Consider the following 72,089-nt stretch of genomic DNA (forward strand, 5'->3'; position numbering starts at 1 on the left):
AAGATTCAATATTATTAAATAGACAATTAAAATACTTCAAATAAGATTTGCAGAGAAATTTGTCATTATATTCTAATCAATTACAGAACAGGAAGGGGCTAGGAATACGTTTGTGGTAAAACTCCAATGAGAACATGTGGACAATGCTGAAGAAACAAGTCCATGTCAGAAAACCAACACCTTCAGTTGAACTGCACCAATTTTTTCAAGAGGATTGGTCAAAAATTCAACCAGAAGCTTGCCAAAAGCTTGTGGATGGCTACCAAAAGCGCCTTATTGCAGTGAAACTCAAAACAAGGAGTACAAGTTCAAAAGTATGCAAACACATAATTTCTTCATATCATGGCTCTATGATTTAAAGGGGAACTGCATTTTTTGGGGAATTTTGCCATTCATCCACAATCCTTATATTTGGCGCTAACTTGATGCTAATTCACATTGGCCTTGCCATATACTGTACATGCTGCTGATGAGCATCAGTGATTTTACATGGCGATTTCAACACCTCGAAATTTGGTAATGAAAACTACAATGAAGATGCACGTTACAATCAAACATCTGGTGTGTAATAAATACAATACTTACAAACTAAAAACTTTACAGGGTGCAACATAGGACTAGACTGGCACAATCAACTTAATAGCAAGGACTACTTCCAAGCTAGGCAACACAATGTAGTCTGTCATCATCGGCAGTCACTCGAACGAGTATGACGATCCTCCTGGTAGGGGTGTATCCCTTTATGGAGGATGCCTGTGCGTGACTTTGTTTAACGTGGGAAGACTGGTGCACAGACAGTCACCACACGATCCTTGACAGAAACGGGTCAGGGTCCAGTGGCATGGAGTCCAAGACGACTAGGGACCCTTTTCTGCTGCAGCCTTCTTCCGCCATTGCAGCCGTTGTGGTAGTTCTTAAATCTACCGTCTTCCGCCTGCTCCGCCGTTGAGGTCTTCACCGTGTCCCTGGCTAAGGGGCAGTCAGCTACTAGGCCTTTGTCAAGGGCCACCTGGGGTGACAGTAGTAAAGGGGTTAACCTACTAGTGCCCCAGGACCCCCATAGAGGAGCCTCCACTACCGGATGCACTTTAACGTCATGCCCAGGACAAAATGTAGTCTATACACACCTGCCATCTAACATCTTGGAATTGCAACTGCATGCAAAACATGCTAATGAATTCTTACAAATGAGACTCAGAAGCGTAATAAAACAAGAACAACTGGACATCACAGCTATAATAATCAGCTTATTTTTAATCGTAAAACAGTTGATATAAATATTTAAAAAGTTAAAATTTGTTACGTCCACATCGAGAGGAGCCATATGAGATGACTAAGGCATCTGGTCAGGATGTGTTTAGGGCATGTCCGGCCTGGACGAGGCCACTTGAAGGACATGTTGGGCAGACTATGTCGCCCAGCTGGCCTGGCAATGCCTTGGGATCCCGGCGGGGAACTGGATGAAGTGGCTGGGGAGAGGAAAGTCTGGGCTTCTCTACTTAGGCTGCTGCCCCCGCGACCCGACCTCAGATAAGCGGAAAATGAATGGATGGATGCATGGACATTTGTTAACACACACAAAAGGACAAAAAATTGGTACCGCACAGTAACGGTATCGATTCTGAGGTACCTTGAATCGGTACTGTATCGATTCAAATGTGAAAGTTACCCTATTTGGAATATTTACTGAGTAAACATGGACCACACCAAAACTACACATCACAGAAAGTGAACTGCTAAAGCACCAAGATGGATATAAATGTACACGTTTGGTCCTGCATTAGGTACACCCCCATATTTAGGATATTTTATATATATATATATATATATATATATATATATATATATATATATGTATACATATATATATATATATATATATATATATATATATATATATATATATATATATATATATATATATATATATATATATATATATATATACAAATCCTCTTCCCAGTGTTCTATTTGTATGTATATATATATATATATATATATATATATATATATATATATATATATATATATATAAATGTGTGTGTGTTTATATATACACATATATACATACACATACACATTTGAAAATCCTCTTCCCAGTATTCTATTTTTATCTCTATCTACATTCTCACCGTCACTATGAACACTACCTAGAGTGTGTTCCTGAAGCGCTACAGTGAGTAATGCTGCAGCAGAAAAGTCAATGTGACAATGGCCAGGGGACACTGCATCTCCTCTTGCATGATTTAAAGGTGTGATAAGCTCTATGTTTACATATCAGGTCACACGTCAAATACAATCACAAACAAAAGCGCGAGGCCAGGGTTAACCAACGGGGATTGTTGTGCTCCACTAAAGTGACCCATTCACAGACGCACAGCCAAATACCAGTAGGTGCTACAGGGTGGAAAGAGTGAATTGGGAGGAGAGAAAAAAATACTTGCGGACTGAATAACCATCATATGATCTGTGGTTGCCATGGAAACTGATCCCAGCAGTCAGCCCTTGGAAAGTGAGTCACATGAATTGAAGGAGACAGGAAACACACTGCGCATATTTGCTGTAGGATGACGCAGTAACGTGTGTGCGTGTGGCGTGTGTGTGTGTGTGTGTGTGTGTGCGTGCGTGTGTGTGTAAAAGAGATGTAACACAATGTTTTCTACATTAGTTTGAACTTTGTCAAGTTAAAAACCTTTATATGAAAATCAAAATGAACACCTGAATACACCTGTCACTTCAATGGATGCTATGTCTGACAAGCAGCAAATTGTATCTTTAAATGCATTAATAATCATTGCAAAATGTATATAATTTGACTCATTCTGACAACCGTTGTACCACTCTGTTAGTTTTGGTGGAAAATGGAAGAAAACATCTTAGGATGGACTATGATTTTTCTAGCAATCGTCTCCACCTTTCAAAGGCATCCCTGATACAAATCCTCATTTTGTTCCTGGCTTTGTCATGAATAAGTTGAGAATCGTAACAACCTTTTAGATTTACTAAGGTCTGACATTTTTAGTAACTTTACCATCTGTAGATTGACGAAGGTGGCGGTGCGTAACTGGCAACCTGAATGTAACACTCACAGACTTTTTAATTGGTCAAACGGTGGAGGGCTGGGCGGGGCATCAAAATGAAAAAATTAACAATATTTCGGGTCTGTAAATCTAATTTTGAAATGACCATATCCCGTTATCAGGTATAAAGGTATTTGAAAAGAACATTATTTATTAATGCCTTTTGACATATCAGGGCCATTTAATGATCACTTGACATGCAATTATTACATACGGCACCTTTAAGTAACACGTTATTATTCTTAACTGTGATGAAAGTGTCAAAATAAGTTAACCACAGTGAAACAACCATCTTTCAAATGTTATCATTATAATGGAGAGATAAATGACTCTCAAGGTAAAGCCATTGTCCAATAACAGAAGGGTTCCCTGTTTGAATCCCCACCTGCTGCATTCTTGGCAAGATAATTTATCCTTAGGGTCATCCACACATCATGTATACTTCACTGACCAAGATTCTTACCTACAACCTGGATCTAGTAAACACGTTGAAAGCCGAAGACAAAAACACGCTGTACAAATTGCAGATGTGACAATAAAAACAATCTTTTTTTCCTTGACATATTGTAAGTTCCACTGCAGTCCAAGCAATCTTTTTGGTGAGCAATATGCCCTGCATATGCCTGGATTTAAAAAAATATTATAATTAGATAAGATGGTAACGATTATTTATCTATACAAAAATTTTAATGTTGACAAATGCATTTGCAATTCAAAAAAAGTGAAGAAAAAGCTCAATCAATAAAATAACTAAAACAATCACATGTACATAAGTTTTCACAGCCTTTGCATGATACGGAAAGTCAAACAAAAATACAAATGACGGAATAGAAATTGAAATAGTAAATGAAACCAAATTTCTAGGGGAAATGATTGATGATAAAATGACCTGGAAATCTCATGTAAAAAATATACAACATAAAGTAGCAAGAAACACGACAATATTGAATAAAGCAAAACATGTTCTAGACCAAAAATTACTCAATATTCTCTACTGCTCGCTAGTGTTACCATATCTGAGTTATTGTGCAGAAATATGGGGAGATAACTACAAAAGTACACATTCATTATTGGCGGTATGGCGTAGTAGGTAGTCCAGTCCGTAGTGGATCCAACATATCAGCGAAAGTCCATCCCATAGCTATGGGCGAAACAGCCCATCGATAGGTGTGCCAAGCTTGTGGCCTCGTATTCAAGAAGACTTAAGGCTATGATTGCTGACAAAGGTGCATCAACAAAGTATTGAGCAAAGGCTGTGAATTTTGTACATTTGATTTTTTATGTTTTATACATTTGCAAAATGTTTAAAAAAAAACATTTTCACATCGTCTTTATGGAGAATTGTTAGCACAATTTTAAGGCCAAAAATTTATTTATTCCATTTTGGAATAAGACTGTATCATAACAAAATGTGGTGAAAGTGAAACGCTATGAATACTTTCCGGAAGCACTGTAACATAACTCTTATCAGTCTTCATTGAAATACAAAATGAGTCAATCTTGGTTATTTTCCTATCTGGACTTTAATTATTTTACAGAGGAATAGTAAGTGTTTTGTATGACAACATGGCATCTGTTTAAAATGTGATTTTTCCTTTTCTGGTTTTTGAAACGACTTGCAGCACGGGTGGCCGGGCTTTTTGTGGCCCTAAACAAGATTTTGTGTAACTAGCGTGTATCTTGCGGGGTGACCCCTAAGATGCAGAGACGGCAGTTGGAATGTAAGTACAAGAATATTTACTTACCAAAGAAGGCGAGTGCAGTTAAGAAGTGCACAAGACACAAAACTTCTTAAGGAATGATCTAACACTCTCAATAGAGCAGAAAAGGGTAGACTTACAAATACGACTGTGTACAGCAGGGGTCCCCAAACTACGGCCCGCGGGCGGGCCATCCATAATCCGGCCCGCGGGATGTCCCAAGTTAAAAAAATAAATGTTATATATATATATATATATATATATATATATATATATATATATATATATATATATATATATATATATATATATATATATATATATATATATATATATATATATATATATGTATATATACATTTTAATTATTATTTCTTAAAATCTGTCTTTTCTAATACATTTTCTACCGCTTGTTACTCTCGGGGTCTCCTAGCCGCTCAGGCAAATCATATTGTCAAAAAATGCATTTTCCCCATCGATAACGTGACATCATCGCACCGCAGTGTCGGGCGAGCGCACGGCAAGTGCGCACTTTTTCAGTCAATTAGTGCGCGAGGTATATATATATATATATAAATATATATATATATATATATATATATATATATATATATATATATATATATATATATATATATATATATATATATATATATTCTGTCGCGATTGCTTTAAGGACCTAATTCACCACACCTGTTTACTTGACTTTGTCCTCATTATTTACTGTCATTGTTCGATTGTGCACATAACAATGTTCTTGTTTAGCATTCATATATGCAGTTAAGAGTGAGTAATTGGGTGCAGCCCCTTTAAGTGACCGTCGGGAGATTTACCCAAAGGTGGGGGTTAGTTGTGACCGTCATTTTGAGTCGCTTTATGTTAGGAGTCATTCATTCTCATCTTTGATGGAATAAACGGTGCACATGTTTTTGTGTGTCAAAAGATACCTCAAGTTGTCTTGCTTTATATATATATATATATATATATATATATATATATATATATATATATATATATATATATATATATATATATATATATATATATATATATATATATATATATATATAAATATATATATATGTTTATAAAAATAAATATACATATATATATATATATATATATATATATATATATATATATATATACAAATAAATTGTTGCGTTCGGACCAGTTCTTCCTCCAAGGGAATTTAAGTTACTGGTCAATCCCAAGTTCTTTCGAATGACATATAAGCTGAGTATGAATGATCACCAGAACAGAATAGGTATTTTGCAGTTTATTCCAAAGCTTTGGGAGACCAACCTAAAAACAACACATTCAATCTGTCTCGCCAAGTTGATCTAACACTTTTACGGACGCGCCCTCTTCTTCAATCTGCCAATAGCCCCTACCCTTCAGAAGGAATACACAAGCTAATTGTTCTACTCAGGATGAGATAAAAAAAAAGGAGTACTCCAACTCCCTACATTCCCAAGCTCAAGGTAACTCAAAGTGCATTAGCGGGCATAAGAAGAAGAAAAAATAGAAAGAGTACAAATGGAAAACACTGGCTATTTCAAATATGACTATAGAAAGAAATAACTCTTAAATAAGTATATATGTATATATACATCTCCTCCTTCATATACATCTCCTCCTTCAATATATATATATATATATATATATATATATATATATATATATATATATATATATATATATATATATGTATAATTATATATATATATATATGTATATATATATATATATATATATATATATATATATATGTGTGTGTATATCATATATATATACATATATATACATACGCCCCCTAGTCTAAAAGTTTGGGGACCCCAGAGTGTTGGGGTCTCCGAGCTTGGAAATTTGCTCCACTGTTCAGGATGAGAGATAAACGGTATCTGCATTCTTCTGTATGTCTTGCATGTACAAAAACATTTACAATAAAACATCTTTCAAGTCCTTCCATAATACCTTCTGCTTTTCATTTGCTCCATCTCTGTTGTCAAAAATGAATTGATGTGCATAGTGCAAATAACACAAAAATAGATACATAATCACGCTTGTGGGGGTATACTGTCGGCCAAGAGTTGGTTTACATATGATATACAGTTAAAAATGTTATTCTAAGGGTAACAAATGTGACCAAAACATGCTGTGTGTACTGGTGTAAAATGTGAATGGAGTGTGGGATTTACACACCTATAGCGCCAATATACCTGCAACACTGCAGCTGTTTTGTCTTTTGTTTAGTCTCATGGTCATCTGCTGACGTGAGCGCAGAAAGATGAGTCAAACCTGCGTCACGCATGATCGTGACTGGCCATAGTAATGTTTTTTTTGTGTGTGTTTTTTTTTACTTTGCGCCACCACCAGCACGTGGAAAGGAAGTGTAGCGGTAGGTGCACAGCACACAACTCCTCCATCGCCCCCACAGACGCCATACACACCATGCCCACTGTACCTCCGCGGAGTTAATGTTATTATTATTTTTTTTTTTTTTACCAAAGCACAATAGTCTCCTGCGTCAGACCTGCCGCGCCATGCGTGTCCTGTGAGCGCCAACCGCCGCCTGGCTGGATCCTCCACGCGCGCAGGGATGTTGCACACGGACTTACAGTAGCAGAGCCTCGATGAAGAACATTTCCTTCGCCACGGCGTCCTAACGCTACCTCCACCTTTCAGAAGGTAGGTGCTGTATTCTCGTTTTTTACAATCTTACGACTCCATCCATCCATTTCATACCGCTTGTCCCTTTCGTGTCAATTGAAATGAGTTCCTCATCGTCCACTCCTACTCCGACCAGCATTTGTTTGTACTTCTTGTAAAGGGGCGCCATTTCTCCCCCACCTTAACACGCGGCGAGCATCACTTTAGCATCGTTTGTCATTCATCACCACGAACACCTGTCTCCTCATTTGGACGATCAGCGCCATGTCCTTATTTGTTTAGTGATTCATTTGACCTTGATGAGGCAGCAGAGGTCATATCCACCTTTAGCACAATGTAGCTCCTGTCTGTTGTTCTCATCTCCATATATAGAGAAGTTGTCTCTCCCCTTCTGTTTAAAGCCTAAATGATATTCATGTCCTCTTAATGGCATACAGTAAAACAAATACTGCCTAGGTGTCAAAGTCAAGGCCCGCGGGCCAGATCCGGCCCGGGAATGAATTATCTATGGCCCCCCATTTTTATGACTTGATGAGATATAAATACATTGCAATGGTTGTTCATTCCTTGTTGTAGGGCTGGGCGATATGGCCTTTTTTTGATATCGCGATATGGCCTTAAAATATCGCGATACACGATATATATCTCGATATTTTGCCTTAGCCTTGAATGAGCACTTGATGCATATAATCACAGCAGTATGATGATTCTATGTATCCATCCATCCATCCATCTTCTTCCGCTTATCCGAGGTTGGGTCGCGGGGGCAGCAGCCTAAGCAGGGAAGTCCAGACTTCCCTCTCCCCAGCCACTTCGTCCAGCTCTTCCCGGGGGATCCCGAGGCGTTCCCAGACCAGCGGGGAGACATAGTCTTCCCAACATGTCCTGGGTCTTCCCCGTGGCCTCCTACCGGTCGGACGTGCCCTAAACACCTCCCGGGGAGGCGATCGGGTGGCATCCTGACCAGATGCCTGAACCACCTCATCTGGCTCCTCTCGATGTGGAGGAGCAGCGGCTTTACTTTGAGCTCCCCCCGGATGACAGAGCTTCTCACCCTATCTCTAAGGGAGAGCCCTGCCACCCGGCGGAGGAAACTCATTTCGGTCGCTTGTACCCGTGATCTTGTCCTTTCGGTCATAACCCAAAGCTCATGACCATAGGTGAGGATGGGAACGTAGATCGACCGGTAAATTGAGAGCTTTGCCTTCCGGCTCAGCTCCTTCTTCACCACAACGGATCGATACAGCGTCCGCATTACTGAAGATGCCGCACCGATCCGCCTGTCGATCTCACGATCCACTCTTCCTTCACTCGTGAACAAGATTCCGAGGTACTTGAACTCCTCCACTTAGGGCAGGGTCTCCTCCCCAACCCGGAGATAGCACTCCACCCTTTTCCGGGCGAATGTATCTACATTAAAACATTATTCTTCATACTGCATTAATATACTATGCTACTTTAAAACTTTCATGCAGAGAAGGAAATCACAACTAAAAAAAATCAAAAATGTTTTCATATGGTGTTGATGTGGAAATGTTTGCCTCTGCATTTTGATGGTGTGGACGTGTGGCACAGAACGGAGATGTTGACGTGCGAAGTAAGCATTGTTCATTCTCTAGCAGGGGACTTTTCAAATGATGCTACATATTAGCAGTAATGCTACTTTTTATAGCAACGCTTTCGCCCCACACTTGACAAATTACGGTTGTCTGTTCGACATATTCCCACTTGAAGCCAAACCACCGCCAGACGATGGACCCCTGCTGTTTTTTGGGGGAATTAATTATTCCTTCATTTGTTACCAGATTCGCACCTTCTTTCGCTCGTATTACCGCTAGCATCACAGCTAACGTTAGCCATGCTGCTACCTCTCTGCTCCGCGAGGGCGTATGTGACGTATGACGTGACAGTATGTGACGTGTGTAAGAAGGTGCGCTTGTTGTCTGTGAGAAGCAGACACAGGAAAGAGCGAGGAGAGCCTGTAGTGTGATGTCAGCAGCTAAAAGCAACTGCGTGAGAATGCATACTCGATATCACGATATAGTCATTTTCTATATCGCACAGAGACAATCCCGCGATACATCGCGCCTATCGATATATCGCCCAGCCCTACCTTGTTGTACATTGGAGAAGGGGAGCTATAGTGGATGTCCCTTATGGGCATCCGTAGTTGTGTATGTATGTTTGGAGCATGCGCAGTTGATTTAATAAAGTTTCAATCAATCAATCAATTAGGGCTGGGCGATATGGCCTTTTATTAATATCTCAATATTTTTAAGACATGTCACGATACATGATATATAGGGATGTCCGATAATGGCTTTTTGCCGATATCCAATATTCCGATATTGTACAACTCTTTAATTACCGATACCGATATCAACCGATACTGATATCAACCGATATATACAGTCGTGGAATTAACACATTATTATGCCTAATTTGGACAACCAAGTATGGTGAAGATAAGGTACTTTAAAAAAAAATAAAAAAATAAAAATAAGATAAATAAATTAAAAACATTTTCTTGAATAAAAAAGAAAGTAGAACATTATAAAACAGTTACATAGAAATGAGTAATTAATGACAATTAGTAAAATTAACTGTTAAAGGTTAGTACTATTAGTGGACCAATCATGTGTGCTTACGGACTGTATCCCTTGCAGACTGTATTGATATATATTGATATATAATGTAGGAACCAGAATATTAATAACCGAAAAAAAACAACCCTTATGTGTGAATGAGTGTAAATGGGGGAGGGAGGTTTTTTTGGTTGGTGCACTAATTGTAAGTGTATCTTGTGTTTTTTATGTTGATTTAATAAAAAAAAACAAAAAACGATGCCGATAATAAAAAAAACGATACCGATAATTTCCGATATTACATTTTAACGCATTTATCGGACATCTCTAATGATATATATCTCAATATTTTGCCTTAGCCTTAAATTTACACCTGATGCATGTAATCACACCAGTATGATGATTTTGTGTATATACATTAAAACATTCTTGTTCATACTGCATTAATAGATGCTAATTTTAAACGTTCATGCAGAGAGGGAAACCACAATTAAGTCAATTTACCAATACTGTATTTTTTAAACAGTTATGAAGCAGGGGCACAAACATTCATGTCATTTCAAAACAGAAAGTGCAAGATTGTCAGAGACATTTTAAAACAAGCTATTAGTGCACTTTTGTGCATGATGACACTAAGATGACATATCAAAACAACACTAAATTAAAGTGCACTTTTTGTACAGAACGCAACAACAATAGTTTAAAACAAATAAAGTGCACTTTTGTGCATGATGTCACACAAGATATTTCCAATAACTGTCAAATAAAAATGAGCTGCATAATAGGAAATCAAATGGTTTATGTCCTTCGCTATGTAGTAGGTTACTGTGGACGTTATCTTCTTCTGTTGTTGACTAATTTTTTCATACGGTGTTGATCTGGAAATGGTTGCTTCGGCATTTTGTGGGTATGGCACCGAACAGAGATGTTGACATGTGGAGTTTCAAGCACTCTTCATTCTCTAGCGGGTGACTTTTCAAATGATGCTACAAATTAGCAGTAGGTGGTCCATTTTGTCGCAAAGCTTTTGCCGCATACTTGTTCGACATCTTCCCGCTTGAAGCCAAACCACCGCCAGACGATGGACCCCGTGCTGTTTTTCTTAGGAATTAATTCTTCCTTCATTTGTTACCAGATTTGCACCTTCTCTCTCTCGTATTACCACTCGCACCACTCCGCTAGCATCACAGCTAATGCTGCTACCTCTCTGCTCAGCGAGAGCGTATGACGCGACAGTATGTGACGTATGTAAGAAGGTGCGCTTGTTTTAAGTCTATGTGAGAAGGAGAGACAAGAAAGAGTGAAAAAAGCCTTCAGTGTAATGCCCGCAGCTAAAAGCAACTGCGTGAGAACGTATACTCGAATATCACTATATAGTCATTTTCTATATCGCACAGATATGCACAGAGACAAACCTGCGATATATCAAGTATATCGATATATCGCCCAGCCCTACAATCAATCAATCAATATTTACTTATATAGCCCTAAATCACGAGTGTCTCAAAGGGCTCCACAAGCCACAACGACATCCTCGGCTCAGATCCCACATCAGGGCAAGAAAAAACTCAACCCTATGGGATGACAATGAGAAACCTTGGAGGGGACCGCAGATGTGGGGCCCCCCCACCCCCCGGGCGACCGGTGCAATGGGCGTCGAGTGAATCTAGCATATTATTGTGAGAGTCCGGTCCATAGTGGATCTAACATAATAGTGAGAGTCCAGTCAATAGTGGGGCCAGCAGGAGATAATCTTGAGCGGAGAAACGTCACCAACTGATGCACAGATGAGTGGTCCACCATGGGTCCCGACTTTGGACAGCTAGCACTTCATCTGTGGTCACCAAATTTTTTTACACCAAGTTTACACCACTGAAGTGGACAGCCGTGTGTGTGTGTGTGTGTGTGTCTGATCTCTACACCCGGGACCATAAATTCATATGTTCATATTAAGATTAAGATTAGTTTATTTCAAAGGAGACAATTCCATTTCACAATGCCATTTCATAATAAACACATGGTTAAAAAAGCCAGAATTAGCCAGAAGACTAGTTTTCATCTGTAGTCCCCTGGCCATGATGTAAAAAAAGGCAGTAAAATTACAATTTAAAAATAAAAAGAAAAGAAAGAGAGAGAGAGAGAGAGAAAAAGAAAAAAACAGCACACAATACATAGGTATACGATATGATAAAAAATAACATACAACATCACAACATAACGTTTATCTTAGCATCAAAGCAGGCTCATCTTTTAGTGCTGGCAGCTGTAGGCGTTGATAAGCCACATTTTTAATTTTTTTTGTGAAGGCCTTGTAAATTGTGACCAGTTTAACCTCCTCAGGTACTGAGTTCCACACATTTTCCCTCCTCACTGACCAGGCCGACTTACTGAAAGTGCTCCTGCGCAGAGGAATATAACAGTCACCTCTGACAGAGCCTTGAGTGACACGCTCACGGCTGTTTCTTTGGCTGATGAACTCTGCCAGAGGATCTGGAGCCAATTCATGCAGTACTTTTAAGGTCACTTTTAAGTCTGCAAATGTGTGAAGGCTGTCCCAGTTTAAAATACTGTATTTGGCACAGTGATGATAGTACCAAGGTTTTTTATCCATAACTTTAATTGCTTGTTTGTACAAGATTTCCAATGGTTTTTTTTTTATTCTAACCAGCCTGAGACCAGCTGGTAAGGCAATATAGTTGAAGTGGCTGAAAATCATCGAATGCAAATACAATTTTGCAGCTTCAGTTGACATTTAATTTCGAATTGCACGAACATTTGCGAGATTAAACTTAAATATTTAACACAATTTGCCATTATGGGCTTTAAAGGAAAGCTCTGAATCTATTATCAACCCAAGATATTTATTTTGGCTGACAATCTGTATTCTTTCTCCATTATAAATAAATAAATAAATGATAAATGGGTTGTACTTGTATAGCGCTTTTCTACCTTCAAGGTACTCAAAGCGCTTTGACACTACTTCCACATTTACCCATTCACACACACATTCACACACTGATGGAGGGAGCTGCCATGCAAGGCGCTAACCAGCACCCATCAGGAGCAAGGGTGAAGTGTCTTGCTCAGGACACAACGGACATGACGAGGTTGGTACTAGGTGGGGATTGAACCAGGGACCCTCGGGTCGCGCACGGCCATTCTTCCGCATGTATGTCGGGGTCAGATGATACTTTTTTTATTTTAGTTACATACATGCCGACAGTTTTAGAAAGGTTTAGCTGCAGACAGCACTCCTTCAAACAAGTTGTAACATAGGACATTGTTTTAGTGATTTTAGCAGCAACCATGTCTTTGGTGTGACCATGAATGAAGAAAACCGTGTCGTCTGCATATATTAAGCCTTCAGCTTCAGGACAAACAGTGGGCAAAACATTAATATAGAGGCTAAATAAAAGGGGGCCTAATATTGACCCCTGGGGGACTCCAGAGGTTAGCCTAAGAGAGTCAGTTTTGCAGTTATTAACTGATACAGATTGTGTTCAGATATGATTCAATCCAGCTCACAGCATTTTGAGAGCTTGGTAAGAAGAACAGAATGATTTACTGTATCAAATGCTTTCCTGAGGCCCCTACAACTCCACCCTATGAACATATATGAATATCATGTGTTCATATAATTCATGTAAATATGCATTGAAATAAATATCTGTGATATTGGGTTAGTATTAGAACCGGACCGCCAGCCACAGCCGCCTGCTGCCGTTTTGCATGCACCAATACTCCATCAGTGTTGGCGCTTGGAATTTTCCAAATGGGGTCCAAGGGACCCCATCAAGTCATAAAAATGGGGTCTCACAGTCAATTTTTTATGGTCCCACTTTTTTGTAAGCGTTTTGAAAACAAATGATACATGTATGCATTAACCTGTTTTATCTCACATTTTATATTGTGTTTTGAAAAAAGGTTGTCATAAATGTTACTTATATCATAAAAAAAAAAATACAAAAGAAAACACATTTTTATGCATATGTAAATTAATTAAGTTATTAACATTCATTCACGTTCTTCTTTCCTTCATGGATCTAGCAAATAAATCAAGCAATGTACTAATATAATCCACTTCAAAAACTCTTCAAACTTAAAGTGTTTACAAAGTACTAAGAAGAAGAACCATGATAAACATTCTGAATTTATCTCATCCATCCATTAATTTTTAAGATAATCTTACTCTTCTCACCATATGAAATATAACTAACTTACTTCACCAATTAGTATGTATTTATTTATTTATTTTTATTGTTATTACTTATGGAGTATATTGTGAATAAATTGAGAACAGGAAGTGTACAAAAATTTTTAGCAACTGCTATGTAAAGGAAAAGGGGTAGGATTAAATAAGCTCTGCTTCTTCCTACTCCTTTTGAATAGAGAAACTGGAAATTGTGATATCATGTTGTATGCATGCATGTTCCAAATAAACTCAAACTCAACTAAACTCAACTCTAAACTTTTTCTATATTTATATTGTAATGTTTTCAGAATGTGTTTGTGCTACTTTTGGCCAAAGTAAGACAAAGAAAACAACCTGAAGTTGTCTATACTTTTTAGTTTTAATGCCATGATTTTAATAGTCCGGCTCGCGTGTGCACAGATTTTCCTCCATGCGGCCCCTGAGCTAAAATGAGTTTGACACCCCTGAAATAATGCCTCAAATCCTTATCAACCATCTGGAATGTTATATAGGCATACACATTGCTGCTTTTAAAGGCACCGGCTTCGCCATCATTCTGCCAAGCAATGCATTATGGGTTCACGATGCTGAAAAGTTGTGTGGTTTTGCAGAATCACTATTGAGCAGATGACTGTAATTGATAGGTGAGGTACATTCAGGTATAAATCAGATGGCTCTATCAGCCTTTACATTTCGAAGTATCAGTGCCAATGGTTAGCCTTTCTAATTAGATTAATCATTCATTTTAATAAGTTTTGACTAAAATTTCAGTCCGTGTTATTGCGTTTCATTTTGTGGTGACGAGTAGTGGGAATCTTTGGGCACACAAGATTCGATTACGATTACGATTCAGGAGCTACGATTTGATTAAAAATTTATTATTGATGCATCTTTAGTTTATGTTGTGGTTAGAGTGTCCGTCCTGAGATCAGTAGGTCGTAAGTTCAAACCCCGGCCGAGTCATACCAAAAACTATAAAATGGCACCCATATACTCAGCATCAAGGGTTTGAATTGGGGGTTAAATCACCAAATGATACCCGAGCGCAGCCACCGCTGCTGCTCACTGCTCCCCTCACCTCCCAGGGGGTGGAACAGCGGGATGGGTCAAATGCAGAGAGTAATTTCATCACACCTAGTGTGTACAGTGTATCTGTGGTACTTTAACTTTAACTTTATATTGCTGTAGTTTTACATTTAGTTTTTGCATCACTAAAAAAGCATTAATCACTTGCAACTTTTAAAAATGTTGCATTTCTAATAGGAAACAGTTGAATTAATTCCCATGACATTTATTAAATTAATGGCAATGTGTGTAAAACTGGGACATAAATACCCTGTAATAAAGGGTGAGGTGGCCCGCTGTGGTCAGCCAAATTTTAGAACTGTCTGATTACCGTATTTTTCGGAGTATAAGTCGCACCGGAGTATAAGTCGCACCTGCCGAAAATGCATAATAAAGAAGGAAAAATATATATATAAGTCGCACTGGAGCCCGGCCAAACTATGAAAAAAACTGCGACTTATAGTCCGAAAAATACGGTACTTTTTTTTACAAGGAAGACATAATCAATTATTGATGTTTACTAATCGATTTTAAAACCGCCCTCATCCGAATTGCAATGCATCTAAAAATCGATTATTCACCCCACCTCTAGTGGTGACTCCAGAAAGAAGGGAATATATACAGTATGCACCTAAAGTGGACCTATGATCATTTTAAACTACATTTAAAACTTTTCCTTAGAAACAAACTTCTAGAATATATGTATTGGATGTGCAGTGAGGTAAATTTTGCGTAAATCTTTCTCCTTCAGAGTCACATTTATGGGGCAGCGCAGCTCGGTTGGTAGAGAGGCTGTGCCAGCAACCTGAGGGTTCTAGGTTTGATCCCTGCTTCTGCCATCCTACTCATCCTAGCTGTTGTGTCCTTGGGCAAGACACTTCATCCACTTTTTTTTTTTTTCTTTTTTTTTTTTTACCGCCAATGATTGTCACACACATACCAGGTGTGGTGAAATGTGTCCTCTGCATTTGACCCATCCCCTTGTTCACCCCCTGGGAGGTGAGGGGAGCAGTGGGCAGCAGCGGTGGCCGTGCACTTGCTCCCAGGGGTTTGAAAATGTAACTTAGATCATGGGTTTCACTATGTAAAGCGCCTTGAGTCACTAGAGAAAAAAAGCGCTACATAAATATAATTCACTTAATTCACTTAAAATACTGCTGTTGGTATTTTAAACATTGAAACATCTTAATAGGCAAGGACAGACCTGAAGTCAAGTTGTATGATGGATAAAGAGATGCTGATTTTGGTGGTCCGAAAACAAATATTGATGTTACAGGCATAACGTGAATAGCTATTTTGGGGGCCTGTGTGAACTGCGACCTGACGCGGGGGTGGATAAAGCAGTGAATGAGAAGTGTGTGTGGTAACTCACCAGAGAGTTTGTTACTGGTGTGTTGTTGCTCGCGTTAAATACAAAAATAAAGGAGTTGTTCTGCAAGGCAAAGCTGACGTCTTTCCTACTAGTCAAGTGGGTATTGATTGACGGACGGCAAAGCATGGAGAAGTGCCGAGGCGTAGCTATTCAGCAGCCATTACGCATCACATGAAAATCCAAGGTTACGCCTTTTGTCTTAATTAATGTAGTATTTTAAGATGGAAGGGCTTGTAAGAAAACAAAACTGCGTCATGCAGACTGTGCATAATACTTTATATTGTTCGACTGTTCCGTCATTTTTAAAATTTCCATTTAGAGCAAAATATGGCCCGTGGGCTGCATACCGCCCGGTAAGATTTTCAACATCCCGCCGGACGTTTCCCAAAATTTGTTTTTGACCTTTAACATGTTGACTGTAGTCGCCATTATGATGTGCAGCGCTGTTTTCAAATGACCGTAAGTCTTAAACTAAAGAAAGTATTTCAATGGTTGGAAGCTGTGCTTTTGAGTGATATACGGGTTATTACACTTATCTGTGTCACAGCAGCTGCAGGCAGACGAGGCAAGACGCAGTGTGGTCGGGGTTTGTTTACAGAGCCGCCAAAATGACTCGGAAGCCGAATTTTACAATAAAGTTGTTTGGAAAAGTGATATTATATCTGATTGAGAGGTATTTTTTGCTCTTTGCGGTCATATTTTGCTGTGTTTTATTGCACTTTGCTTGATTGTTTCATTTGCCTGGGTGTCTCTTTCAGTAAAACATTTTTAAATTCCATTCTGTTTTTTTAGGTGGTCTGTCATAATGTTTTTAGCATTCTATTAGACATTATTTTGAGTTTTTGTACTAGTGTTCTTGCAAAAAGGAACCCAAGCACACATACTGTACAACCGATTTTTACATATATATATATATATATATATATATATATATATATATATATATATATATATATATATATATATATATATATGTATATATATATATATATATATATGTATATATATATATATATATATATGTACATATATATATATATATATATATATATATATATATATATATATATATATATATGTATATATATATATATATATATATATATATATATATGTATATTTATTTATGTTATTTATCTGTTCACACCGACCCCAGACACATTTTTTTCTCTCAATGTGTCCCCCAAGTCAAAATAACCAAGGTCTGCTTTCGAGGCCCAACATGCTGTTTTGTGTTCTTTAAATTTACTTGTTTGCTTCCGCAGCTGTCACCGCCAAATCAACTGACCATGAGCGACAGTAACAATATTTGGAAAACTACCTCAAATGTGTTACCAGAGACGTCAGGATTTTGAGTCATTCTGCGTTGCAAATGGGTTAATTGCGTTAAAAAAAATTCAAAATTAAATTAATAATGACAAAGGATTATGTAATATATATGTGTTAGTGGTGCTGAAAAAAGAATTGCAATTCTTTTTTATTCTGATTCTGAATTCATTCATAATTTTTAATGAATCCACTTTTTTATTTACATTTTTTGTAAGAAAATACATTTAAGAAAAAAAAAAAATGTAGGCCATTTTGTTGCTCACTCGCTGTGTGTATACGTTAGAGATGCGCGGATAGGCAATTATTTCATCCGCAACCGCATCAGAAAGTCGTCAACCATCCGCAATCCACCCGATCTAACATTTGATCAGAACTGCATCCGCCCGCCATCCGCCCGCACCCGCCCGTTGTTATATATCTAATATAGACGATGCAAGGCATTAGTGAGGTTATAAAGCTTTTGCCTGTTAAAGAAAGGAGACTGATCCAACGCAGCACAGACATTCGCGTGCCACGCTGTCACGACCCAGACGCACACCAGTGCGCAATCATATGGGAGCCGCGCTGAGCGCACCTCCAAGCGCGTCTCGCTGCCGGCGACGGCCGGGTATATGGGCCCGACGCTCCAGCGCCATCCATTTTCAGGGCTGGTTGATTCGGCAGGTGGGTTGTTACACACTCCTTAGCGGGTTCCAACTTCCATGGCCACCGTCCTGCTGTCTATATCAACCAGGGTGAGCCCCACCCCTTTCGTGAGCGCACTGCGCGCGGAGTGACCCCTGTTACGCGCCCCCGGCCACGGGGGTGGCGGGCAGGTAAGCTGCTTACCTGCTGCGCGGATCGCCTCAGCTACGGCTCCCGGTGGGGCCCTCTTGGGGGAAGGGGCCTCGGTCCCGGACCCCGGCGAGGCGTCGGGGGCCTTCTCCGCTCCGTAAAAGTGTCCATCTCTTTTTTTTTTTTTCTTCTGTTGTGGCATATGCAGCAGGTGCCTGCTCGTTTTTCGTATGTGGGTAACAACATTTAACTATGTATATATTGTAATGTTCCCAGGAACGTAGGCTCATAGACTTATTCGTTTGTCTCGTATTTATTGTAATAAGATGCAATGTAACCACACAACAGCTCCAATGTGCGTCTCCCCTCTTTCCCGGCAAAACTCGAACTAACACTTCCTGTCAACAACGTCACTTCCCTAACTTGCCCGGAAGTCCCGCCCCCCAGCCAAAGCCATTGGCTAACACCCCGTAGCTAGCCGCTACATCATATTTCCGAATTGGTTTAACTGCCACCCGCCTGAATCTATTTAAAATCTAATTTTTTTTAATTTCAATCGCCGGACCCGACCCGACCCGACCCGACCCGACCCGCTGATAAAATCTAATTTTTAAAAATTTCATCCGCCCGATTCGCGGATAATCCGCGGACTCCGCGGTTGTGCCCGCAAACCGCGCATCTCTAGTATACGTCATATGTCAGCAGCGAAGAGCAGGATTTTTCAACCTATAATCTATTTTGAAAAGTTTATTTTGTTGTTTGTACACAATTATAATTATTGCAAGAATCTATTTGAATCACATCCCTAATATTTATGCACTGCTTTGATGAAAGGTAGCACATCATATGTAAGTTGCTACTCATTGTTTAAAGCATGCAAACAAAGACAGGGTTTATGTTTCAAAGCAGTCGGAATGTGTGTTACTAAGCAACAAGGAATCAACTGAATCAACTGAATTATTCTTGTTTGTTTGTATTCCAGCTGAATAAATAGCAAATATGGCCTACACCCTAAACTCGTCACCAGTCAATCACAGGGCGATTATGAAATGGGTGGGAATGTTTGGATTTGGCCATCAATTGTGGGAACATATGCACAAAAGTCAGCTTTGTAAACCACTATGTAACCAAGGCGCCCCATCCTTGTTAGTCTGTTTCTAAATGATCTAGTAAATTTTGGTAATCCCCTCCCCGACAGCCCACATTGTATCACATATACAGCAAGTATGTTGTTTCAATTTAGATATTTTGTTAATACCAAAGGTTTAGATATTATTATTCCCTTATGATTTTACTCGAGTAAATGTGTCAGTTTGCCTTTGCTGGATGGTTGACTGTCATCACACCAGATGCCACAACAATCACCTCCATCTCTGCCACAGTCCAAGTGATTTGCAGCCACCCCTCAGTGGATGTCACGTCTGTTTGCCATGGCGAGAGGAGAAACAGGCGGCCACTGATGCTGCAAGAGATGGCACCTCAATGTTGCAGGACAGGCCATTGCTTAGCAACCAGTCCAAGAAAAACAAGTCCATTATATCGGTGTGAGGGAAATATTGAACCTGTGCTGTGATTAACACTGCAGACAATTGATGATATGTTCAAGAAGACACACACACCTGCGTCCTGGAGGTGTTTGCACAAGGTTTCACAATCATTTCTAGTTCCTTCCTTTGTTAGAGTTGTCTGTTAGTAGAGATGTGTTGTTTATGAAGTTCATGCTGGATGTATGAAATTTAACTTGATCTCAGCCAGTTTAGTGTGCATGGTAATGCCTCCATGTTGTGTAAGAGTAAAAGGTCAGACCTGCTGCGTGTCGTGACTACTTCATGGCCACTGTTGAGGAATGTGATGTGCGTGCTGCTGGTGCGGCCTCAGGGTGGGCTTAAAGTCCGCTCGGTTGGCTGGCAGTGGTGCTAAGACCAGTCACATTGAACGAACAAGCAGCTCTGATCCCAGTCAGATGCATCTGTTCATCCACTGTCGCGGACTTGTCAGATCAAAAACCTCTGGCTTCTATTCTCGGCTTGGGAGCTACTTGAGTTTGGTGCAACTGCACTGTGCTATAGCAACAGACTGTCTGCAGCTAAGTCCTCCAACTCCCTGTGTTCCCAACATTATGCATTGTTACTGTGATATTTAGCTGGCTTGTTGCACCGTAGGCTTATTGCCTCACAATGTTTTCATGTAATGTTTAAGCACCCCACTTTTGACACTCATGGCTTCCCAGCCATTTTGGCTTGCAATTAATCCTGGGCCAAGAGTCAGTAAAACAATTAATCGAACAATTAATTGAAATGGTCTCGATAACTTTGATAAATTGTCATGTCCCTGTGTGGTTTTGTTTTTCTTTCTTCTCTTCATCGTTCACAGCACTTGAACGTATTTATTCAATGGCAGAATTAAATGAACCGAGTGAACCCTCTTTTCAGTCATCCACAATTTTTGTCTCGGTGGGCAGAGGTGGGACCGCTAGCTTACACACACAGTTGTGCTCAGACAGAGCCTCGCTAGTCACCAGTGAGAAGTACTGCAACGTAACAAAAACTAGGAAGCAAAAAGACGATTGCAAAGCCTAATGTCCCGTTGTGGAGATATTTTGGTTACATATTTTAGATATTTTAGATACAAGATACTTAGATACTTAGACAGTTTAGATACTTAGATACGAGATACTTAGATACTTTTAGGTATTTTAGATATTTTAGATACAAACGAATAATGAGGATGTGCCCATCAACACGGACAAACAAGCAAGTGTGCTGAATTTGTTGGAAAGTAATGGCAACAAAAAAGACACCAAACAAACCTGCGCTTCAAGTTGTTCATTATTTATTGAAGTTAATTTTTTGCTATTAGAGCAATTTATTTAGGGCAATTTATTTTATTTGTATTGATTGTTTACTTGTTTTGGATTATTAAAAGCTCTTAACCCACCCTTTGTCACCCCCTGGGAGGTGAGGGGAGCAGTGGGTAGCAGCGGTGGCCGCGGCCGGGAATCATTTTTGGTGATTTAACCCCCAATTCTAACCCTTGATGCTGAGTGCCAAGCAGGGAGGTAATGGGTCCCATTTTTATAGTCGTTGGTATAACTCGGCCGGGGTTTGAACTCACAACATTTCGCCACACCTAGTGTGTGTGTGACAATCATTGGTACTTTAACTTTAACTTAACTTACAATGGTAAAAATAAATGATTGAGAAATCAAAGTGTATTGAGTCTGAAAGGAATATTTGCTTTAATATTATGATTACATTTGTGCTTAATTTGGTCCCAAAATAATACTGACAATAATATAATTTATTGGCATTAATCTGTGGGACATTATATCGTCTAGCGGTACAGAACTACTTGCAACAAAAATCAAATATGATCAAATCATATTTAAGGGTTTATATTGTTATAATAAAAACTTGTAACTTAGCAACTTATTGGTTATATGTCATTGACCATTTGCCTAAGGATAATAAGATGTTGAGGACATCTGTATTACATGAATGCTAGCATGTCTTCCAAGGCACACAATCCACTGTAGTCATAATAACAGGTATTGCTAACATTCTTGGTGTCTGTAGTTCAGCTTGCCAGTCTGAAGCAGCACATTTTTTTGAGGATGTTCTTCAATAAAATTTAATTTGAACAAACACTGCTTTTCAAATGTCAACACACTGTGGCTGTTGTCTGACTAAAATATATCAAGATGTGTGGTTTACCCCCCTGCCCAGTGTAAAATCAGGATTTTCGCAGCACATTTAGCAGCTTTTACATTGTCGTGTCATTTTCGAAACATCTGAGGACAAAGCGATACGAATGATGCTGTTGGAACTGATGGGAAGTTAACCACATTCTCCTCAGACCAGTAGTCACACACTTAGACTGCTTACTGCCGGTCACGATAATCACATGACTTAACTTTGTAATAATAGCTTGTTCTAGAAACTGGCTTGTAATTCAGCTGCTGTGTCTCCTTCATTATAATGAGGATTAGCAAAAGGCATCACTGAGAGCTTTAAGTGTAGCACTTGTACTACTGTTTTTTTTGAGTGGCCATCTTCACCTCATACTAGGCAAACGTATACTGGGAATACTAACGCCAAAGATGTTGGAATGAGTTTGTAGGAATTTGTGAGCACGAGGTTCTTTAACCTCTCTCCCCATGTTGATATAAAAGGGCTACACTGTGTGTTTCAGCAGTTTTTAGTCCAGGATTTTGCACGATTTTGACACAAAAAAAAGTCTAATTTTTTTTTTAATCTGAAAACTCTACTTGTACTTTTTGGTAAAAAGTAAAACAAATTACAGGGGTGTTATTTGTAATGAAATTGATTAACAAAACAACTTCATAAATGTTTTTTTTATGTATCAACATTTCAGTTTTTGTTTCATTCCATTTTGTGTTTTTGCTCTATTTTTCCATTTTTGATGGTTTAGTTTTTTTATTTTTCGACAAAGGGGTGTGAAAAAAAACATTTAATCCTATTCCAATTCGATTCATTATTTTTCAAGAATCTATCCATCCATCCATTTTCTACTGCTTTTCCCTCTCTGGGTCGCGGCGGTGCTGAAGCCTATCCCAGCTGCATTCTGGTGGAAGGCAAGGTACACCCTGGACAGGTCACCACCTCATCGCAGGGCAGATAGACAGACAACATTTACAGTCACATTCACACACTAGGGCCAATTCAGTGTTGCCTATCCCCAGGTACATGTCTTTGGAGGTGGGAGGAAGCCGGAATACCCAGTGGGAACCCACACAGTTATGGGGAGAACATGCAAACTCCACACAGAAAGATTCCAAACCTGGGGATTGTACCCAAGACCTTCGTATTGTGAGGCACACGCACTAACCCCTGTTTCACCGTGCTGCCCTTTTCAAGAATCTATTTAAATAAAAACAATATTTGAAGAATACATTTTTAAAAAACGTTTTTAGACCATGACTTTGCTAGCCTGTAACCTGTTTTGCAGTTTTAAATACCATTTTTAAACCAAATTAATGAAATTATACTTTGCGATAATTGATTTGGAATTGAGAAACGTGTTGAATCGAGAATCGATACTAAATCAAATCGTCACCTCAAGAATCGGAATCACATCGAATTGGGAGTTGTTGTGAAATTGACATCCCTACTGGTTAACGTATTTCTCCAGTATGGCAACGTGTTGCCAAATGACAAAATAGCAGTGGGGGGCCGTGCGTTTCTCACCTTGGCCTTCAGTGATGTCCTACTTAGTTCGACTTAACCTCTCAAAATACCGTAATTTATGTCACCACATGGACACAACCGAGCATTGAATCCCCTCAACAGTGTACAAAAGGGTCCTTTTTTTCTGCACATTTAACATTCAATAAACCCGCTTCAGCAATTAAAACATATGAGATAGGCTCCAGCACCCCCCGCGACCCCGTAAGGGACAAGCGGTAGAAAATGGACGGATGGATGTATAAAACAAATGAAAAATTAAAAAATTAAGAAATAAAATATTTGAACTCACAATTTGAAGCTCCCATTCGACGCCGTATAAGCCAGTGGTACTGCTCGTAGTTGGTCGTAGTCGGTTGATTCGTGTGAAAGTCGCGGGCAAACCATTTCACCGCCGGCATAGCTTCCGGTGTCGGCCGACTTTGTCTCCCAAAATGTAGTTTCTCTTAAGTATTCTTCTTAAAAATGGCCTTGCAAATATATATCTGCCACCTAATCAACATGTTGCACTTCTTCTTTGTGAGTACCGGTGAGTTTTCTGTGGCTTTCTATAGCTCGTATGGCTACTGGATACTCACTTGGGACTCCCAAGTGAGTATCCAATCACAGCGTAAGGCCAGCTAGAAGGCCTTACTGACAACGACTTGTGATCTGATTGGCTATCGCAATTGTCTATCAACTCTATGTGTCCGTTCCCCTACAGTGTATAGATGCCTGCATAAGCTAGCTGAATTCTGATTGGATACAAACTGTAACCTAAAAACAACAGCACTGGAAAGAGTATAATATGACATGAAGACAATATGAATACTTTTAGATATTTAGGGAAAGTAAATACAAAATTACTTTTATCTTTAATTATGATCATGATTTCTGGTTATGTTCGGCCAGCAGAGAGGGCCTTGATGGCCCACCACTGCAGAATAATGTATCTAAGCTGTGTCTTCAAGTTCTTAGCACTTGTGTAAGGGAACTATTTGGGTTGCTTCTGGAGGCTTCCTTTGTTAATGGCACTTGTAGTGTAACTACCTTACAAGAAGTCTTAGCAGCAGAACTGAAAGTATAGATGATAATATTAGCCGAAATACGAGTGAATACGGGTATCTTGCAGAGTTTTAAATGAAGAGTTCCTGTGTTGCTGTTCTTGCGCTATGGAAACAATCAATCAATCAATCAAAGTTTATTTATATAGTCCTTAATCACAAGTGTTTCAAAGGGCTGCACAAGCCATAACGACATCCTCGGCTCAGGTCCCACATCAGGGCAAGAAAAAACTCAACCCAATGGGATACAATGGGACGGCGTGGCGCAGTTGGGAGAGTGGCTGTGCCAGCAACCTGAGGGTTCCTGGTTCAATCCCCACCTTCTACCAACCTCGTCACATCCGTTGTGTCCTTGAGCAAGACACTTCACCCTTACTCCTGATGGGTCGTGGTTAGGGCCTTGCATGGCAGCTCCCGCCATCAGTGTGTGAATGTGTGTGTGAATGGGTGAATGTGGAAATAGTGTCAAAGGTAGAAAAGCGCTATACAAGTATAACCCATTTACCATTTAATGAGAAACCTTGGAGGGGACTGCAGATGTGGGTACCCCCAGGGGGAGGATGTGGTGGGGGCGGGGGTGGTGGTGCAATGGACGTTGAGTAGATCTAGTTAATAGTGTGAGAGTCCAGTCCATAGTGGGGCCAGCAGTGGATCATCTTGAGTGGGGACGTCAGCAGAGCAGAGACGTCCCCAACTGATGCACAGATGAGTGGTCCACCCCGGGTCCCGACTTTGAACAGCTAGCGCGTCATCTGTGGTGATAAAATAACCTCTACACGCAGGAGAGAGGGGCAGAGAAGAAAAGAGACGGCAGATCAACTGGTCTAAAAGTGGGGTCTATTTAAAGGCTGCATATACAAATGAGTTTTACGATGGGACTTAAATGCTTCTACTGAGGTAGCATCTCTAACTGTTACCGGGAGGGCATTCCAGAGTACTGGAGCCCAAATAGAAAACGCTAAATAGCCCGCAACAAACAACAAACTCTCTTCACCCCTTGTACACGGTTGTATGTACGCTCTCTGGGCTTGCGGAGGCGGATCTACGATGTGGCGAATGCTTTGCAATTGGTGACTGCTTGTATTTGATCACCGAATAAAGTTAGACACACTACTTTCTTTAACTTTTAATGCATACCTCTACTTGCTAAATATGGAAAAACAGTCGAGGGATTGGCACCACAGAACCTTTCTGCTTAGCCTTATTCTCTGGCAAAGCAAGTGGGTAACAGGTGTGTTGTGAGTGGAGTTACAACACACATTGCCACAGTTCCATTATGGCAGTTTATGAGCGAGGGCGAACCCGTAAGGGCAAAATCCACATTTGTGACGTAGCAAATTGTATTTGTGGTCACAAATAAATCGATAAATGGCAAACACTCAAGTGTGTGTGGGGAGCGCCATATCTCTATGCAGACAAGAGCGCGCTCTCACAGGAAGGAGGAGCCTATGGTGGGTTGAAGGCGCAAGACATGATAGAGAGTAAAATCAATTTAACAATTTTCTTCTTTAATAGAGGTAGTTATTGCTATTATTCATTATCAATAGTGCTATTTCTATTGGTATTTGTATTGCTCCATTTGTAGTGTAATAATGTTCATTGTCATTTCTGTGTTATTAATATTTACTTCGCTAACTGCTTATTTGCTATCACTTTTACTATCATATTTGCACATATCATATTTGCTGATGTTGTTCTGTTTTGTTGTTGTGGTTGTTATTGTTTTTGTTGTGTTTGTTGTCTCTCTGTCTTATCCCTCTCTTGTCCCCGCAATGTATCACTCTGTCTTCCTTTTTTTCTCTTTCTATCCCCTCCTGCTGCGGTCCAGCTGCACCAGTCATTAATATAAAGTTAGACACAAATAAGGCAACAAGAGTAGTATCCCACACTTCTCTTTTGTAAAGTAAATCTGTACAGCAAAGATGGGCATCTACATCAACAGTATGATTTTCCAGAGTAACTGGACAGGACACACACACCAAAAAAAAAACTTCTTTTTTTTAACATTGTCATAATTAATGACATAATGTATTTGTCGTTATTTATACTTTCTGAATAAATTATGTGATAATGTCATCAGTCAACTCATTGGTGTTAATTTTCAATCTATCAAGATAAAAAAATAATATCAAAAATTAAATTACAGGATGTTATTTATGTAGTTTGCTCATTTTCCTCGACTGGTGCCCTAACATCATGTGTTTTTTTTGTTTTTTTTACATATGTAGCATCATTTCTTGACTCTCTCCAAAATGTCTTTTTACAGAAGCACAACCTCTTCTCCCTGGCACCTTCCCACTTCTTCTTGATCTCCAAATTATACACCTCAAAAGTCTTCTCTCTTCACCGTCTGCACGCCTTGGAGGGACATTCCTGTTTTTCTAGCCATGCCAAATAACACCAGGGTGACCCAGCTGGAGCACAGCAGCGAGCCGGTCACTGAGTCTGTGGCTGACCTGCTGTCTCTGGAGCACCCCATGGACTATAAGAGCAGTCAGATGAGCATGGGCCTCAGCCCGGGCTCCACTGCCCCGGTAAGAGCACTGCTGCCTTCCCCTGACCCTGATGCAGAGGACGGACGGCCGGCATGGAACAACAAGATGCAGTACATCTTGGCGCAGGTGGGCTTTTCTGTGGGTCTGGGTAACGTCTGGAGGTTCCCCTACCTGTGCCAGAAGAATGGCGGGGGTAAGTGGATGGACATCAATTTTTAGTGTTTCATTATCTGTGCAGTTAATTATTTGAACCTTCGTTGCGCTGAGTACTTACTATCCACTAAGCTTGCAATAATGGCATTTAGTAAAAACTAATTCAAATTCCAGATACAAATATATGGTCATATCAATTGAAATTAGGCTCAAAGAGGACCTATGATGATTGTAATCTACATTTAAAAAAACTTCCTTGTGGTCTAAATTATATATATTGGATGTTTTTGCATGACTTTTGCCCCACTGTCACATTTTAACCCGCTTTTTGAGTACTGTCTGTAAATGGTTTGTTTGTGGAGGCGTTCCCTTTGTATGCAAATGAACCCTTCCATGCCGCACCCTCTCCAAAAGTATCAGAATTTATCTTTTGAAAATGTTAAAATATATGCCTTATAGATGAACATCGCCGCTATTTTCCCCCCCCAATGATTTGCAGGTCAAATTCCAATAAATACACCTGCACAGTCTCAGATTTATTTTATCGCATGTCAGTGTCGTGCCATGGCGCGATCAGATGAAAATAATACTTTATCCCAGTGTTTTTCAACCACTGTGAGATATTGTCTGGCGTGTCGTGGGAAATGATGCAACTTCACCTAATTGGTCCAAAAAATATTTTTTGCAAATTAATAATTATAATCTGCAAATAATGTGCCATTGTCAAGTGTCTGTGCTGTATAGAGCTCGGCAGGGTAACCATGTAAAACTCCATATCAGTAGGTGGTAGCAGGTAGTAGAAGTCGGAACGCGTTGAGGATGGTTTGTCGTGATCCCAATATGCAGAGCAGAGCGGGAGACGGCGTGCAGGTAAAAAGATATGTAACGCTTAAACCAAAAATGAACAAAACGGAAAGGAAAAGGCAACGAAGCATAGGGATGGCCATGCAAAACGAAAATAAAACTGAACTGGCTACTAAGTAAACAAAAACAGAATGCTGGACGACAGCAAAGACTTACAGCGTGTGGAGCAGAGATGACATCCACAAAGTACATTCGTACATGACATGACAATCAACAATGTCCCTACAAAGAAGGAAAGCGTCCGCACAACTGAAATAGTCTTGTTTGCCAATACAAAGCAGGTCAGGCAAAAGGAAGGTGTGAAGCTGCTACAGGAAATCACCAACAAAACAGGAAGGGCCACCAAAATAACAGCGCAAGACAGGAACTAAAGCACTACACACAGGAAAACAACAACAAACTCAAAATAAGGCACGACAACCTGATGGAGTTAAATTTTTTAACGTTTTCTGCTGGTGGTGTGCCTCCGTATTTTCTTTATTAAAAAATGTTGAAAAACACTGCTTTATCCTACCTGCTATTGTGTCTCCTCAAACTATACAGTACCCATGTTGACAAAACGGTCCTGTGTAAAATTTTTGGGACAAATAAACACGGAAATATTTTTCTTTTGTAGACGTCAGAGCAGTCTGGAGGACATGAGACTAGAAGGAATTGCACAGGAGGCTGCAGGCAGGAGCCAACAGTCTGGGTACAAGGAGCACAGTAGAGAGGAAGGGCCATGCAGTCAGAGAGCATGTACTAGACTGCCCACATAAGTACGTCCAATGTGCGACAACACGAATGGCCTGCTGTTGAAAAAAGACTGCCAAACAGCGCTCAGAGGCATCCAAAACTGCTTGCAGGCTTACGTCCAAATGCATGAACCTCATAATTTGAAGCTTTCTGTTGGAAAAACGCGAGCGGTGACATCACTAACTGTTATCAACAAATTAATTTGTCGGGGATAGTCGGTAATACTAGGACACTTGACACAAATGAGGAACCAGACTACCATATGGGGGAGTTACCATACAATTTATGCCGAGCTGGGATCATTCAGACATGGCAAATGACATTGCTGTCTGTCCCCGGCACCCTTATATACTGCCGTCACAACAGGTGTTTGTCAGACTTGACTGATGTGCACGTGGTCAGGCATGCGTTGTGACAATATATACAGTATGTGGCACAGTTTATATGGCACAGTCTTCTTGGCCATGTGTTTGTCCAATATGTAGCTCCAACTATTTGCACTATTCTTGGTAAACATAGTTACTGGTAGATAGAATTTCATCCTATCAGTCGGCGACACATTGTATTATCGATTTTTGTCGACAACGACGACTAATTGTTGCACCCCTATCTATGTCTTTATTTGCATTAAGATTGTATCAATTAACACCATCTCTAAAGCTGACATAAGTTATTTTATAGACTAATGTCTAGATGAGTGACTTTTGAGCTGCAAAAGTTTATGGTAGGCAGATGAGGAACTCGATTAGGTAATTGATTAATTTTGATGAGAAATAGAAAGGGATTATTTTTATGTTAAGCTCTAAATTGAATTTTTATTTTATTTTATTGATTCCACAATAGGCACATTTTAAGTAATCAGTGCAGCGCTATTTTCACTTATCTACTTGGCCGGTCTTCTCGCCAGATCCTCCATGATAATTGGGTTCTATCCACCAATTAGCAAACTAATAGTGTGAGTCCAGGATGAGGTCTGGACAGCATTGTTTTTTTTGGTTTTTTTACAGTTGCTTGCATGTGCTCGGTAAGATAAGATACATGTGACCGGTCTTTGTTTAGGAGATTTACAAACGTGGTCCCTACATGCCATGGAGAGGAAAGTACTCAGCTGACCATCTCTGCATCAATATACTTTGCTCAGAATAGACATCAAAGATCCATAAAAGTGGGCAGCAACACAGCAGCAATTTGTGATGGATAATAATACCACTCCTGAGTAACATAACACTTTCCTTTGTCTGCTACCTTTTTAATCAGGGTAATGTAATTTGGGTTTCGTATGGCTGCTCCAACAACAAAACATTTCTCTCTGGAAGGTGAACCGTGAAGATAAATTGTTTTTCTTTCTGTTTTAGGCGCTTACCTGGTGCCCTACTTCATCCTCCTCCTCCTCATCGGCATCCCTCTGTTCTTCCTGGAGCTGGCGGTGGGTCAGAGGATTAGGCGTGGCAGCATTGGTGTGTGGAACTACGTGTACCCCCAGCTGGGAGGCATCGGGGTTTCTAGTCTGATGGCAAGTATGACCTTGTAACCGGATACTGGTGATTGCTTTTTAATGCACGTCTACAATATTAATAATCTTCGTATAAAGTGTATCAGGTGACTTAACCCCAAAAGCAATGTACTTACAGCGCTCGTGGTGAATGTAGGTTAAAAAAATCGATGTGTTGTTTCAGTAAAGAAGAAAGCAATAGAGCCATCTCATCGCCTATCATTCTGATATCCTACTGGGTGCAAGGCTCGAGTTTTACACATATTCGGAATGTAGTGCAGGGAGTCGGTTGCCTTGGTGAAAAGGGGAAGTTGCAGCATCCAGATTTATTTGAACACTTCTAATTGCTTCCTCACAGCGACAGCGTTCCATTGCATCCACTCCCTTTATACCGTTCTTCTTTTAATACATGCACTTATGCTCTGCTCACTGGTTAATTAAATTGGCTGTGCAACGTCAGCTCATGTGATCGTTGAACATGAACATCATGAGAACAGCAGCCTTCACTACAATAGGCAGCACTTTGTTCCTTTTTGCAATTGATTTAGCTGTAATTTCCAGGCTATAAAGCACATTTTTGTCCAAATGTTATTTTGTACATATATTGGCCCTATAATTCTATAAGTCACAGGTGTACACATTGAAACATGAAAGATTTACAGAGGCGCTTGTGTTAATTCACAAACGAAACAACAGATGATGGTCTACCAGAAAGGTCAATGAGCGCCATCGTTGTCCTCCTCCTGCGGTCTGGCCTTTCGAGGCCCGTGAGTGGTGGTGGATTTCCATTCCGTGCGGCGGCTGTTTTCTTTTTCGATGGTCGGGTCAACCATCTTTAGCTTTGGGGCTGCGTCTTGTGCATTTTGTCGTGTGTTCTCCATGATGAGGGTGAGTCCATAATGCACTAAATGGCCGACTGAATAATTGCGTGAGTGCATTTGATTAAATGTGAAAATGCCGTTTGACAATTTCATTGGTCTAATTGGCGGAATGTGAAGCCTGTAAAAATGCAAAAATCCTTAGAATATCCACAGCCTTGTTTAAAGTGCAGTGTTAAAAGCGTAGGAAAAAAGTAGTGGCTTATAGTACCAAAATGACGGTATTAGCAGGGGCTGAATGATGAATGGATGGATGGATAGATGGCTGGATGGATGTAGGGTTGCGCAATATAGACGATTTACAATATAAATTATATAAATTTGGCAGACAATAGAGCTTTTAATACTATCATTATATCGTGATAATGCATGTTGATGACACATTCTAGCTGTGTCCTGTAATTTTGACAGCGACAAGCGATTATAACGGCGAGCCTTGCTCTACAATTCAAAGCCACTTCTAAGTCACCAACCCTTGCTTCCATGGCAGCAAATGAACTACGTTTCTTACAAATATCCTCACTGTAGGACGAGCAGTAGCTAAACATGCACACAGTAGGAGGATATGCAAACCACTAACAAGCTAGAGCTCTTATTTATAAACAAATATCAAGGATTGATACAAATATCGACAGAAACGATACCAATTATAGCATAAATATATGGTCAATACTACAGTGTTTAGATTGATATATTTTATCATCAAAAAATCTCTAATTGTTTTTGTTCGTGTTTACAAAATCAGGAAGTAAGTCCCTGGACACAGGAGGGTTTTAATGCAAAAAAACAATGGATTAAATCAGAGCCAATAGTAGGAAATCATTTGTATATGTAATAGATTTCGTTACATCACCATCCTGTGTTTCTGTTTGATTATAATTGTGATAAAACATTTAATCATTCAATGATCTTGAAATTTTGTATCAGCATTGGTATGACCAATACTGCCCCTGTAACTACTCGGTATTGGATCAATACCCAAATTTGTAGTATCACCTAAAATAAAATAGCTAAACAACAGAAGAATAAGTGTTAATTACATTTGAACATAAATGTAGATATAAACATGTTACAACAGAGAGTAACCAGATGTCAACAGTAAATTAACAGGTAGATTAATAATAGTTTTGACAAAATAATACAACTGAAAATTATGCAATATGTTACTGCATACGTCAGCATCCAAATTAGGAGCCTTTGTTGCCCATTTTGAAATGGTTCTATCATCATTTACATACCAAATAATATATTGTAATGTCAATTTTATTCTCTGGCAATATATATCACAATAAAGATTTTAGGCCAAATCGCTCATCCCTAAATAATATTGTAAAATATTTGTAAAAATGTAAAAAACAGTTTAGTATACTTTTTTTTATTACATTTGAAAATCAGTTTTTAATTGTTATCATTCAGTTCAGTTCAGTTTCAGTTTATTTCGAACATGCATACGATACAATGTAATGCATCACATATTTCCAGTTGTTTCATTACAGCACATCCGAAAAGGAGTAGGAAGAAGCTGAGCGTATTTAATCCTACCCCTTTTCATACCATAACAATTTTATCCTATTTCCTTGTTCTCTGTAACATAACATTGAACAAATAAATAATAAACAAATAATATACCATAGTAAGTAAACAAATATTAAATGCATAAATAATCTTTGTCTCAATAAAAAAGATTTAAAAAAAAAAAAAAGGTCCAAGATATTCATCATAATTCTTGTTCTGTGTACTTTGTGAACACCTGTAGTTTTACCGGTCTCTTGAACTGAATCATATTGGTGCTTTGTTTGATTTCTTTTGTTAATCCATTCCATAACATACGGATATGCTAAAGGCTTTAAGTGTACGAGCATACAAATGTTTTAAATTAGATTTTCCTCTAAAGTCATATTTCTCCTCTTTTGTTGAGAAGAATCTTCCTGATTAGTTAAGAAAAATGTTGGTTTTACTGCCCTGTGTGCGTGTGTGTGCTTTTTCCTTTTCCTGGGTTCCCTATACAGGGATAAACAGTCTGGATTGTTTTGCATGTATTATTATTACATATTTGTTCAAAAACACTTCTGGTTGATGATGGAACACTAACAAAAGACAACAAACTGGGTAAAGAAAGCTCTTACGGTGTCCAGGGAGAGGAAGCGACCCATCAAGTCGCCGTCACGTCAGCACCGACCTTTTGTCAGTCAGCGATTGACCGCTACTGTGGTAACGTTTGGCCTCTTACTCTGATGAGATTTCATCAATCTACACTAACACAGGGGAGAGAGACGATTCTGGCTGGGGGCAGCGAGGCGTAGTGTGTTCTCCGATGTGGCAGGAGGGACATTCAGCAGCTATAAATACCTTCTCACACCGGACCCCAGCCTCGACTGCTGAGAGCCAACAGCTCAATAATTCATACGCACTTTTGAGTTAAGCTGATGTGTGCTCAGCATCTCTTGCCTGACGCCAACATTCAAGATGTTTGCGTGACACACGTAACGATGTTGTTTTTTCTTGTTATGCATCAGGTTTGCGGCTTTGTGGGCCTCTACTACAACGTGATCATCGGATGGAGCATCTTCTACTTCTTCCAGTCTTTCCAGTACCCGCTTCCTTGGGCTGAATGTCCTGTCCAAATCAATGGAACTCAAGCCAGTAAGTCCACAAAAAAGCAGCAAAAATTATATAAAAAGAATGGTTGGGATGGGTATATTTATCAGGAAATTTATTATTGACACTCAAATTGGTATTGCATACATTTAAAATTTTAAAATTATTATTTACTATTAGACATTGTCCTTCCCTGCAGCAGTGGGGCTGCCATTATGCACAATGTCTGGCAGCTTATAGCTTGCAGTGCAGACATCATTTTTCATCAGCATTATGTTGTCTACTTTGCTTACAAATCCAGCTGGAATGAAAAAGAACAATCACTTTAGTTCAAAACAAATCATTTAAACACGCGCACACATAAGCACTTAGGTTCACTTATACTGGGATCATTTTACTGCAGCTTCCACAATTGCGAGTAAGCTGCTTCACTGAGTTATATAAAGTCATAAAAGCAAAACCATGGAGATGTGGACGGTGGCACTGGTGTTTGTGCTGCGGGCAAAATTTCATTTTACATTACGTTTCAGGATGCAGAGATGTCAGGCAAGTGCAGAAAAGAAGCCCCCCTTTTTTTTTGAGAGAGAAAACTCAGGTAACGCAAAAAAATTAAGATGGTGAGCTGAGAAGTGCACCAAGGGCAAACGTGTATAAAGCGCAAAGCTAACGAAGAAAATGATCCAGCCCCGTCAGGTCTGGCATCAGTAACATCCTGATTGCCAATCAGGGACAGGTGAGGGACTAAATGCCCAGACCAGAAGAGTGGCGGAAAATGGAGGTGAACAGGAAGTGGAACGTAAAATAAGAGCGGTGGACAGGAAACGATACAAAATACAAGAAACTCTTAACTGTTATGTGAGATCAGGACACCTTAATTTTACTTATTTTCCAGAAAGTGCCCCTTATTGTCAAATACAAATGTTGACATGTATGGTCAGTATCAGTTTTAGCCATGGGTCACATAGATAATTGTCCAGACCCACACAGTCTTTTTGGGGCAAAAATGAGGGGGGAAAAGATTCAGATTCATTTACGCTCTATGGCTTATTTAGTGCCATCTGCAGGCAGGATACAAGCCTCCCCAATTATGCTCACAGAAATAAGATAAAAACCAAACAATCTCAAATAGCACAAGAGTCTCAAACTTTGTGTGACGACCTTGAGTGGCATATGAAATGGTCAACAGGAAACTTCAACTTGCTTAAAGAATAATTTGGTTGCTAATAGTAGCTCAGCTGATACAAAGAGCACCACAGCAAACGGTTCAAACTAAACTGTAAAAAATGCAGTTAAAATGTCTCCATTCAATTGTGTGAACACTAAGGAGTGCAATTATGTTGGGAAAATCGGAAATTTTGGCAATATTTTTTGATGCTGGAATATTTGAGAAATGGGGAAGATTTCCATTTATTGTTAAGATGACATTTTGGGCTGGGAAAGGTGGAATTCTGAGATAAAATATTATTTTATTTAAAAGCCTGAATGTTTTGAATGAGCTTAATGTTTTGGTGCTAGAATTGGTTTAGAAATGTGGCAGTAATAAAAAATTGTGTTATGAAATGTGTAATCAAGGGGAAAGTAAGAGTTTTTTGGCTGTGGAAAATGTTTAGTCCAATTGTCCTGAATGTGCTGAATTGTAAAAATTGTCCATTTATTATGGATGTGGTACTTTTGGCTGCGTGTCCCAAAATAAGATGAAGAATTTGACGTTGGAATAGCTCAAAACTAACCGCTATGTTATAACTAATAACAAAAACAAGGAAATTGTGAGTTGGTTTAGCCATAACTGCTACAGTAGTTGAAATGTCAACAGTCAAGGTAGGTGAATCATGTCAACAACACATCATGGAAAAAATAGAGAAATTTTAAAGGAGGCACAATTGAAGCGAGAACCGTTATTGATATGATTGTGGATCACCTTTCTTAAGTAATTTATATCTTGTCAATACTTTTTTATATTTATTATAAATCTCCATACTTGTTTATGGTATTGTATATTCTCTTTTATACCTGTAAATATACTGTAACATGTCTCAACAGTGCTAGCAATTTAAGTGGAACACTGAATTAAGTTTTCTTGTACACCATGTTCAAACATAAGGGTGGTTCTGTTATTGGATTGACAATCTCATGTTTTGGACACCCGGGTGAAGAGAGAGGCTTTCAACTGATCACCACCTGGTAATGAGTCGGCTTCGATGGTGGGGGAGGATGCCAGACAGACCTGGCAGGCCCAAACACAATATTGAGGGTCTGCTGGGAACATCTGGCAGAATCTCCCATCAGAGAGAGTTTCAATTCCCTCCTCAGGGAGAATTCCGAACATGTTACGAGGGAGGTGCTGGATATTGAGTCCGAGTGAACCATGTTCTGTGCCTGTATTGTCGAGGCAGCCAATCAGAGATGAACGACTTCCGGACAGCTTTGAAGCAATTCTGGACCACCGTCCGCCGCCTCAGGAGGGTTAAGCAGTGCTCTGTCAACACCGTGTATATTGGGGATAGTGTGATGCTGACCTCGACTGGGGGTGTGGTGAATCAGTGGAAGGAATACTTCAAAGACCTCTTCAATCCCACCAACACGTCTTCCTATGAGGAATCAGTGCCTGGGGACTGCGCGGTGGGCTCTCCTATTTCTGGGGCTGAGCTTGCCGAGGCAGTTAAGAAGCTCCTCGGTGACAAGCCCCGGGGGTGGATGAGAGTTGGCCGGAGTTCCTTAAGGCTCTGGATGCTGTGGGGCTGTCATGGGTGACAAGACTCTGCTGAATTGCCTGGACATCGGAGGAAGTGCCTCTGGATTGGCAGATTGGAGTGGTGGTACCTCTATTTAAAAAGGGGAACCGGAGGGTGTGTTCCAACTTTCGTGGGATCACACTTCTCAGCCTTCCCGGTAAGGTCTATTCAGGTGTACTGGGGAGGAAGCTATGCCGAATAGTCAAACCTTGGATTCAGGAGTAGCAGTGTGGACCAACTCTATACTTTCGGCAGGATCCGAGAGGTTGCATGGGAGTTTTCTCAACCAGTCTACATGTGTTTTGTGGACATGGAGAATGCATCGTGTCCCTCGGGTAGTCCTGTGGAGAGTGATCAGAGTAGAGGGTATTGGACCGCCTGATTGTGGCGGTCCGCTTCTTGTATGATCAGTGTCACAGCTTGGTCTGCATTTCCGGCAGTAAGTCGGACAGGGCTGCACTTTGTCACCGATTCTGTTGGGGACCCTGTATCGATCCTTTGTGGTGAAGATGGAGCTAAGCCGGAAGGCAGAGCTCTCAATTTACCGGTCGATCTACGTTCCCATCCGCATCTATGGTCATGATCTTGGGTTATGACTAAAGACAAGATCACGGGTACAAGCGTTTAAAATGAGCTTCTTCCGTCGGGTGGCGGCGCGCTCCCTTAGAAATAGGGTAAGAAGCTCTGTCATTCGGGAGGAGCTCAGACTACAGCCGCTGCTCCTTCACATTGGGAGGAGACAGATTAGGTGGTTCGGGCATCTGGTCACTATGCCCCCCGAATGCCTCCCTGGGGAGATTTTTAGGGCGCGTCCAACCGGTAGGAGACCACGAAGAAGACTGAGGACACGGTGGTGAGACTATGTCTCTCAGCTGGCCTGGGAACGCCTCGGGACCCCCAGAAAGAGCTGAAGGAAGTAGCTGGGGAGAGGAAAGTCTGGGCTTCTCTGGTTCGGCTGCTGCCCCCGCGACTCAACTTCGGATACGCAGAAGAAGATGGATGGATGGATGGATTGTGTTGAATCAAGAATCGATTTTGAATCAAATCATCACCCCAAGAATCGGAATCTAATCGTATTGTAAAAGTCACACAAACAGTCGCAGGCCGCAAACAAGTCTGCCAGGATGAGTGCAGTGCAAGGCAGGTATAAATAGCTCTCTGATTAGTGATCAGAAGCAGGTGAGCATCCCGACCACTAATCAGAGGCATGTGCAGGGAATCAGTGTCCATGGAAACTAAAACTAAAGAGGGTGCTGAAAACTGAAATAGACAATAAACTAAGGATATTTTAAACTAAACATAACATGACCCGGGCAACGGATCATGACCTATACAACTTTACTATAAACTGGCGTGAAAATAAATCTCACATGACCACACTAAGGTTGCAATTTGAATCCGTGATAGTGATGCATCCTTTATTTCCCCACTGCCTTTTTTTGTCCCTCAACGCAGTCGTGGAGCCGGAGTGTGAGAAGAGTTCAGCCACAACGTACTTCTGGTATCGTAGGACGCTCAACATCACCAGCAGCATCGACGACACCGGCGGACTGAACTGGAAGATGACTCTGTCCTTGCTGATCGCTTGGATCTTGGTGTGCTTGGCTGTCATCAAGGGCATCCAGTCCTCTGGGAAGGTAGGCAGTCACCATACACTCAATAAACCTATCCATCACTATTCATGCTGCAGATTGCGGCCGTGTCCACACCAGCACGTTTATTCTGACCTTGAAAAAAAAAAAAGAAGTATTTTGTTACTTGTATGTGGACGTGTGACATTCAGGAGTGTGGCAGGCTTCTCCTTGAATTAGGCAAGTCAGGTTGGAGTGCTCAGATGATGTTTATTTTACAGGTGTCCAAAGTGCAATAACAGCAAAATAGTGCAAAAATATTACTAAAAAAAAAGTCAAATGTCAAAAATATATTTATGATAAACTAAAAAGGTGTTATTTATCAACTCAAAATCCAAGCACTTGATCAAAAACTGCCACAGACCAAAAGACAAACAGACCCAATTGGCTCCCTTTTAACCTCTAAGCCCTTCCCATTCGGCGTCATTATCTCGTTTAATAATAATTAAAGAAATATACACATACATACATATACAGTAAGTAGCACTCATATTATAAATCAAAACAATACAGCTGGTCACTTGATCAGTACTGCGCAAAGGAAAAAAAACATGTTTAACTTCAACCAAACAGTAACAGTCACTTCTGATGCCAGAAGATGCTGCTTGTGAGGTAAGGTCTGTTTGATCATGTATGTGAATGAATAGGAATAAAGTACACACACGTATCTCAACAGGGAAATTAGGGGTAATGGTGTTAATGGGATAAAAATTAACAAATGTACATTTTATTTATTCTTTTAAATGGGGGCATCTGCCTGAATGTTTGGAATTGCGGTTTAGCTGCTAATGTTTTATTAAGTAGAATAATGCTGCCCAAAAGAGTTGCTTTGATGGAGGTATTTTTCTATAGAACCGTTTTTTTCAAAGTAAAATACGAGCGGGAGTGCAGCAACTTGAGAAAAATAAAGCAAAGCGCCATTTGTCAAACAGGCTAAGCTAACTTTAGTTATATTTAAAGACAAATTATTATTTAGTTTCCATTAGGAGCAAACATGGTGAGGAGAAAACTACCAAAAATATGCTCTAGGGCAAGGGTTCTTAAACATGTTGACCTCGGGGCCCAACTTTTTCACCACAGAGGGTCCTGGGGCCAACTCAAATATTTACACTAAATTAGTAATTACTTGATTTTAATCGTATTCAGTAATTATAGCTAACATTCATACAGTTCAACAGTTTACAACCTTGTGAAATTATAGGAAACCATTTGGTAACAAAAAAAAAAATGTTTTATTTAACTCAGTGGTTCTGGAACTTTTTTCCCCAAGTACTACCTCAGAAAAAATGTGGTTCTCTAAGTACTACCATAATGACCAACATTAAAATGCGGTTTTATTTAGCGAGTGTATTTAACATTTTTGGGCACTGTAACATTACACACAGTTTGAACAATAACACTGTTTGAATATAGGAAAATAAAACACTGTATTTAAATAATAATTGAAATAGAATGAATTGCACATAATTAAGTGATTCTTTGGCCTACCATTAGATAGAGCCAACGTACCACTAGTGGTACTCGTACCACCGTTTGAGAATCACTGATTAAACACTTAAACCTTAGGTTAGGTCAGGCTGATTAGAAAAATAAGTACTAACCAAATATACTCCATAAGAAGGGAATCATAGGAAATGATGAAAAATACATTTAATTGCAATTATGTTGTGCTAAAATGAATAAACTCAATAAATATCCTATTTTTTTGCGCTTAAGAAACTTTTCTTTGACATTATATTGCAATCGGCCCATTTGGACCACAGCTGAGAAAGTGATATTTTTTGGTGGTCCTCTGGGGAGAAACCCTACATTAGCGCAAAGGTGTCAAATTTGTTTTTTGATGTGTTACTTTAATGAAAAAAGGTACCACAGTTTTTGTTACAGTGAAATTCTGGTGACTGAGCTGCCAGGATTTATTTCGTCTATAGTGTACAATGTGATAGAAAACTTGCTTTGAAATCATGAGTCAAGCAGATATTTGATTATTTATTATCATTTTAACGAAAAACATGTTTGGAATGTATAATACAGTTGTCCCTCATCACATCACGCTTCAAATGTTGTGGCTTCCCCGCAGAGCATATTTTTACAAAAACATATTTTTAAAGCATATTCAACAACTTATTTAAATTAAGCATTTCAAGCAAAAAATTAACTAAAGTATCAATACTACAGTTGGCCAATATGTGACAAAAAAACAATCAGAGATCACTATTCAGTATTGTTGCCAATGATTGGCTCAGCCTCAGGCAGCATTACTATATTACATTAAAAGCATGTAAAAATGACTCCCGGGTGTTATTTCATGTCTAGACAGCTCTCATAATGTTGAAAATGTATTTACAGTGTAGTTAACAGTTTTTTTTAGTCCATTTATAATTATTGATTCCCACATTGCGGGAATACATTTATCGCGACCATGTCGGAAATCAATAAACGAGGAATTACTCTAGAATGTTTGTTGCATTATAAGATAATATTAAAGTTTAAAAGATATGCAATTACATGTAAGACTTTCATTGTTTTCTGTCACAATAGAAAAACTGAAGATAAAGACAAAGTATTTTATTGACGCATGTTATTTCCAGGCTTTCATGGGCCATATCAAATAATGTGGCAGGCCAAATCCGGTCTCCAGGCCTTGAGTATGACACCTGTACTCTGGAGAATCAGTTTTTCACAGATTAAAAGTTGTTCTGACAGCATCCTAACTCAGTGCCACACTTTAAAAAAAATCAACAGCAATCCTGGTGTTTGCAGTCAAGTAGTACACTCTATTTTGCCTCCATCAGATCAAGTGAGTCATTTAGCACATCCAACTCAAGGTTTCAATAGGAGAAGCCACAAGAGAGAGTTAATCATAATCGTCATATTTTTCAGAACTTAATCCAATTATCAGAGCCAAGATGGTTCCATGCCCCCTGAAGGCAGCAGGGATGTTTGACTCATTTCTTCCAACCTCTACAAAATGTAGTGGAAGTGTTTGTGAGTGCTTGTCGGTTTTTTATGTATGTCAACCTCCTGTGTGTGAGGCATCCTGAAGAGTGTGTCCATGGCAACACGACCCAATGACTTTGTTTCCCTTAGGTGATGTACTTCAGCTCACTCTTCCCGTACGTGGTGCTCTTCTGTTTCCTGGTGAGAGGCTTGTTCTTGAGAGGAGCGGTGGATGGCATCGCCCACATGTTCACCCCAAAGGTGAGCACTCATAAATGATCACATTGCATTCAACTGCGGGGTGCATTTATTGCACCTAGGATAGAAGGCGTGATGAAGACCTCCCTGCCATGGCGTTGTCAGTCAATCATGCTGAATCGAAATGTAGCATACGTGACACTTCTGACACTTTCTCTATAAGCAAGGTATTGTTGTCATGGCTGCCTGGTTTAGATCAAGGCCATTGCCATTCACTCAAGGCAAAGTGGCATCAATATACAGCAAGTGTTGGGGTGATGTTTCCCTCTAGTGGGGAGTGTTTGCAGTTACATGCAAATATGTGTCTCGAAGGCTCTGTGCATTACAAATGGTTTCATTTATTCATACTGTCTTTCAAAATCTAGTTGTACTGTACAAGGCATTACAAAAGTTAAAAGGTTCAAAAGTTAACGAGTGAACCCAAGCAAATAATCACAAAATGCAGATTAATTGTGCAATTTATTCTGACCGCGCATGCTCCTTTATCCTAGAGCAACTTTTCCACCACAGAGGGGCCTGGGGCCCTCTCAAATATTAATGCTGAACTAGTAGTATCGCTCTTAATTTTAGTCACATTCAATGATTATATCTGAACTACTTACAGTTAACAACCTTGTCAAACGATATGAAACCATGTGTTAATTGCACATAAATAAAGTTAAAAGTTAAAGTACCAATGATTGTCTCACACACACTAGGTGTGGTGAAATTTGTCCTCTGCATTTGACCCATGCCCTTGTTCACCTCTTGGGAGTTGAGGGGAGCAGTGAGCAGCAGCGGTGGCCACAATCGGGAATCATTTTTGGTGACTTAACCCCCAATTCCAACCCTTGATGCTGAGTGCCAAGCAGGGATGTAATGGGTCCCATTTTTATAGTCTTTGGTATGACTCGACCGGGGTTTGAACTCACTACCTACCGATCTCAGGGCGGACACTCTAACCACAAGGCCACTGAGCAACAAACCTTAGGCTTAGTTCAGCCTAAGGTTTATTTGGTTTGGTCTGCTGTCATCGCAGACATTTTATTTGGAGTCACAATTTATTAAACTATTCTATTTGTTATATATAGCTATTGATATCCTATTTACATGATAATGTACAGTACAGGCCAAAAGTTTGGACACACCTTCTCATTCAATGCGTTTTCTTTATTTTCATGACTATTTACGTTGTAGATTGTCACTGAAGGCATCAAAACTCTGAATGAGCACATGGGGAGTTATGTACTTAACAAAAAAAGGTGAAATAACTGAAAACATGTTTTATATTCTAATTTCTTCAAAATAGCCACCCTTTGCTCTGATTAATTTTTCGCACACTCTTGGCATTCTCTTGATGAGCTTCAAGAGGTATCAGGATCAGAAGAGTTTTAGCGATAAATGATTATCCCTAACTACCTATTAGGATACAATCATAAAACATACATAAACAAACACAAATAATAAAAGGCAGGTATCTAGTGAGATCTATTTTTACATGACACGTTCATTCGTCACATAAATAGCTCCGAACACTTAACTTGCACACATGTCCTATGTCTGCTGAACTATGCTTTTATTTGGTTTGGTTTGCTGTCATCACAGACATTTTATTTGCACTTTGAGTCACAATTCATTAAACTGTTCTATTTATTATATATTGCTATTGATATCCTATTTACATAACAATGTACAGTACAGGCCAAAAGTTTAGACACACCTTTTCATTCAATGCGTTTTCTTTTTTTTCATGACTATTTACATTGCAGATTGTCACTGAAGGCATCAAAACTATGAATGAAAACACGTGTGGAGTTATGTACTTAACAAAAAAAGGTGAAATAACGTTTATATTCTAGTTTCTTCAAAACAGCCACCCTTTGCTCTGATTACTTTTTCGCACACTCTTGGCATTCTCCCGATGAGCTTCAAGAGGTACTCACCTGAAATGGTTTTCCAAGAGTCTTGAAGGAGTTAGCTCATCAAGAGAATGCCAAGTGTGTGCAACGTAGTAATCAGAGCAAAGCGTGGCTATTTTGAAGAAACTAGAATGTAAAACATGTTTTCAGTTATTTCACATTTTTTTGTTAAGTACATACACCACATGTGTTCATTCATAGTTTTGATGCCTTCAGTGACAATCTACAATGTAAATAGTCATGAAAATAAAGAAAACACATTGAATGAGGAGAAGGTGTGTCCAAACTTTTGGCCTGTACTGTACATACTATCATTCTTGGGTTAAGTCTGGGATCTCAGGTACTACATTTCGTGCCATCTCACTTGTGCTGGCCTAATACGACTATAAATGAGTAATACGAATGCTAAATGTTGCAAGATAACATAAACTTAAAATGGTGTGACATTATAAGAGCTGACGTTTTGCCACTGCTCTTTACCCCAGCTGGAAAAGATGTTGGAGCCACAGGTGTGGAGAGAGGCAGCCACCCAGGTGTTCTTTGCGCTGGGCCTGGGCTTTGGCGGAGTCATTGCCTTCTCCAGTTACAACAAGCGAGACAACAACTGCCACTTTGACGCCGCCCTGGTCTCCATCATCAACTTTGTTACGTCCATCTTGGCCACTTTAGTTGTTTTTGCTGTCCTGGGCTTTAAGGCAAACATCATGAACGAGAAGTGTGTTATAGAGTGAGTATGTCACAGCAACAAGTTTATCAGAAGCTGTTGTTTTTAGCCCAACTCCTACAAATTCCCCTGCTTCTCCACTTGCAGGAATGCCGAGAAGATTCTAATGTATCTGAATACCAGCGTGCTGAGCAAAGAGCTCATTCCTTCTCACATCAACTTCTCCCACCTGACCACACAAGACTATGCAGAAATGTACGGAGTCATTAAGACAGTGAAGGAGGAAAACTTTGCCCAGCTAGGCCTGGACCCTTGTTTGCTGGAGGATGAACTCAACAAGGCAAGTGACCCCTCATCGTCTGCCAAATATTACACATACAGTCGTGGTCAAAAGTTTACATACATTTGTAAATAACATAATGTCATGGCTGTCTTGAGTTTCCAATAATTTCTACAACTCTCTTTTTTTTTTGTGGTAGAGTGATTTGTCACAAAAAACATTCATGAAGTTTGGTTATTTTATGAATTTATTATGGGTCTACTGAAAATGTGACCTAATCTGCTGGGTCAAAGGTATACATACAGCAATGTTAATATTTGGTTACATGTCCCTTGGCAAGTTTCACTGCAATAAGGCACTTTTGGTAGCCATCCACAAGCTTCTGGCAAGCTTCTGGTTGAACGTTTGACCACTCCTCTTGACAAAATTGGTGCAGTTCAGCTAAATTTGTTGGTTTTCTGACATGGACTTGTTTCTTCAGCATTGTCCACACGTTTAAGTCAGGAGTTTGGAAAGGCCATTCTAAAACCTTAATTCTAGCCTGATTTAGCCATTCCTTTACCACTTTTGACATGTGCTTGGGGTCATTGTCCTGTTGGAACACCCAACTGCCCCCAAGACCCAACCTCCGGGCTGATGATTTTAGGTTGTCCTGAAGAATTTGGAGGTAATCCTCCTTTTTCATTGTCCCATTTACTCTCTGTAAAGCACCAGTTTCATTGGCAGCAAAACAGGCCCAGAGCATAATAATACCACCACCATGCTTGACGGTAGGCCTGGTGTTCTTGGGATTAAAGGCCTCACCTTTTCTCCTCCAAACATATTGCTGGGTATTGTGGCCAAACAGCTCAATTTTTGTTTCATCTGACATCACATGGACAAAGATAAGACCTTCTGGAGGAAAGTTATGTCTGTATTTTGGACTTAAACCAGTAGCCAAGTTTTAATAAAAAGATCTACAGACACCCAAATAACCTAATGTCATGATAGAAAGTGAAAATGGTACAACAAAAGACAAGACTGGCACATTCGACTTAATGGCAAAGACTACTTCCTGACGAGGCATAACACTGTCCTTTAACATCATCTATGTCTTGGAATTTCAACTGCATGTTAAGTGTACGATACAATACTTTCAAATGAGACTCAGATGTGTTAGAACTGAACAGCACAGTTACCATTATACTATTTAACCACTGTTAAAAAAAACAACAGAAATACATCCCAGGTATCGGGAATTGGCACCGTATCGGTACAAATGTGGAAGGTGTCCACTAGAGCTGTGAATCTTTGAGTGTCCCACAATTCGATTCAATATCGATTTTTGGGTCACGAATCGATTCAAAATCTTTTTTTTTTTTCGATTCAAGGCGATTCTCGATTCAAAAACGATATTTTCCCGATTCAAAACGATTCTCTATTCATTCAATACATAGGATTTCAGCAGGATCTACCCCAGTCTGCTAACATGCAAGCAGAGTAGTAGATTTTTGTAAAAAGCTTTTATAATTGTAAAGGACAATGTTTTATCAACTGATTGCAATAATGTAAATTTGTTTTAACTATTAAATGAACCAAAATATGACTTATTTTATCTTTGTGAAAATATTATATATCATCAAGCTTATGAGATGCGATGCAAGTGTAAGCCACTGTGACACTATTCTTCTTTTTTTTTTATTTTTTATAAATGTCTAATGACAATGTCAATGAGGGATTTTTAATCACTGCTATGTTGAAATTGTAACTAATATTGATACTGTTGTTGATAATATTCATTTTTGTTTCAGTACTTTTGGTTTGTTCTGTGTCGTGTTTGTGTCTCCTCTCAATTGCTCTGTTTATTGCAGTTCTCAGTGTTGCTGGGTCGGGTTTGGTTTTGGAATTGGATTGCATTGTTATGGTATAGTGTATTGTTTTGTTGGATTGATTAATTAAAAAAAAAAAATAAATTAAAAAAAAATTGCTTTTTTAAAAATGAGAATCGATTCTGAATCGCACAACGTGAGAATCGCGATTCGAATTCGAATCGATTTTTTCCCACACCCCTAGTGTCCACCCCTACTTACTGTTAAAAAGTAACTGCATTTTTTTGGGAAATGTTGCCTATCATTCACATTCTCTTGTGAAGCAAGATCATGTATGTCTTTCTCTTTTTTGTGAATTCTAAATGGCAAAAAAAGACAAGCAAGAGGTGGCTAACATTGTACTGTATCTACAGCAGAGGTGGGTAGAGTAGCCAGAAATTGTACTCAAGTAAGAGTACTGTTATTTCAGAGATTTATTACTCAAGTAAAAGTAAGGAGTAGTCACCCAAATATTTACTTGAGTAAAAGTAAAAAGTATGTTGTGAAAAAACTACTCAAGTACTGAGTAACTGATGAGTAACCTGTTCGTTTAATGATGACGGCAACAAATAATGCACAAAAACATGAAAATAGCAATGAGAAAATTCAGAGCCAGGAATATCTCTTAAGCAACTAAAACAATAATATATATATTTAATAATAATACATTAACATAAAAAAATCAAGGCAAATTGAGCCACAATAACTTAACAGCACCATAGGCTCAGTAAGCAGAGATTATATAGGAAAATAACAAGTTAGCCTTTACGCAAACCATAAACTGATAGGTGTTCTGCATTTGGGAACACACTGTGAACTTCTGATTGGTGTTTCTATGCATGCGTGTGTGTGTGTGTGTGTGTGTGTGTGTGTGTGTGTGTGTGTGTGTGTGTGTGTGTGTGTGTGTGTGTGTGTGTGTGTCTTTGTCTGTCTCTCTATGAGGCTGCAGTGCGTTAATAAAGGTCCCCACACGATGTACATTTGACAGTGATTCATAGCAGGGAAGCTAACATCAGCCTCTGGTGACAGCCAAAATATCTACTAACGTTACTTACCACGATGTGCTTCCTCAAATTTGACGTTGAGTTCATGTAAGCTTACGCTTGTTGCCGCTGAAACTTTATGTGCAGTTAATCACGTGACCGCCTGGCTCTGTTTGATTGGTGAAACGGAGTCAAACGTCACCAGTGACTGCATGTGATTGGTGAAACAGAGTCAAACGTCACCAGTGACTGTATTTGATTGGTGAAACGCAGGCATGCGATAGATCCTACTTTGAAGGTCTGTCTGACAAACCAAAACAAACAAAGTGTGCATTAACAGATCGATAAAAATCAGTAGCGAGTAGCAAGCTGAATGTAGATAAATGGAGCGGAGTAAAAGTAGCGTTTCTTCTCTATACATATACTCAAGTAAAAGTAAAAGTATGTTGCATTAAAACTACTCTTGGAAGTACAATTTATCCCAAAAGTTACTCAAGTAGATGTAACGGAGTAAATGTAGCGCGTTACTACCCATCTCTGTTCTACAGTAATTGGATTCATATAGTCTGCCTGTATAAAAACATCCAAAAACCGCCAACTATAGTCCATTAACATGGCGTAACCTGAATAATAACCAAGTATTACCGACATTGGTTTTTAAGAGCTAACGCAGAGGAACTATATTTAGTAGTAACACGGCGCCTTGATCAAAGAGGTAATTTTGACCTACTGGGCTGCTGCATTGCAGCTGAACTGGTAAAAAAAGTTTGTGCTGGAGTATAAATCATGCCTCTCACCTAGTAGTAGTAGAAGGTTGTGTCCATAAGGTGAGAAGTTATTCAACTTTAAAATTCAATTTACACACAGACATTGCTAGGAAGACACAACAAGATGCTCGTTTGTTCACAGCATTTTTTACCTGTGTGAGGATTGTGATGAATTAATCTAAACAGGGAAGACCAATCCTGTACTGAAAGATACAAACATCCCGTCAGTCGGTGTCCCAGTAAGAGCAGACATTGTACAATAAGTGATTGTTTTGTTATGTTCGTAGTTTGTATTTCTTGTTTAAAACCTGTAGCTCATCTTCTGTAGATTCAGGTGCAAAAAATATAAGCTTCTGGATTATGAATGGTTCCAAAGTAGTAATTTTTGGCTCTCATTAGTAGTTGTTGTTGTTGAAGGAAATAGTGATGTTGCAACCAAATGCTTAAAATTATCAGAATATGGTTGTTGTCACGAATGTGCCTATTACTACATTGTATACAGTATATACTTACAGCATGCATTGATGGAGGTTTTTTTGATGTTTTAGAGCACTTTACATGCAGAATAGATTGAATCCCCATTACCTGCCTCCTCTTGCTAGTGTGTATTTATGATTTAGAATGCATAAAAAAAAAAAATAATAATAATTTAAAAAAAAAAAACATGTGTTCTTGTCTCACATAAGGATTGTGAATGATAGGCAAAAATCCCCAAAAAGTGCAGTACCCCCTACCTATAATTGGTCAAGTTATTTGTTGAAGATAATTAACATGTTCTGTTCAATGTATGCATTTTCATAAAGTTCTAAGGCTAAATAATTAACTGTTATTGAGATATATTGCATATGATAAACAGTATCTGTAATTATTAGTATGTTTTAATCACTGTTTGGTTTATAGATACAGCAATTATGCAATTATGCCACTTTTTAAGGTTCCCCTTTGTGGTCAAGGAAACACTTTTTTTGCAGGAAGATCTTTATTATCACATGTACAACGTATGTACAGCGGAAGCAGAAGGTGCAGATTGATCTTTCCCATTGTCTCTTCTTCTCTTCTTCTTGCAGTCGGTTCAGGGCACTGGCTTGGCGTTTATCGCCTTCACAGAAGCCATGACGCACTTCCCTGCCAGCCCTTTCTGGTCTGTCATGTTCTTCTTCATGCTGATTAACTTGGGCCTGGGAAGCATGATCGGAACCATGACGGGCATCACCACCCCCATACTCGATGCCTTCAAGGTCCGCAAAGAGATCCTGTGCGGTGAGTTGACTCGTTTTGATTGTCTTACTGCTTGTGTTGTCCATATAAGTTCTGACTGCATGTTTATGTCCCTCAGTGGTTTGCTGTGTCATTGCCTTCCTATTGGGTCTGCTGTTTGTGCAGCGTTCAGGGAACTACTTTGTCACCATGTTTGACGACTACTCGGCTGGTTTGCCGCTCACCGTGGTGGTCATTCTGGAGAACATCTCTGTGGCCTGGATATACGGCACTAAACGGTACCAGCATGTGAAACTAGAAGTCTTAAGTCCTCCATCATTAGTGTTTGTTTGTTTGTTTTTGAGCATAAAAGATTTTGGTGGCCCGTACAGGAAATATCTTCATTATATCTCACAGGTTCATGCAGGACCTGGAGGACATGCTTGGTTTCAGGCCGTACTCTTTTTATTACTACATGTGGAGGTACGTGTCACCGGCTGTGCTGGTGGTACTTATTGTGGCGACCGTTATCGAGATGGCCGTCAGCCCCGCAGGATACAATGCTTGGGTTGAAGCCGAGGTTAGTGAGTCTCTGTCCACCGTTTTGTGCGTTTCATCAAAGTACCAAATCTTCGCAATGACTTCTGTCCGTGCATAGTCAGATACTCCAGAAATTTGTGATGTTGCGATTGCGCCAATTCAAGGAAATTTAACCAATCCCTATAATTGGATATGCAGCCTCACAACTTTGTCCAGTCGCCGAGATTTTGGACATCATCACCCTTTTAACCAATCGAGTTTGTCCCTAAGCAGTGCTAAAATGCACTCATCAACTCTAACCCATCCAATAAGACCTACTTTTGTTTTTTTTGTAGACAAACAGGGAAAAGCAAGGTGTAACAATACCTCAACTATTTATTTCTCTAACGGCACAACGCTGGTATTTAATCGTAGCTCAGACCCTCGTTTGGTTCTTGGCTCCAGCACTAAGCCCTAGACCAGGGGTCGGCAACCCAAAATGTTGAAAGAGCCATATTGGACCAAAAATAAAAAATAAATCTGTTTGGAGCCACATACAATTAAAAGCCTTCTATAAGTGATATAATGAAGTCAACACATGATATAAGTGTCTATATTAGCTATATTAGCCTACTATCAAAATTACTATGTGTCGCAGGCTGACACGAATCTTCGTTGACAGAAATGTTGAAATGTAATGTTTATTTTACCCATTTTTACAACATTGGAAAACATTAGTAAAACAGAGGCTTCTCAGGGGGTGAGATAACTCCTCTAAATTACTGGATTAGAAATGGCCAAAGGTACAGATGTGTGTATCCAAGTTAAAGAAAATGGCAGGCTGTATTCTTCTAATGGATTTATAACAATCTATGCAAGCTGGGTTACGTTTGCTGTGGTCTGGAACAACATGGCACACCAACCACTATCAGAAATGCAGACAATATTACATACAGATGATATGTCATGAGAAATGCTGATATGAGGACAGACGACATAGGAAATTAAATGAGCTCAAATATACCTACAAGTGAGGCATAATGATGTAATACATACGTAAAGCTAGACTAAATAGCATGTTAGCATCGAATAGCTTGCAGTCATGCACTGACCAAATATGCCTGATAAGCACTCCACACAAGTCAATAACATCAACAAAGTTGTGTGCATTCACACACAGCATAAAAAGATTGGTGAACAAAATGAGACAAAAAATGAGTGGCATAAAATATGCCTTTCTCTTTCTCAAACTACTGTGAGTTCAATGACCGCCAAAATTAGTAGGACAAAATGGCGCTCGCCAAATACTCTCATCAGAGAATCATGTTTAATATAAACAGTGGGATTTCTGACAATTATGGTGGTTTGTGTCATGTTGTCCTCATACATATATGTGGTGTTCGGGCCTGTGGCACCCGTTTAAATGTTTTATTAAAAGAAAAATGATACAATTAATGAATTTTTCAAACTGAGACTCACTGAGTTTGGCTCATTTTCTGTGAAGAACATATATCAGAATACATATTGAATGACCACACACCATACACCCCCCCTACACATTTCTATTACATATAAGATGTCCGGGCTTACAGAAGTGTGGAAATTGATGTTCTGTGTACCACACGCACACACACACACACACACAGCAGGCCTAGACAGGAGGAGGACAGAGTGTAGGTACACAAAACATCAGAGGGTCAAATGTGCGAGAAAATGAGAGCAGACAGTGTTGACAAACAATGTTGCAACCTTGTGTGGGAACCGCAGGTGCAGAAACACAAAAGAAGAATCCCTGTGGGATGCAGAAACTGGCAGAGAAATTTTCTGTGCAACGTTCATATTGTTGTTACTCAGCCAGCGTTTGTGGGTCTGATGGACCCGTTGCATTTTGTGGCTTTTAATGCCTCACAATCAAACCCTTGTATGTTAAAATACTGAACAGATGTTTATTGGGATAAGGTAAACATCTGTTCAGTATTTTAATATAAAAGTGTTTGATTGTAAAGCATTAAAAGCCACAAAATGCAATGGGTCCATCAGACCCACAAACGCTGGCTGAGTAACAACGATATGAACATTACACAAGGGTTAAAACAAAAATATTTTTCTATTTTCATACATTTTTGAAAAAGCTCCAGAGAGCCACTAAGGCGGCGCTAAAGAGCCGCATGCTGCTCTAGAGCCACATGTTGCAGGCCCCGCCCTAGACCCATGTCCTCATTCCCTCATTTACTTGACAGAGATGCTGACATGATAATGAGCTCTAATTGTCTCTCATTTACCAACAAAGTCATCGCTATAAATCACACTCAAGAGCTCTTCCATATTTTCAACAAAAGCAATGAATTGCAACCTAAAAAATGGTTTACTGTCGACAAGCACTTTTCACCTTTTAGTGGTTATTGTTATAATAAGGTAATTTGAATGATTTAGAGTAGGGCGCAGAGCCGGCCCAAGGCATAAGCGTACTAAGCGCTTGCTTAGGGCCCCGCGGCCACCAGGGGGCCCCCAAAAGCAATTAACAAAAAATTCTTATTTTTTATTTTTTGCATGTACGAGTCTGACTGATGATTTCTAAATGATCAAAGATATATTATTGTACAAAAACACAATTTTAGGTCAACAGAGTGCTGCTGCTGATCTAGGCTTAGTGATTCTTCCTGCCTCTCTTTAAATGTAAAGCTGCCTCTGCTGCACCTGTGACGTTTGCCGCCTGCTATGGCGTCACATTAGTGCCAAAAATCCGAGCGCATAAAAACTGTTATCGCGCGCTGATTCTCCACTTCGTGCGTGCGCGCGACACCCTTTTGCGCGCGCGTGGTGCCTTTTTGCGCGCGTGCCGTCTCGGTCTGTGCGCTGGCATGTTTCGTTTTGGCACTTTGGGGGTGGGTATGCTTAGCCGGCCCCTTCTTTCTGATTGGCCAGACGGAAAATGCTCAGAGATAATCAGAAGTATAGCAGGGCGGGTCATCGTCAATATGTATCAAGATTGTTATAGGCGCAAAGTTTTCACTTCTTCTTGAACATTTGTTTTCTAATTTATGGAATTTCTTTTGATTCAGCCATAAAATTAATGAAATAATCTTTGAATTTTGTTTTTAAAATGTTAAAAATAGCCTTTTAATAATGTATTCTGAAACAGTTTAAAATAATCAGAGAACTGACTAACACTGACCCTACACAACTATGTTGCACAATTAAGTCATTTTTTTTATAGCGAAAGAGGTGATTTCAACAGGTGCAGCATCCTATGTCATATCTACATGTAATAAGATTTGTAACAAGGCAAACCGTTTGTAAATTGGTCGAAAATCGAGCAAGTTATGGTAATTTAATTGGTACATGTACTAATTAAATTACCATAACTTGCTTTGACATCAATGTAATGATTGAGGCTAGCTGTCCGAGGTAAGATGGCTACAACGTTGCTACGCTGGAGAATGATTGGTCTTATGAAAAATGCTCAGAGCCAATCAGAAAGGAGGGGCCGTCTAAGCATACCTGCCCCCAAAGTGCCAAAAAGAAACATGACAGCGCGAGGAGAGATGCCAGGAGTACACAGAGAGCGCACAGACCGAGACGGCGCGAGCGCAGAAAGGCACCGCGCGCGCGCAAAAGGGTGTCGCGCGCGCACGAAGTGGAGAATCAGCGCGCGATAACAGTTTTTATGCGCTCGGATTTTTGGCACTAATGTGACGCCATATCTTTCCTCTCAGATTCAGACAGGTGATCAGAGGACCACTGTCTATTAAGGAGAACTTTTCATTCCCCAAACGGCATGATGGCCGAAGTTTTCATTATCATTATACCTACAGACAGCTAGTCAATGGGGAAAAAGTCAAGCGTAGCTGGCTGACTTATTCAAGAAGTAAAGATGCAGTCTATTGCTTTTGCTGCAAATTATTTTCCAAAAAGTCCTTAAAACTGGCAGCCGAGGGACAGCGGGATTGGGTCAACATAGGTGCACTGCTGAAACAGCATGAAAACAGTGAAGATCATTGTAGCAACATGGTGAAATGGAAGGAATTTGCCTTGCGTCTTTCAAAGGGGAAAACTACTGATGAATTTAACTTCAGTAGACTGCGCTCTCTTTGTACAAAGTAAACATTAAATATGAACAATTAACTAAAAATGTAAACTAGTAATTAAAGACTAATAAGTACAAGACTGATGAGACAAGATGACACTTTTACTGTAAATACAAAGCTTTATCACTTGGACTGTTCAACCCCAGGCCACTCTTGTAGCTGAATGTTTTCTACATTTTAAGATTAGGAACCATATGTGGCACTCTGGACATCATTCGTTCATTCATTGGTATTATTTATGTTCTTAACTGGGCCACCCCCATATCTTTATAAATTACATGTCATTTGTAAAGACATGCCAGGCTGACAATAGGATAATGTAAACAACACTGCCAGAGCCGCAATGAGTTTATAGTAGGTGTGTGAATGATCAACAATCAATATTATTGGCAGAAATAGAGGGCCCCAAAATCAAATTTTGCTTAGGGCCCCATGGAGGCTTGGGCCGGCACTGGTAGGGCGTATACAAATGTATATATACTTTACTAACCAAGTAGGGACTCATAAATAACTGATGAAAAATACACTTACATAAATGATAAATGGGTTGTACTTGTATAGCGCTTTTCTACCTTCAAGGTACTCAAAGCGCTTTGACACTACTTCCACATTTACCCATTCACACACACATTCACACACTGATGGAGGGAGCTGCCATGCAAGGCGCTAACCAGCACCCATCAGGAGCAAGGGTGACGTGTCTTGCTCAGGACACAACGGACATGACGAGGTTGGTACTAGGTGGGGATTGAACCAGGGACCCTCAGGTTGCGCACGGCCACTCTTCCACTGCGCCACGCCGTCCCAAATACATAAAATAATGTTGTACTAAAATTAATAAGCAAAATTAATAATGAATATGTTTCTTAACTAAACTGTCAATATAATCGAAGTGCAAATGAAAATACAGCTTCACCACTTAAGTCATAATTTTTGCGCCTAAGAAACTTCTCTCCGACTTTATCGCAATTTTGTTTGAGATTGTCATGACTGCCACAAGTGAAAAGAGTATTACAACTGAGAACTGCTGCGGTCCATAAAGACCGAGGTTGAGAAACAGAAATGTTTTTGGCGGCCTTCTAGGGGATGCTCGCAGCCCAACAATGGGCCCCGGCCATATGGTAAAGAAACACTGCTCTAACACTATAAAAACAAGTTTAAAAAACATTATATTTAATCGTGATTAATCAAAATGAATCTAAAACTGTGATTAATTAGATTAAAATGTACAATAGAATATATAATATTTGTATATATTACCAGAGCTGGAGCATGTAGGATTGTCCTCAGAAAGTACCTTAGTGCAACTTCCTGTGTATCCATCTTGTTGCCTTGTGCTTAAATGTTTTTCTCCCCATCTTTTGCTATTGTCTCCATCATTGTTTCTTTGTCAGGGCGCAGAGCGTTTCCACAGCTACCCACCTTGGGCTTTAGGCATGGCCTATTCCCTCATCGTGGTGGCCATGCTGCCCTTACCTCTGGTTTTCATCGTCCGCCACTTCAACCTTGTGTCGGACGGCTCCAACAAGCTGTCCGTCTCCTACCGTAAAGGCATGATGAAGGATATCTCCAACCTGGAGGAACAGGACGAGCAGCGTTTCATCCTCAACAAGAACCCCAGCGAGGCTCCTTCTCCCATGCCCCCTCACCGTGCCTACCTGGGGCCCGGGGGTACCCAGGAGATGACCAACACCAACTATGGCACCAGCACCAAGACGGGCTACCAGAATATCGGCTCGCCCGAGTCCGAGCTATGATGCAGCATTTTGCAGTGCGTCGTCCGGGGAAGAAAAGAGAAAAAAAAATCCACCAACGTGTTTTTTTTTCTCCGTATCACCTTCACCTGTCAAGTGATCAGTAGACGTTTTCCAAGCTTCAGGTGTGCCCAATTTGCAATGTTCTGAATAATAATCCCACATTTAGGAGGTGGTTTTCCGAATGTAAAGAGCACAATCTCGTACAAATTGTTCACCCTACATGGTCACAATACTAGTGTCTGAAACGTGATTGTGGTGTTGTTAAACAAGCACATTGTTATTTGTGTTACTGCGGGACAGATGCAGCTATAGTTCCAGCATCTCTGAGCCTTAAAACAAAGCAGCACTTTTTATTTTTCCATCATATCTTTCTTAGACAAACACAGCTCCGTGTTTGTTCCCGGTTGTCCAACCAATCATGTTAAGCGCAAATGCTCGTGTTTGATCAGCTTCACGCTCGCCGTTGCCGGGGCTCGGAGGTGTGAGTTTTGTCATTCAGATGCACAAATGTGTGTTTGGGCTTGTGCGCCACTCCTGAATGAGAATAGGTGTGTAAAAATAGAGTTGTGCGTTACCCAGGGGAAGCCGTGGCAACGCGCCATAGATACAGAGCCTTTTGTGATGACGAGGAGGAGGAGAGTGGACGCCTTGGCTTTTGTTGGCTGCACCTGCACATTTGCTCAGCAATAGACGAGACGGTTTACTGTTTATCCGTTATTTACCTTCATTATAGAACATTCCGACACCCTGAACACAAAGGCTATATTTTGATGTCTGTACTAGTGTATTTTCCTGTGAGTGCATTTTTTGGTGGGTTCAAGTTGTACAGTGATATAACAGTATTGAAGTGGCAATACACTCCTGTAACCACTAGGGGTCTCTGCTGGTCAACAAAGGAGACAATGCCCCGCCCCCCCTTCCCTGTGGCCCCTTTTCGAGGCAAAACCAATGCTTGAGACCGATCAGGTGTAAAGTGAAGCACACACAGGTCAGTCACAGCATTCGGTGCCTGTGGAGCGTCTGTTTGCCTTATGCTTATTGTGCCAGTTCGTTCTTGATGATATACTTTAACTATGTGCAGTTTTAATCAATGTTATTTCGTCTTGTCCACTTGAACACTTTAATTAGATTGAGACCCTGGAGTTGTTTTGTAAAGCACACACTTTTAGAGGGCAGCTTTGTGGGATTTGAAGTCAATAGGATGCACTTATGAGGGTTTGAAGGTGGTCAAAGCGCTTTAAGTTAGGTTAGGTTACTTTATTAGTACCCAAAGGTGAACTCGTTTTGCAGCCAGCAAGATCAGGACATCCGTTAAATATACAGAAAAAGTAAAATGTTGAATGAATGAAATGAGTTTATTTCGGTCATATGATCAACCATTTTGTGTGATCAATTTAACAGCACAGATTATACATATTAACAATCATACAAATACACACACAAAAAGAAAAAGAATGACCGAAAAAGGAATAGACTGCATGAAGCCAATGCTTATTTTTGCCTATCCTATACATTCACTGAAAATTAGATTGCCTGGATCATCAATGTTCAAAAAATCAATGGGATGAAAGTAATCCTTGCTATATTTTATAATTTTCCATTATTTCACCTTTCAAGGCTTTCTTAAACCTTAAAGAACTACATGTATTCATCTCATCACTGAGCTTGTTCCACCGTTTAACTCGTAAAACTGAAATACATTTGTATTTATATTCGTTCTTACTTTACATATTTCAAAAATCAATATCCCCCGTAAATTATATTTTTCTCCTCTTAATGTAAGTAACCTAAGAATACAAGCATGGAAGGCTGTTGTTCTTTACTCGAAACATAATTCCCATTGTTTTTAATAAACACAATATCTGAACATTTTAACACATTAGAACTTATGAATAATGGATTGGTATGTTCATAGTAGCACGTTTTGTGTATTATTCTAGTTACCCTTTCTTGAAGTTTAATTATTAGGTCTATGTTTGTTTCATTAACATTTCCCCAAACTTCATGTTAAATATAGAATAAAATAAAAGAATATGCAGACATTTCTTATTCAGCATGTGTCTTACTTTATTAATAATAATAATATGTTAGACATGTAATACATGGACCTACCACATAACCAGCATTACAAACATTGGTAAGATCATAAAATTGTAAATGAACTATAAGTTCTCCAGAAAAAGGATAACCTATAAAATCACAATAAAGTAGGATTTGGAGCAATCCAGAATAAAGTATCATAAATAAAATAATACATTACACCAAATCAAATATGGGCAAAAAGATGGACTACAACTTGTTTAGTTCGGTTATGGCAATTGGTACAAAACTGCATCTGTACCGTTTGGTTTTGCCTTTTCGATTCAAATTTAATTATTCATGAATACTGATGGCACAGTATCAGGAGCAATTCCAGCTACTGGGGTGTTAAAATGACGGAAACTTTCCATTTTTAGGTAACACAACAGGGCTGCCTTGTAGTTGACCACATGTCACCTTATATAGTGCAACCTCGATTTACGATCTTAATTGGTTCTTCAACATGGTTCACCAACCGAAAAGTTGGAATAAAAAAGAAGAGTTCGAATAGTGAAGCAGAGTTCCCCATAAGAATCAATGTAAACATGAATAACAAGCGGTTAATAGCACAACAATATCGTTTTTATATCCAAACAACACAGCAACATTAAAGCAAGCTTAAATGGCAACACGTATTCTTACAAAAGTCTTGTTGGTGTGCTCTAAAACCAAAAAAAAGGAAAATAATTTTACATTGTGTTTGGGAATATTTGTGGCATTGTTGAACACTGGGAGTTTTGGAGTGTCAAATGAGTAGTGGCTTCACGTAGTCACCGTTAGCGTTAGCACAAACAAGCATTGTAAGGCGATCCTTCACCATCTTGTGTCTAGGTAGTGCCTTCTCCTCTGTAATAAAGGTCCGCTGTAGCATCTTTTTGGGTCTCATCCCAATTAAAGTCTTGTTGCAGAACAAAGCCCCCTTAGCTGATTAAATCCTCGAACTGAAGGAGTCGCGAGTCAGAGGCTAACTATCTAAAACACTAGCTCAATACAGCAAGACTGAGAGTTTGGACACATATAAAGCGTTTCTGATCACACAAAGTGATCTCTAAGAACTCTGACCGCGCCGACAATTGTGGAAATAAACTAATCAGAATTGCCACCTGCTGTTGAAGCTTTTCAAAATGACTGCGTCCAGGTGTATAAGATGTGACCTGGGGGCCCCCATCTCTTCAAAATGCAAAATGAATGAATCAACATTGGTACGCTGAGACATGGTCCGAACACAGAGGCATATTTGGCGCGATAGTAAACGTTTGTAAACCCGAAACGGTCACAAATAGAGGCATCCGCGAATCAAGGTTCCACTGTGCAGGGCCTTGTAAGTAACTTTATCAAATAATTTTGCATTTTAAGTGGAAAGCAATGCAAGACGAATGTCCATTGAATGCACAAAAAGCGAATCACACTTGGAACCAGAAAAACAAACATTTGCATGCTATATTTTTGCATTTTCAATTGACATTGTATTTCCTCATATAGTGGCGGTTTGACCGAGTTGAATTCTTTCATGTTAACTGCTAACTCACGTCACCATAGCTGAAAGATAGTGACATTTGGTAGAAATAACCCACAAAATATGTTAGAGGCTCCAAAAGCATTACAGTCGTTCGTCGCCACGCTTTGAAGCCCCAAAACTTCAAAGTTTGGGGCTTCACTATATTGAAGTTGTTTGTTTTTTAAATAACGAATCCTTGGGTGTTTTGGGGCTGAATTAAACATTATCAAACATAAAATGGTTAAATGAGCAATAAATATGAACTCTACAGTTGTATTATCCACAAGAGCAAATGAATCAAAGTGCACTTTTCAGTATCGTGGCCAGTGATTGGCTCAGCTTCAGGCAGCATTACTGTATTGGATTAAACAATGTAAAAGTGACTATGTGGCTGTTATTTTAGGTCTAGAAGTCCCTCATAGTGTCAAAACCTGTCTTTATAAGGTCATAAACAGTTTTTAATGCTCTAGGGATGAAAATATTCGATTCATAATTAATCATTCCTACTTCACAGAAAGTAAACTACCTCGGTTCAGGCCTGGAACCAATTGACAACGATAAACGAGGGTTTACCAAATATCCTTCTCAGAGCCAGCGTCCTCTGCAGTGGACGTTTGTATTTTTCATAACAGGGCTATTTTTTTTCAAAAGGTGTAACTCTGACAAAAGCAATAGCCCTAAAACAAATGTCCACTAAAGAAGACATTGGTTCGAAGGAGAAAATATTGATAATCATAGGGATGAGTATAGAATTTGGTACTTTTATTCAAACGGTGCCATATTTCGAGAGCTTTGTTGCACATGACGCCGTGTGCGGTTGCCTCGAGGTTATTTTGCAAAAAAACCAAGTATGCCTGTTAGAAAATGCTGGAAAATAAGGTTGCACTTTTCAAAATGTTTTTGCTTGATGCTAATATACATTGAATTAGCCTTAGACATGCTACTGATTAGCATCAGCGATTTTACGTGGCGATTTCACCACATCCAATTTTGGTAATGAAATCTACAATTAAGATGCACCTTACAATCAAGTGGCAAGTTTGTAATAGGTACAATACTTACAGGATAAACCCTTTTAAGGGCGCAACAAAAGACTAGAGTCATCTGACTAGACAACACATTGTTGTCTATGCAATATTGCCATCTAACGTTTTTGAATTGCAACTGCATGCTAAGTCTACTTTATAATACTTGCAAATGAGACTCAGAAGTTTAAGAAAAAAGACCGACAGCACAGTTATTATTAAACAATCAACATGTATTTCCACATGAACACACGTAGGAGTAGAGAAAATTGGTATCGTGGTTGGGGGCGTGGTTAAAAGGGGAGGAGTATATTTACAGCTAGAATTCACCAAGTCAAGTATTTCATATATACATATATATATAAGAAATACTTGACTTTCAGTGAATTATAGCTATATATATATATATATATATATATATATATATATTTATTTATTTATTTATTTTATGTATTTATCTTATTTTTATATATATATATATATATATATATATATATATATATATATATATATAAATAAGAGAAATACTTGAATTTCAGTGTTCATTTATTTACACTTATACACACACATAACACTCATCTACTCATTGTTGCGTTAAGGGTTGAATTGTCCATCCTTGTTCTATTCTCTGTCACTATCTTTCTAAACATGCTGAACACCCTCTCTGATGATGCATTCTGCTTCGTCTCCTTGTTGTGTGCGCAGTTGTGCACTGCACTCTCTAAAAGCCCTAGATGTTATTGTCACACATGCATGTACAGTAGATGGCAGTATTGTCCTGTTTAAGAGTGTCACGACATTGCTGTTTACGGCAGACGAACTGCTTTACGGTAGACGAAAACGTGACTGCTGTTGTTGTGTGTTGTTACCGCGCTGGGAGGGCGTTAATGAAACTGCCTAACAATAAACCCACATAAGAAACCAAGAACTCGCCCTCGATCATTCTACAGTTATAAGGTGATTGGGCAGGCACGCTGTTTATATTGTGGGAAAGCGGACGTGAAAACAGGCTGTCGACACGTCACTCAGGTCCGCATGGAGCTGGAGGGGGCGTGGCCTCCAGCTCCGCCTGAATTTCGGGAGATTTTCGGGAGAAAATTTGTCCCGGGAGGTTTTCAGGAGAGGCGCCGAATTTCGGGAGTCTCCCGGAAAGTCCGGGAGGGTTGGCAAGTATGGTTTACAGTTTAGCATTGTCAGGAAGATCGCGATAAGAGGGGCGTGGGGGTGGGAACAGTCAGATGTCTGATGGGTGTTACGTTGATGTTGCAGCAATGCAATGTCCAGAGGACAATTATTGAGGTGGTGAAGAGTGAGGTAATAAGATGGTCCAGGGCAGCAAAGGGGCAGGCTGTTCATTTAGCAGTTTCACAGCCTGGGGATACAGACTGTGAGACATTCTGGTGGTCCTGGCGCGAATCGATCTATACCTCCTTCCAGAGGGTAGCAGGTTGAAGAGGCCATGTGCTAGGTGGTATCTGTCCTTCAGGATGTTGTGTACTCGCTTTAGGCAGCGAGTTGTGTACATGGCACTCATCTCCGGGAGTATCGTCCTTGTAATTTTCCCCGCCGCTTTAACCACTCGCTGGAGGGCCTGTTGGTTTGCTTTAGTGCAGCTAGCAAACCACACTAAAAAGCCGGAAGTGAGGACACTGCTGATGGCACAGTTGTAAAGGTTTAACATTGATTTCTGCGGAATGTTTGCGCATTTTAGTTTCCTCAAAAAAAAAAGACGTTGTTGGGCCTTTCCGACTGTAGAAGCTGTCGGACAAATAAAAAAAATAAAAATTGAGACTTCCCGCAGGCCGGATTTTGGACGCTGGCGGGCCGTAGATTGGGCACCACTGCTGTAATCTATCAAAACCCTTGTCTTATAAAATGCATTGTCTTCTTTGTTGTTCTTACTGTACATAGTTGTAACAGTAATAACATTTGATCAGACTGTACTGTGCATACTTGGATGGGGATAAAAAGACAATGACTTACTGGAAAGGAAACAAAGCACTGATTCTTGTATTATCATTAGACTGCAGCAGGTTATTTGCCCTTTTGCCACCAGCAGAATATAACCCCATCTTTTGTTATGAGAATCGCTGAGTTGGGATATTTTGTCGATACAAGTGACGCTCAAACTCCCAGGTGAAGGTATACCTTAGGCCTGCACGGGAAGAAGAGCTGTCAGAGATTTAAAAAAAAAAAAAAAAGCACATTTGAGGAAGCACAGTAGTGAGCACAAAGCAGCCACACATGTCTCTGGGTGAGAAATGAGCTTCAGCAGCCGGCGAGCTAAAAATACTGCCAGCCAGCCAGAGTGAATTAGGTGAAGAAACGTGTAGATCATGTCAGCTGTTCATCTTCAAGGAGTCCGCACACAGAATGGAAGCACTGGCATGAGCATGGTATCACTACAGTATCACTAACTTTAATGGTATCAGCATATCTGCACAATTTATATGGAAAAAAAAGAGACAATTTTCCAATGTTCTGCTTCTCTCAAAGCCCCTCTAATAACTAAGTAAAACATTGTCACATGATACTTAATGTAGACAAAAGTATTGGGACACCCAATAGACTTGAATGAATAAATTAAAATAGTGTCCCAATACATTTGTCCATGTCTTGTATTTGTTGTTTCCAACTCCAGGGTCTGTTTGTCTTCTAAGTTGCGTTAAATATGTATTTCTAGTTTCAGTTTCTGAAATTAATATATAAAAAAAAAATAGAGTGATATTATTTATTTATTAGTGCAAATAGTATAAATATATGTGACTAAGCTACAGTTATATTTATTGTATTTAAACTGTAAATATTGATGTACATTCTGATACATTCACAATAAGTATATCTAGTGAAAGTGAGCGGGTGTATACTTGAGCTGTAAATAAATAATAATAATTGTATATTTTGAAATATTTTTTTGATTTTTGTACAGTAGCTCATTTTACTGTCGCTGTCATGTCTGTTTGTGCGTTGGTGGTGGTACTCAAGTCAACATGGCCAAGGGATGTGTGGTGCATTTTGTGTGGATGTGTGTGTGAGTGTAAAGTAAAAGTGTGTTAAGTAAATGTAGGTTTTTGTGTAGTTTCTCTGCTCTCACTGTTGTGTGCTGCTGTTTATGGGACCACTTCTGTAATCTCTTTTGTGTGTTTCTTCCTGCCAACAGCAGACTGGCAACATAAACAATCAATGAGATGGAAAGTTAAGATGTTCTCATCCTTTATTTATTCATTTTTATTTTTTATTGACCAACTGTATAACTTACCAGAACTTAGCAAATAAGGATAAATAAAATGATCACTTTGACTAAAAAGTATATCATGTGTGTCTGTTTTGTAATATGTGTTTCGTATTTGAGATATGTTATGTAACACACAAAGGACTGCAAAGAGAGCACATCTACAACCAGATATTTTAGAGACTAAAATGCGATAATAAATTGAAAAGCATAAAGCCTTCTCATCAAAATTAGTTTTGTTTTGGGCTTCCGACAAGTTGCTGCGCCTCCTTTGAACATTTGGCCGCGAGGGATGAAGTGGATAGTATTTTTTTTAAAGACAATGTGTTCAAATCATGGCTAGATTCACATTAACACAAGCAGAAATACCCGTTTCAAATTGTCCTGGGTCTTCCCCGTGGCCTCCTACCGGTCGGACGTGCCCTAAACACCTCCCGGGGAGGCGATCGGGTGGCATCCTGACCAGATGCCTGAACCACCTCATCTGGCTCCTCTCGATGTGGAGGAGCAGCGGCTTTACTTTGAGCTCTCCCCGGATGACAGAGCTTCTCACCCTATCTCTAAGGGAGAGCCCTGCCACCCGGCGGAGGAAACTCATTTCGGTCGCTTGTACCCGTGATCTTGTCCTTTCGGTCATAACCCAAAGCTCATGACCATAGGTGAGGATGGGAACGTAGATCGACCGGTAAATTGAGAGCTTTGCCCTCCGGCTCATCTCCTTCTTCACCACAACGGATCGATACAGCGTCCGCATTACTGAAGACGCCGCACCGATCCGCCTGTCGATCTCACGATCCACTCTTCCCTCACTCGTGAACAAGACTCCGAGGTACTTGAACTCCTCCACTTGGGGCAGGGTCTCCTCCGCAACCCGGAGATGGCACTCCACCCTTTTCCGGGCGAGAACCATGGACTCGGACATGGAGGTGCTGATTCCCATCCCAGTCGCTTCACACTCGGCTGCGAACCGATCCAGTGAGAGCTGAAGATCCTGGCCAGATGAAGCCATCAGGACCACATCATCTGCAAGAAGCAGAGACCTAATCCTGCAGCCACCAAACCGGATCCCCTCCACGCCTTGACTGCGCCGAGAAATTCTGTCCATAATAGTTATGAACAGAACCGGTGACAAAGGGCAGCCTTGGCGGAGTCCAACCCTCACTAGAAACGGGTCCGACTTACTGCCGGCAATGCGGACCAAGCTCTGACACTGATTATACAGGGAGCGGACCGCCAAAATCAGACAGTCCGATACCCCATGAGAGGAATCTCTTGCGCCCATAAAGCCCTCTAAAAAAACATCCAAAAACCGCCAACATTACTAAACTTACATCTTGCGACCTGAATATTTACCAAGTATTAGCGATATTGTCATTGTACGTGCTAACGCCAAGGAAAAGTTAATTCTAGATTATGAATCATGCCTCTAACCTGGATCGTAGAAAGTAAATAGTAAGAATTTGCATCCAACTTAAAAGGAGGACACGAGACAATGAACACGTTGGGGGGGAGAAAACACAGAAAGCAAAGAGTGCGAATAGAGCTTGACTATCAGCTTACTGTATTGAACAGGAAAGTACGTTCTGGCGCGGGATTGCAGGTTGTGCCATATTATGAAGGCAGGTCTTCTCATTAGCGACAGGTGCGTTGAGTGCTGATTGACTGCAGCTGTGCAGGAGTGGCGCGTGCAGGTGCGCCCTTGGAGGTGCACTCAGCAGAGCGCACAGACGAGTGCGCATTGGAATGCGACCGGGCCGTGACAACGACTACGACAACTTCAGATTGTTTTCTTTGTTTTACTTCGACCGAAAATAGAACAAGCACATTTTAAAAATGTACATATCACAAATAATAATCTTGACACAAATTCTTCAAGTCAGTCGAAAATTCTGAGGAAAAAAATTGGTGCAGTTTCAAAAACACGACGAAGAACACAATGAATTAGACTTCATCTCAGTGTATCTACAAAGAGAATTTTAAGTCACAGCCCATCTAGGATTGAACAAAAACAAAATATAGCATAAATAAAAACACTTCATTTGTCATTTCCACTGTTCGCTTCTTTTAAATTTGCACAGAAGACAATAATTTTCACAGAACTATACCAATGAGCAGTGTCTCATGCAGAATTTTAAGTGGGGTTACTAATTGTTTACAGACCACATAAGTGGGATAGAACTTGAATACACCTCACGGTGATGCTTGGACACGTCATCAGTGATAAACCCAGGGTCATAGGGTGTTTTGGGTCTTTAATCATCAGACACCCTCGCCCGGGCGACCCAGCCGGGGGTGATCAGACCCCGGCCTGTGTCCAAGTAGCGCACCACGGATCCCCCCTATGGATCCACTGCCACCGGGAGGCCTTTTCTGCGGCCTCTAGGATGTTCTTGGTGGCTTTTCTCGACTGCAGTCCTCTAATGCCAAGGATTCTGAACACACGCTGTAGTGAGTGACCAGCAAAACCCCTGCACCCAATTTCGACTGGTTCACAGCGGGCTCTCCAGCCGTTACTCCGACACTCTACAGTGAGCTCAGCATATTTGGCCCTCTTTCGCTCATTTGCTTCGTCAATTCACTCCTCCCAGGGGACAGTCAGTTCCAGTAGCACCACTTGCTTGGTTGACTCCGATGTTGACACCATGTCTGGGCGGAGTGACCTGGTAGCGATATTGGCCGGGAACTTGAGTTTCCTTCCCAGGTCAACATGGAGCTGCCAGTCACGAGCGGTGGCCAGAGCCCTCCTGAGAAGTTGGGCTGGCGGCTTGACTTCTGTCCTGCTCTCATGAAGGTGATTGACTGCTTCGGGGCGGCCTGGGACTTGCTGTTTTGTATCGCTGCGCAGATAGAATCCGCCAGGGCTTTTAAAACTTGGTCGTGGCGCCAGCGATACCGCCCCTCCCCTAGTGCCTTTGGGCAACAGCTCAGGATGTGCTCCAAGGTGCCCCTCCTCTGGCACAGTTTGCACTCCGGAGTGTCTGCTAGGCCCCAGATGTGCAGATGTGTTGGATAAGGGACATGATTCTTCTGATATAGAGATTGGTTCTTAATTACAGTGGAACCTCGATTTACGAACCCCTCATTATACGTACTTTTAGATATATGGACCGAAGAGAAACATGCTTTGTTGTACCAACCTTGTCTCAGTCTACGAACATTCTGTGTGCCTCACAAAGCAGACATTTTGTGCCCGGCAGCACAGCCATCGTGGGCGGGCTGATCGAGCACAGTGCTGTCATTAGCTACTGTGCTACCATGTGTCCTTCTGGTCTGTTTTAGTGTTTTTACAACATTTTTCTAGTTTACCTAGCTTAGTGCGAGTCCAAAGAAGGCAACAGACGAGCATTGTGTGGCTTGAAACATTCAGGAAGTATCCACAGCGTTGTCGACAATGCCTCCTCCCACCTCCCTTTCCGCTGCACGCCAAGAAGATTAACCGAAATGGTAAAGTATGCTTTACCTTTTATTCCAATCACTGGCTGTTAAAGTTAAAAGGTTTTGAGATTTCAAACTGTGAGTGACCGTATGTGTACAGGTTTTTGTTGGATCTTGCCGGGTTCACTGTGGCATTTGCTACACCGACTAATGGCGGGGGATGCCTGTAGCTCAAACTGTTACTGGCAACCTAAAACCTAACAGTTAGCGGAGAGACGGCTTTTATCTCAAAACACTCTTAATCATCCCAAGTGCAGGACTAATAGACTAAAAAACTCCTTTGTCCCACACGCCATCAGACTGTACCACTCCTCTCTGGGGGGTAGGGGGAGGAGGGAGGGGTACAAGGATGACAGGGGATGCAAAACAATAACAATACTGAAATAAACTGCAACAAAGAAACAGTGCAATAACAGTGCAGTACATTTTCATAACATGGTCACTACTGCCTAGTTTCTCTTGTTATATTCTTATTTTACTGTTATATTTTTTATTCTTATTCTTATTTGATTTTGATTTTTATTAAGGATCCCCATTAGCTGGTTGCCTCAACAACCCACTAGCCTTCCTGGGGTCCACAATTTAATACAATTACAAATAAAAGCATATAATTATAACTACACAATACAGGAAAAAAAATCAAAATCAAAAGCATCAATAAGAAAACAAGCAAACAATTTACAGTCACAGAGTAATAATTACCATATAAATATAACTCCACAATATAAAACCAAACAAATCATCAACGAGCAGACTAATTTAAAGACTCAGATAAAATATTACTCTCTTTTTAAAAACCTGTTTACTTTCAATGCCGGTGAGTGCTGATTGATTGCTTTTTATTTTCATTCTTATAGTAATATTTTCTATTTTATTTCCATTTATACCCCCATTATTTACTTGTTACTTACTTTTTAAATTCGATCTCAATTCTGTACACTGGAATTAAAATTTTCCTGAAGGAATCAATAAAGTACTATCTATCAATCTATCCATCTATCTATCTATCTATCTATTAAAATTGGAGTACCACTGTACTGTTTTAAGTAATAGTTTGGCAGATTGGTAAACAGCATTAAATTCACCATTACATAATTGAAGCTCTTAAAATCGAACTCGGGCAGCACGGTGGTACAGGGGTTAGTGCGTGTGCCTCACAATACGAAGGTCATGGGTTCGATCCTGGGCTCGGGATATTTCTGTGTGGAGTTTGCATGTTCTCCCCGTGACTGTGTGGGTTCCCTCCGGGTACTCCGGCTAGCTCCCACCTCCAAAAACATTGCACCTGAGGATAGGTTGATTGGCAACACTAAATGGTCCCTAGTGTGTGAATGTGAGTGTGAATGTTGTCCGTCTATCTGTGTTGGCCCTGCGATGAGGTGGCGACTTGACTGCAGCTGAGATAGGCTCCAGCATCCCCCGCGACCCCGAACAGGACAAGCGGTAGAAAATGGGTGGATGGATGGAACATCAAACTCTTGTCATGTAACAATGTGTGTTTCTGTCTCTCTTAACGTGGGTTTTTTTGTTGGCCTTTTCCACAAAATCCAAATAAATGGCTCTTTACTTGTTGCCATTGGGTCACTAATGGCTTCTACCGCTTGATCCAGTCTTCCTCAGTTCCGCCTATGAAAACCAGTCATTTGCTGTTTGTGCATTGCCTTGTTTGCTTATAATATTCCAACACTGACCCAAAGTGGGCCCTTTGCCAGATTATATAGACTGCCTTGCACTCTTAGTTGATTTATCATGGCCTGTCGACAGGAGGGACACATCATCCGCAAGGTCCATCACCTGCTGTTGGGCCCAGATTTTCATCACGCAGGGTCGTGTAGGGTGAACATTTGCACAACACTCCGATTAACCTTGTCTCATTGCAGAATACACGACTTCTGGCGTCGAGAGTGCAATTGCAGTCTCACTATTGAGCAGTGGATTTAATCAAATGTTACGTTCCTAGAGTCTGCAGAGTGAAGTTGCTTTAATTGATATTGGACGACGTACACTCGGGAGCTATGTAAATGTCTCAGTGCATCCTGTAAATACATGTTTCCCACCACATGACCTACACAAATAGGCCCACCCGGATGTGATGCAACACATGAAACAAGGGTTAATGGGAATCCCACCTGCGAGCCTGCGGGATCTTTTCTTAGATGGTTATCTAAACACAAGGCACACACTCAGCCAGGAGGCCACTTCCCATTTTCCCACTGCTCGGCCACCTGATCCAGGAAAAGAACCGCGGACATTTTTTTTTTTTTTTCACTTTGAGCGTCATTTTCCTGGCGGAGGCGTTGCAGGGGCAGAGAGCCATCAGTCACATTCTCACATGGCTCTTTCAGCTGCTGTCAGCCTCCACACGCGGCGGAGAGCAGATGGTTCTCCGCCAGGCCCGTTCAGTGGGCTGACCTGACAGCCAGGACAGCTCATTACTGTTTGACCAACCATCTCACAGCAAACACAGCTGAGCTTGAACAACATCCACACTGAAGGGGCCACATGTTGCCGTGTGGAAGGACACACTCTGATTTCATGCGTGAATCTTCGGAATCATCTAAATTGTATTGTGTTCAGCATACTTGCCAACCTTGAGACCTCCAATTTCGGGAGGTGGGGGGAGGGGGGCGTGGTTGGGGGCGGGGGTGTGGTTAAGAGGGGAGGAGTATATTTACAGCTAGAATTCACCAAGTCAAGTATTTCATATATCCATCCATCCATCCATTTTCTACCGCTTATTCCCTTTTGGGGTCGCGGGGGGCGCTGGAGCCTATCTCAGCTACAATCGGGCGGAAGGCGGCTTACACCCTGGACAAGTCGTCACCTCATCGCAGGGCCAACACAGATAGACAGACAACATTCACACTCACACACTAGGGCCAATTTAGTGTTGCCAATCAACCTATCCCCAGGTGCATGTCTTTGGAGGTGGGAGGAAGCCGGAGTACCCGGAGGGAACCCACGCAGTCACGGGGAGAACATGCAAACTCCACACAGAAAGATCCCGAGCCCGAGATTGAACCCAAAACTACTCAGGACCTTCGTATTGTGAGCCAGATGCACTAACCCCTCTTCCACCGTGCTGCCTATTTCATATATATATATATATATATCCCCCCGCAACCCCGAAGGGAATAAGCGGTAGAAAATGGATGGATATATATATATATATATATATATATATATATATATATATATATATATATATATATATATATATATATATATATATATATATATATATATATATATATAAGAGATACTTGACTTTCAGTGTATTCTAGCTATAAATATATATTTATTTTATTTTATATATATATATATATATATATATATATATATATATATATATATATATATATATATATAAGAAATACTTGACTTTCAGTGAATTCTAGCTATAAATATATATTTATTTTATTATATATATATATATATATAAATAAAAGAAATACTTGAATTTCAGTGTTCATTTATTTACACATATACACACACATAACACTCATCTACTCATTGTTGAGTTAAGGGTTGAATTGTCCATCCTTGTTCTATTCTCTGTTACTATTTTTCTAACCATGCTGAACACCCTCTCTGATGATGCATTGCTGTGTGGCACGCACAAAAGTGCTTTCATCAAATGCACTAGATGGCAGTATTGTCCTGTTTAAGAGTGTCACAACATTGCTGTTAACGGCAGACGAACTGCTTTAGGGTAGATGAAAACGTGACTGCTGTTGGTATGTGTTGTTACCGCGCTGGGAGGACGTTAATGAAACTGCCTAACAATAAACCCACATAAGAAACCAAGAACTCGTCTTCGATTATTCTACAGTTATAATGATTGTGCAGGCACGTTGTTTATATTGTGGGAAAGTAGACTCAGTTCCGCCTGAATTTTGGGAGATTTTCGGGAGAAAATTTGTCCCGGGAGGTTTACGGGAGAGGCGCTGAATTTCGGGAGTCTCCCGGAAAATCCGGGAGGGTTGGCAAGTATACTGTTCAGACATGATTTTTATTTTTTTTACCCTGTGACGTCGCAACATGTCCGTGCATGTTGCAGTGCTCACTTGCATGCTGGAGGCGTAATCGTATTTTTGGTTTAAAATAAATACGATGAAGAAAATAAGTATTTGAACACCTGTCTATCAGCTAGTATTCTGACCCTCAAAGACCTGTTAGTCCGCATTTAAAAGTCCTCCTCCACTCCACTGTATTATCCTGAATCAGATGCACCTGTGTGAGGTCGTTAGCTGCATAAAGACACCTGTCCACCCCATACAATCAGTAAGACCCAAACATTCAGCATGGCTAAGAGCTGTCCAATGACACCAGAGACAAAATTTTCCAACTCCACAAGGATGGAAAGGGCTACGGAGAAATTGCCAAGCAGCTTGGTGAAAAAAGGTCCACTGTTGGAGCAATCATTAGAAAATGGAAGAAGCTAAACATGACGGTCAAACTCAATCGGAGTGGAGCCCCATGCAAGATATCACCTCGTGGGGTCTCAATGATGCTAAGAAAGGTGAGGAATCAGCCCAGGACTACACGGCAGGACTTGGTCAATGACCTGAAAAGAGCTGGGACCACAGTTTCCATGGTCACTGTTAGTAATACACTAAGACGTCATGGTTTGAAATCATGCATGGCACGGAAGGTTCCCCTGCTTAAACCAGCACATGTTAAGGCCCGTCTTAAGTTTGCCAATGACCATTTGGATGATCCAGAGGAGTCATGGGAGAAAGTTTTGTGAACAGATGAGACCAAAATTTACCTTTTTGGTCATAATTCCACTATGCGTGTTTGGAGGAAGACGAATGATGAGTACCATCCCAAGAACACCATCCCTACTGTGAAGCATGGGGGTGGTAGCATCATGATTTGGGGGTGCTTTTCTGCTCATGGGACAGGACGACTGTACTGTATTAAGGAGAGGATGACTGCAGCCATGTACTGTGAGATTTTGGCCAAAAACCTCTTTCCCTCAGTCAGATCATTGAAGATGAGTCGTGGCTGGATCTTCCAACATGACA

General features: G+C 40.2%; 1 protein-coding gene across 2 annotated transcripts; it reads left to right on the top strand.

The window, feature by feature from the left end:
• The first annotated feature begins 7,105 nt into the window (after positions 1 to 7,105).
• slc6a17 (solute carrier family 6 member 17) lies at positions 7,106 to 57,818 on the top strand. Of its 2 annotated transcripts, XM_061987534.1 has the most exons (13): positions 7,106 to 7,181; positions 7,294 to 7,471; positions 27,284 to 27,705; positions 30,620 to 30,777; positions 34,151 to 34,277; positions 38,420 to 38,601; positions 41,683 to 41,793; positions 44,174 to 44,415; positions 44,500 to 44,692; positions 49,297 to 49,489; positions 49,566 to 49,725; positions 49,844 to 50,006; positions 55,428 to 57,818. In XM_061987534.1, the coding sequence occupies exons 3-13, from the start codon at positions 27,405 to 27,407 to the stop codon at positions 55,788 to 55,790; spliced, it is 2,193 nt and encodes a 730-aa protein (XP_061843518.1). In that variant the 5' UTR covers positions 7,106 to 7,181; positions 7,294 to 7,471; positions 27,284 to 27,404; the 3' UTR covers positions 55,791 to 57,818. The 2 variants fall into 2 exon arrangements, with proteins under 2 accessions (XP_061843518.1, XP_061843509.1); XM_061987525.1 differs by having other exon boundaries at positions 7,155 to 7,471.
• Positions 57,819 to 72,089: the final 14,271 nt, after the last annotated feature.

Source organism: Nerophis lumbriciformis, linkage group LG01 (genome assembly GCF_033978685.3).
Source record: "Nerophis lumbriciformis linkage group LG01, RoL_Nlum_v2.1, whole genome shotgun sequence".
NCBI lineage: Eukaryota > Metazoa > Chordata > Actinopteri > Syngnathiformes > Syngnathidae > Nerophis > Nerophis lumbriciformis.

What these genes read in the sequence shown, in the direction of transcription:
- slc6a17 (XM_061987534.1), top strand. Translation starts at nt 27,405, where the DNA reads ATGCCAAATAACACCAGGGTGACCCAGCTGGAGCACAGCAGCGAGCCG. An exon ending in CCCACATGTTCACCCCAAAG is followed by an intron (nt 41,794 to 44,173) that starts GTGAGCACTCAT and finishes TCTTTACCCCAG; the next exon opens with CTGGAAAAGATGTTGGAGCC. An exon ending in AACGAGAAGTGTGTTATAGA is followed by an intron (nt 44,416 to 44,499) that starts GTGAGTATGTCA and finishes CTCCACTTGCAG; the next exon opens with GAATGCCGAGAAGATTCTAA.